At 43.9% G+C, this 72089-nt stretch overlaps 2 protein-coding genes across 3 annotated transcripts; one reads left to right on the top strand and one right to left on the bottom strand.

Moving 5' to 3' along the window:
• Positions 1 to 24912: 24912 nt before the first annotated feature.
• cars1 (cysteinyl-tRNA synthetase 1) lies at positions 24913 to 60985 on the top strand. Of its 2 annotated transcripts, XM_079496538.1 has the most exons (24): positions 24920 to 25053; positions 30873 to 31100; positions 33274 to 33365; positions 33728 to 33816; positions 34917 to 35013; positions 36081 to 36179; positions 36984 to 37133; positions 38054 to 38194; positions 40045 to 40133; positions 40710 to 40831; positions 41431 to 41543; positions 42166 to 42294; positions 43261 to 43390; positions 44403 to 44506; positions 45796 to 45893; positions 46953 to 47142; positions 48933 to 49001; positions 54206 to 54287; positions 54876 to 54956; positions 56891 to 56958; positions 57358 to 57417; positions 58525 to 58608; positions 59666 to 59794; positions 60923 to 60985. In XM_079496538.1, exons 1-23 carry the CDS (start codon positions 25038 to 25040, stop codon positions 59792 to 59794), a joined length of 2460 nt encoding a protein of 819 aa, XP_079352664.1. In that variant the 5' UTR covers positions 24920 to 25037; the 3' UTR covers positions 60923 to 60985. The 2 variants fall into 2 exon arrangements, with proteins under 2 accessions (XP_079352665.1, XP_079352664.1); XM_079496539.1 differs by lacking the exon at positions 30873 to 31100 and having other exon boundaries at positions 24913 to 25053; positions 59666 to 60981.
• Positions 60986 to 64188: 3203 nt separating this feature from the next.
• On the bottom strand, positions 64189 to 71332 carry crybgx (crystallin beta gamma X; the record flags this gene model as incomplete). Its single annotated transcript, XM_079496395.1, has 6 exons — positions 71280 to 71332; positions 67081 to 67129; positions 66157 to 66278; positions 65156 to 65291; positions 64751 to 64890; positions 64189 to 64321 (listed from the first exon to the last, which is right to left on the bottom strand). Exons 1-6 carry the CDS (start codon positions 71321 to 71323, stop codon positions 64189 to 64191), a joined length of 624 nt encoding a protein of 207 aa, XP_079352521.1. The 5' UTR covers positions 71324 to 71332.
• Positions 71333 to 72089: the final 757 nt, after the last annotated feature.

The following is a 72089-nucleotide window of genomic DNA, read 5'->3' as shown; positions in this document are numbered from 1 at the left end:
CCAGATGCAAATATTTGAGTTAAAAACGTTTGCTCTGAAAGAATATATTGAAAGCTTTGCACTACATTTTCACGATTTTTCAAAAATAGCAGACCTACAAGGTCGTAGCACGCCACTCGGTGGTGCGATATGAGCTTGTAGATCTGCTATTTTTCAATAGCTAAATTATAACATGTTTAAAACACCAAAAGGGGTTCCCGCCCATGGCAATCAACAGTCAAAAGGCATACAGTACATTGTGCATTTTGCCATTCACAATGTCATCCCCAATTTAATGTCAGGAAATTGCTCTCTAATATGAACTATTTAGACCAGGGATTTTTCAGACCAACGACCCCTTAGGTGATCGAGGAGAGACGAAGCAGGGCCCCCACTATATACTGTATGAAATTGTGTTCCATATTAAATCACGTTTTTGTTGGGGGTTTTTTTTCTTCTTGAGAAAGCCCTCTATCTTACAAGAAATACACCGACTCTCTGTACGTACAGTACATACGCATGTACAGTACGTCTGTAATCCACATAACTCCAGAACCGCTCGCCCCGCCAACTTCAAATTGAGGCCTTGAGTCGATCGGATCACGGTTGTCCAGAACTGCCAGAAAGGGCTCTGGTCAGGTTCTGCCAGTGGACCTAATGAGCCTCACCTACACCTATCCAATTTCCAGGCTCTGCTTGAGCCAATTGATTCACATGGCAAGGCCCAGCCTACACCTGGCGGATTCCCCACACCTGCAATTTGATTACATAGTCCACTTTTCACGGTCAATGTGCACTCTTTAGACATTTCTCCACAGACGTTTACCACGGCACAAGGACCGATTTCCCCCCCCCCCCCCCCATATGACCATATATGGCCATGCCCATATATGGTCATATGCTGATAACATCAGGGAACTCCATATGGCACAGAAGGGACAGCCACGCCCCTCTTTAAAATGAAGAGGGGCGGACAGTAAGTTGACAGGAGTCAGCAGAAGGTTGCACGCTCTGCTCGCGCACAAGTAGGCCATTCATGGCCAACTTGTGTGCAAAGCGCAAGTTGGCAGCTCGTCAGAGCATTTCTAGTTAAATGTAATGTTTGTTTACAAATTATCTTAATATATCTTTGCTAATATGTTGGATTTGTGTTCATGTAAATGTATGGACATGGCGTTTCTGTCACACAACCATTTGGAGACCCTCTGATCCCCCTCGGGCTAAATCCGGGGTCTTCAACAAGGGGTCTAAGTCATGATTGAGCCATTTATGTTTGAAACATACTTTGTCTTTCATGTCACATCATGATAGAGTTCTGGGATGAGAACATACTTTGGCATCAATGATCCACATGAGTGCTTTCTGAACAACACAGCTCGTATTGTGTTATTTCCTTGGATGTTGCCAGCTCACGCGGCATACCACAACGGGTTACAGGATACAGGAAGAAAACGTATACGCCATTCGTAATAACCATGTTTTCTGACCTTCAATGAAAGTAAGTGGATACAACTTGGCTTCTGCTCGGAGACAACGTGGTGCTTGGAGGGGATGATGATGGATGCCTCGCTTTCCAACAGTGAATAAGGATGGTGCAAGAAAGTTAAGAAACCCAACCCAGCCCGCCCTGTGGCGCCTAGTTGGCGGGACCGAGTGGCACTGATGTGGTCATAGGGAGGCTTTTCTCCTAGGGGAGGGGGTATTGAAGCCCTGAGCTAGAACAAAGACGTGGGCGTGGGACCGTGGGTGCATGGGGGGCATGATGTTCCTCAGCACATTCTCCCAGCTGGCCTGTACTAGGAGCAGGTGCAGAGCTGCTGCAGGCCAACATCTGGACAGACCTGGCACTTCTCTCCATATACCCGTATTTAGCCTCTCGCTTGGTGTTCCGGGGATTAGTATCCAACACCCATGAAGTGAGGAAGCGGCAGCATGCGGCATTGACCAGACTTTAACCCATTTTGGGGCGGGAACCCCTTTTGGTGTTGCTTTAGCTATTGAAAAATAGCAGATCTACGAGCTTGTAGGTCTGCTATTTTTGAAAAATCGAAGAACGACTGACATAGAAACATAGCTTTTTCAGAAAACTGTCAGGATGTAGAAGACATTTTTAGAACCTGATCTCAGGCCAAAATGGGTTAAGGAATGGTGAGGTTATGCACCTCTGTCCCTGAAGGGGGTTGTGATTTACGGTAGTTCTCTTACCAGTCCTTGCGATCATATTCATAATTAACCAGTGTAAAATTGTTCTCAAAAGGTCTACATTGTAGTGTACTACAATGTGCCAAAGACGCATTGTATAGGTGTGTGTGTGTGTGTGTGTGTGTGTGTGTGTGTGTGTGTGTGTGTGTGTGTGTGTGTGTGTGTGTGTGTGTGTGTGTGTGTGTGTGTGTGTGTGGGTTAGTTTCACTGTAGGAGTAAATAGAAAATGAAAGCACTGTAAACTCATGATATAAAACACCTACGTGTATCTTGTTTGGAGCCTGTGTCCATGTGTAGTCCACTTACTATAGAATAGACAGTTGCATTATTGATGTGAATAGCTCTAAATATAATTTGAAATGGTCTATTTAACAGACTAAAAATACACTGTTTTGCGACAGGCAAAACTTCCATAACAAATCTGTTTTTTATTGGTCTTCCAAATCCCCGTAGCTGTTCTCATTTCCTGTCTACATTTGCAATGTGAAAATGACACGGGCATGCTGAACTGATGCTAGGGGCCTCTAGCTGCTGCAGCGAGGGCCCAAAGCCCCCCCCCCCCCCCCCACCGTGCACCTGCTCAAACATTCAATAAATAGACTCCCACAATTGATCTCACTGACCAGACACTAAATCATTCCGGGGCCAAAATGGAGGACGTGCCTGATTTAATTCCATTCAAATACTGTATGATTATGCCCCAAGGACTTGACTAAATACTGTATGATTATGCCCCAAGGACTTGACTAAATACTGTATGATTATGCCCCAAGGACTTGACTAAATACTGTATGATTATGCCCCAAGGACTTGACTAAATACTGTATGATTATGCCCCAAGGACTTGACTAAATACTGTATGATTATGCCCCAAGGACTTGACTAAATACTGTATGATTATGCCCCAAGGACTTGACTAAATACTGTATGATTATGCCCCAAGGACTTGACTAAATACTGTATGATTATGCCCCAAGGACTTGACTAAATACTGTATGATTATGCCCCAAGGACTTGACTAAATACTGTATGATTATGCCCCAAGGACTTGACTAAATACTGTATGATTATGCCCCAAGGACTTGACTAAATACTGTATGATTATGCCCCAAGGACTTGACTAAATACTGTATGATTATGCCCCAAGGACTTGACTAAATACTGTATGATTATGCCCCAAGGACTTGACTAAATACTGTATGATTATGCCCCAAGGACTTGACTAAATACTGTATGATTATGCCCCAAGGACTTGACTAAATACTGTATGATTATGCCCCAAGGACTTGACTAAATACTGTATGATTATGCCCCAAGGACTTGACTAAATACTGTATGATTATGCCCCAAGGACTTGACTAAATACTGTATGATTATGCCCCAAGGACTTGACTCCTCCAGTTTAGAACTTGGGGTGATATCAAGAGATTAACTAATGCACAAATCAAGCGGGCTCTCTTTGATTTTGTCTGCATGAAGAGCATGATTCTTCTTTGTTTTAAAACTTTATATGTAAGAGTTCATCTCCCATGTGGTCTACTGTGACCACCTGTATTCCATTGTGACCTCAGATTCAGTTCAATTCTAAAGCCCAGGGTCCAGTCCACCGTGCAGAGGGTACTGTGGTCTGTGACCACCTGTATTGCATTGTGACCTCAAATCCAGTTCCATTCTAAAGCCCAGGGTCCAGTCCGCCGTGCGGAGGGTACTGTGGGAAGACATCTACACCTAAAGCCCAGGGTCCAGTCCACCGTGTGGAGGGTACTGTGGGAAGACATCTACACCAGATTCAGTTCCATTCTAAAGCCCAGGGTCCAATCCACCGTGCGGAGGGTACTGTGGGAAGACATCTACACCTAAAGCCCAGGGTCCAGTCCACCGTGCGGAGGGTACTGTGGGTCTAAAGCCCAGGGTCCAGTCCACCGTGCGGAGGGTACTGTGGGTCTAAAGCCCAGGGTCCAGTCCGCCGTGTGGAGGGTACTGTGGGTCTAAAGCCCAGGGTCCAGTCCGCCGTGCGGAGGGTACTGTGGGTCTAAAGCCCAGGGTCCAGTCCGCCGTGCGGAGGGTACTGTGGGTCTAAAGCCCAGGGTCCAGTCCACCGTGCGGAGGGTACTGTGGGTCTAAAGCCCAGGGTCCAGTCCGCCGTGCGGAGGGTACTGTGGGTCTAAAGCCCAGGGTCCAGTCCGCCGTGCGGTGGGTACTGTGGGTCTAAAGCCCAGGGTCCAGTCCACTGTGCGGAGGGTACTGTAAAGCCCAGGGTCCAGTCCACCGTGCGGAGGGTACTGTGGGTCTAAAGCCCAGGGTCCAGTCCACCGTGCGGAGGCCCAGGGTCCAGTCCACCGTGCGGAGGGTACTGTGGGTCTAAAGCCCAGGGTCCAGTCCACCGTGCGGAGGGTACTGTGGGTCTAAAGCCCAGGGTCCAGTCCACCGTGCGGAGGGTACTGTGGGAAGACATCTACACCAGAAAGAAAGCATCTGGCAGACATTTACTCACTACCAGACCATCTCAAAGAATGTTCCCATTTCAAATCTATTTAGATGAGGATCTATTGGACAGCAGTCAGATGGACTTGTTACGGGCATTATGGCTCTTGTGGACACATGGGGCCGGGGTGAGACAGCCAGAGATATCTTTGGACATTATTTTTGGAATGTCGGGGCTTATGCGATTAAGCCACGGGGATAATAATTATTACAAAAAAAATCTACCAGTGAACGTTCAGAATAGCCCTAAGAAAATGTGCCCTCGTTTCTTTACAGATGTGTGTGGATACATACATACACAGTCCTTGCAAGGGAGAAATGTGACCAGCAAATCTATTTATTTGGAAAAGTACAATACTAGGTAAAAGTCTTAGTTTTAGTGAGAGCTGCTTTCATGCTTATGTTTTAGTTCTGCTTTTGGAATCATACTGCTGGATCAGTCTTCTTTTGTTATTTGTTACGTTATTTAATAGACACCCATCAGATTCAAGCTCCAAACACAATGCCCAGCCATGGGTACATATGGTACATGGTTCGAATGATGGCCAATCATATCAATGAATAATTCCATAAAAGGAGCAGCTTGTGTCAATTATACTATTGTTGGTAGACACATTCCAGGTTGTACTGTGAGCTCAGTGAATTGGCCAGTCCTTCTGTCTGTCAGATGTTATCTATAAGCCACTGTTGAGGAGGTGTCTTTTTCTGTAAACAATGATGCTAGTCAGGCAAGTGTTTGAATGCCTGTTTTCTCCCACTGACCTGGAGTTGAACTTGTCTCTTTGTATAGCTATCTAAGGCACAAAGGTGGCAGAAATGTGTTTACCCCACACAATCACAGCATGCAATTGTAATTGCCTGTACTTACAAGAACAGACAAATGCCGAGAGCTGCTAGTTTCAGACAATATTTTCCTTTTTTTCTATCATTTGGGTGAAGACAGGAAGGTGTATCTTAGGTGAGGCGTAACAGTAACTGTGAGGAAGATGTGAGGAACAGTGGGCCTTTGTTTCATCTCCTAGATGTTTGGAAAGTGGTACGTCATGCTTGCTTACCTTGCTCGGCATGCATGCCATGTGCACTGTGTCAGTTGTGCTTTATCGGTAACTAGACACTTAAGTTCCCTTGCAGTACTGATCTTTTCAGATTGTTCTCATATTGAAATAAAGGCTCTGTAACCTTTTGTGAGGGTACGACCTATAAACAAACCTGCTCATTTTGGAGATAACGATCTAATCTAAAAAAAACCAAAAAACAGTCCATTTCAATGCTGATGTGATGCTTGTAAATGAGTCCGTTTGATGAGGGCTAGGTGCACAGAAAAATGACATACCAAAAATCTCAATTGTTGCCAAAAATGTATTTTCCTCAAAAATAATGTTCAAAATAATTTCTCAGGAAAGATATTCTTTCACAAAAATAAAATGTAACTTCCCAAAATGAAAATAACAAACTTACATCATATGCTTCAATTCAAGCACCCAGTCTGGACATTACAAGTCCTAACACTGTCCTATAGAGCAGAGCTTCCTGCATGGTGCCCCTTCTCTCTCCATCTCTCACAATGGACTGACTACCTCCATTCAAACCCAGGCCTCTGACTAGTGGCCCAAACCATCTGTCTAGAGACAGGTTTCCCCAAAGTATTCACTTACAAATCTAGTGAACATGTAACACAGAAAACATTTCCCAACCTTTACAGAATCATTGTCAATCATGAAGTAATTAACAACCCAGGTTTTAAACAACCCGTCTCTGTGCAATCATACTAAATAGTATGCATTGACAGACACATGCACCCCTGTAAAATGGTGCAACCCAATTTGAATCCTCCACCTATAAAAGGAGCAGTGGATTCAGTGGTGACTCTTTTGTGAAACTTTGACCAGGAAATGAGGAGTGTGTGTTTGACAATATAGTAATGATGATACTTAAACTGTTTGACTTTGAAAGGAATACAAGTATGATTGACCAACCGATTGTCTCTGTCCCATTTATGAAATTAAATGAATATATGCATACCAAACTGTAGAACAAGTTAAGATCAACTGATTGCTAACTTAGCCAGCATAGTTAGCAAACAGTGTTTGATAATGACCATTGACTCTGACAGAAAATATGGAGAATAAATTGTAATACGTGGGAATAATAATAATAGTAATATGTGGGAATGTTGAGTATGAAATGAGGTTATGATAAACAGAAAATGAAATACAATTGAACATGTGTGGCTCAAGAGGAAAAGTGAGAACGCAGTCTGTCTTTATCACACAGACCTGTCCCTCACATCTCTTTGAGGGACAGGAAGTCAGCCACCACATTATCTTTTCCAGCACGGTACTTCACAGTAAATTTATAAGGCTGCAAAGAAAGGTACCACCGTGCTAGTCTGCCATTTGTGTCTCATCCTGTGGATCCATTGGAGGGCACGATGATCAGTCTCTAGAATAAAGTATTTTCCCAGGACGTAATACCTGAGAGTGTCAAGAGCCCACTTGATAGCTAGACCCTCCTTTTCGATAACTGAATAACGTGTCTCTCTTGGGTAGAGCTTGTGGCTCACATAGGCCTACAGTACAGGTCTCTGTTCTTCTGCACTCCCTTGTAGTAACACCGCCCCCAGACCAATCCCAGATCCACATAGGTCTGCACTGTAAAGGGCAATGAAAAGTCAGGGCTCTGTAAGACATGTAGGATCTTGACACATCCGATGGAACTGAAATGAAATTAAATGAAATCTATATTTACCCAGGGTATCTGGGCTAAGCTCAAGAACTTGTTTCCAGCCAGGCCCTGCTCATAGAACACATTTCATTGTAGTGGTTGATGCCTTGTTCAAGGGCATTTCAGCGGTGGTAATTTTAACGTGTCGGACGGCTGGTTCGAACTGGGAACCTTCCGGTATCAAGACCGCACCGCTATCCGTTCGGCCACCGCTGCCATAACTGCTGTGCTGACCTCTGTATGTTGGCTGAGGATAAAGTGTAACCTATCTATGCAAAACGAAATGTGTCTATTCATGTAAAGGAAGTACAGGTAAGAGACATGTAATGCGTTACGGAAAAATTTTATCAACATAGGCTATTCAAAATAACATGTTTGTGTACCAGAAGGTGTTTTCTTTAGAGACCTGGCATGGTCCAGTAACTCAGTGGCTCCTATGACTTCTATTCTTGCATGATTCTACCCTTACATTACGCAAGCATATGACGACACCTACTGGTCATGTTTAGTAATTATGACACAGTAAGTGCCAATGGCAAAATGCCTGTCACCTCTTTTGACTAGAAAAGGAATATTAATGGGCATTATGTTATACTTTAGCTATTGAAAAATAGCAGATCTACATGCTCATAGCGCGCCACCGAGTGGCGCGCTACGAGCTTGTAGGTCTGCTATTTTTCTAAGCACTGCAGCTTTAGTATATTGTGTTTAAAATGTATAATATTCAAAATTCAATAAATTTTTAGGACATGTGCAATTATTCATTTGTATTTTAAAACTACATTTTCAAGGTTAAGCAGTCACGAACACAAGGAGACCCCCCTCGTCACATTTATTGTAAAAGGCGGTAACAGACCTGTTTGACCACACACACACACACACACACACACACACACACACACACACACACACACACACACACACACACACGTTAAAAGACCAGAGCATGCAATAATAACAAACATTCTTTAGGCTTTTAGCCCCTTGTAGCCCTTCATGCTGAAATGAAGGCGGAGGTCCAGGCAGGTGTCAATCATCCAATAATTTAATGGTAAGACTAAAACAGCTTAAATAGTTACATGGAATATGACATTCATTTGTTCCATATAGTGACAGCAGGACAGGAGATGAAGGCAACGAGCCTTCCTGCAGTTAGTCATAGTTAGTCTAGTTGTTCTCAGTCTCTCTTATTTTGTTCCATCTTTCAGTGACATCTTTTATTTAACATGCACTTAAGGGTGTCACCCTTAAGTGCACTGCGCGTGTGTGTAAGATAGTAGGCTAAAGATTTACAAATTACAATACATCCTGTTGAAATCTCAAACCATTTGAGGGCTATCTCTGATATCAGCCAGAGATAAAAGTAATTTCAGGAAGACCTTGACATAGAAATACAATGGAAAGGCAGGAGGTCACACTGCCTTTGTCTTTTAGCTAAGAGATAGTGAAGTAAGGAACTCGTTCTTTTAGAAGACAAGCCTAAATAGTTTAATGTACAATAATGGTTACTCCGTTTCCTGAGCTTCAGCTCCTTCCTGAAGATCCAACAGGTGGTCCAGCTTCAGCTCCTTCCTGAAGATCCAACAGGTGGTACTCTGACTCTGCACTGAAGATCTACGTCTTCATACAGGTGGTACTCTGACTCTGCACTGAAGATCTACGTCTTCATACAAGTGGGACTCTGACTCTGCACTCTGTCCGGCTTCAGCTCCTCGTCGGAGATCCACGTCTTCATACAGGTGGTATGAAGAGGCAGCTTCAGCACCGGAACCAACAAGGTTATAATAATCCATCTGGATGTTGTCCGATCCTGCACTCTGCCAACTCACGGTGGCCTGGAGAAACACAGCGGCGCCCAACGTTATTATTTATATTTTATATATCTTTATTGTTATTCTTTTTTTGATTTATTATAAACAATAAATGACAAAATGATTTAGAAGGACAATATCAGTCATCAGATCCAGGGACTGGTGTTTTCAACTAATCTAACATGGTTAAAATGGAGTTTGAAGTTACAAATATCTAAATACTGAATCAAGCACCTTAAAGTCTGTCTGGGGTGCTCCAAAGCCTGAGTAGACACTAGACATTACAAATTGTACAATGACGTCAAATGCCCTTCCAGTCTTGCATGGAATATAGATTATATATATATGGATATAGATGATGTACCGTACCTTCCAGAGACGATAGAGGACACTGATTACCAACAGGAACAGCAACACTGTAACTCTGATCATGTTCGATGTTAGATGAGAGGCTGTGAGAGAAAATAATTGGAAGGTCACCAAAAATCATGTAAGAAACTGAACTGGGGCTTGATTAAAAAAATTCTAATGAATTTTGAGGCTTTGTAATTAATGAATCAAAATTAATCACATGTATAATCGCATATCAATATTTCTATAAGTAGGCCTCTCATGTTAACCCATTCTGGGCGGGAACCCCTTTTGGTGTTTTAACTAAGCATTATGTTATACTTTAGCTATTGAAAAATAGCAGATCTACAAGCTCATAGCGCGCCACCGAGTGCCGCGCTACGAGCTTGTAGGTCTGCTATTTTTGAAAAATCGTGAAAATGCGGCGCAAATCTTTGAATATTCTTTCAGAAGACTTATTTTTTTTATTTCGACATCAGGCCTAAATGGGTTTGTGCTTGCTTGAGTATCACATTATTAGGTGAAAAGCCCATTTTATTCAGGTTACCTGTGACAGTGAGAGAGAAGAGGCCAGTACTATCAGAGGAGAAGTTGTACGAAAAGACATGGAGGTGATACATGCAGCTGTAATTCCCTTGGTGGGTGTGGTTTACTGCAGGTAAGAGGAAGTTGGCAGAGTGATTGACAGCTGGCTGGGTGTGGCTGTGTGTTGTGTTGGATCCAGTGAAGGCGAGGTGGAAGAAGCCTCCTGGGTACTGTGGCCGGATGGAGCAGGTGATGGTGACATTGGAACCCTCGAACACCTGCAGCCCCTGCTGCTGGTACTCAGAAACCCCGTTTATGGATGGGAAGAAGGTGATTTGGGGCTCAAACAGCAGATCTGTAACAAGACAGATGAGGGGATTCGTTGGAACAAAGATGTGTTGTCCTGATCAGAACTAGAGTACAAATAAATATGTTCTTGTGGTATTTACAGACAGTGTTACATTGGTTAACCCATTTCGACCTGAGATCAGATTCTAAAAATGTCTTCTACATCCTGACAGTTTTCTGAAAAAGCTATGTTTCTATGTCGTTCTTCGATTTTTCAAAAGTAGCAGACCTACAAGCTCGTAGCGCAGCTTGTAGATCTGCTATTTTTCAATAGCTAAAGCATAACATAATGCTAACACCAAAAGGGGTTCCCGCCCAAAATGGGTCAATGCACACAGTACCACGTCGTCCGCCCAGAGATTTTTCAGGAGCCCACACACACACACACACACACACACACACACACACACACACACACACACACACACACACACACACACACACACACACACACACACACACCACATACATCACATACATCACATACACACAAATGCATAAAAACAATCCTTAAGTTTGACGTGTGATGTCATGTCTTTAAAACAGCGTCCCAACAGTAATATATTCACCAATGCAACACTGTTTACTGACCATGTACGCAAAAACCAACAAGTCTGAAACCAGACATTAGTTAATGTTTGTTACCTGAACAGATCACCTCCAGTCTGTCTGTGGAATTAAATGCCTGCTGTACTATGGCACACTCCCTCAGTGAAGATTCAGATCCAACACAGAAAGACGTCATCCTGAATACAGGTTGATCTGTAAATTCTGTCCATTCTGTTGAAACAGCAGAGCCACAGGCCAGCTGTCCACACACTACAGCTGATGACTTCAGGTTAAAGCCAGACCCACTATCTACTGGTCTCCATTCTCCTTGGTGTTTCACCTCCAGTGTACCAATACAGTTACTGGTTCCTCCCACCAACCTGACATAATCAGTCTCTGTACAGAGACAAGAGAGTGATAGTCATTTTAATGTGTATTGTTTATTTTAATGTCTTATTTACACATTTTGTATGCATATTTATTTATGTTGTTATATTATGTCACATATTGTACACAGTATTTGTTGTCTTTTACCTGAGCAGCTGAGTCCAACAGCCTTTTCAGGTGAGCAACTAGTGTTTGTAGTTGAGTTTGAGGTTCTACAGTCCAGGAGAACAGACTCGTTGCCTTCACACTGGAACTCTGTGGTCCAGAATGGAGCCTCCACCTCTCCATAAAGCGCCCCCTGGAGGACTGAAGGGGCCCCACAGCCAAGCTCCCTACAGGCCACCTCTGCATCCTGCTGGTCAAAGTCACCTTCACACACTGAGACCCAGGACTGATTAGACTTCACCTCCACTCTGCCTGAACAGAAACCAGTCCCATTCACCAACCTCACAGACTCTGGGGAGAGAGATGGTGGGGGGGGGGGGGCGGATTATTATATTAATCCACTATGGGGGGGGTTCATTGCGGACTGTTGTTTTACAGACAGACAGACAGACAGACAGACAGACAGACAGACAGACAGTAATTGTTTGGATTACCTGAACAGATCAGCCTTGGTGTGCCTGGATTTAAATCAAACCAAGAGGATCCATGTGTCTGAATAATGACACAATCGCCCAGTGAAGATTCAGAACCAGCACAGTAAGGTGTAACCCTCCATTCATCAGAAAAAAAATATTCTATATGTTCTGTTGAAACGGCAGAGCCACAGTCCAGCTGTCTACACACTACAGCTGATGCCTTTGGGTCCCAGTTAGACCAACCATCCACTGGTCTCCACTCTCCCTGGTGTTTCATCTCCAGTATTCCAGAACAATTACTGGTTCCTCCCACCAACCTGACAAAAATATACTCTGTACAGAGACAACAGATTAAGCCATAATAAGCAACTACTTTCATTATGAAGCAATATTCAGAGTCAAATGTGTGTTTTGTCTTTCACCTGAGCAGGTGAGTCCAACAACCTCGTCAATTGAACAAGTGTTTCTAGTTGAGTTTGAGGTTCTACAGTCCAGGAGAACAGACTCGTTGCCTTCACAGTGGAACTCTGTGGTCAAGACAGGAACCTCTACTTCTCCATAAAGCGCCCCCTGGAGGACTGAAGGAGCCCCGCAGCCAATTTCCCTACAGACCACATCTGCATCCTGCTGGTCAAAGTCACCTTCACACACTGAGACCCACGACTGATTAGACTTCACCTCCACTCTGCCTGAACACAAACTAGTCCCATCCACCAACCTCACAGACTCTGGAGAGAGAGAGAGAGAGGGAGAGAGAGAGAGAGAGAGAGAGAGGGGGGGCATGATAAGTAATGATTTTGAAATTATGATCGTTGGGGGGTGTAGTAACTGCCAAACCTTCCCCCACATTTTTGAGGATTAGTTCATCAATAATAATACACTAACATATAGAAACATCATCATCATCACTTCTGCCCCATGAAGAGCCCCTAGACGCCTAATGCCCTGAAGACGGGCAGCTAGACGCCTAATGCCCTAAAGACGGGCAGCTAGACGCCTAATGCCCTAAAGACGGGCAGCTAGATGCCTAATGCCCTGTATCCAGTATGTTATCCACACATGAAGAGCCCCTAGACGCCTAATGCCCTGTATGTATCCAGTATGTTATCCACACATGAAGAGCCCCTAGACGCCTAATGCCCTGTATGTATCCAGTATGTTATCCACACATGAAGAGCCCCTAGACGCCTAATGCCCTGTATGTATCCAGTATGTTATCCACACATGTGCATCATTGTATGCAGAGATGTGCGTGGACCTGTTCTCACCAGCAGCTTTTTCAAATTCAGAGTACCTTTATCTGCATGTAACTCACAGAAAGCAGCCCAATAGATATGACAAAAGTTGTCGTATCATATCAGCAATGTTTATATATTTTTCTCTATTGCCTATCAACCAGGATGTGTACTGGTGTTGAATTTTCCATGCCATTATATATATATTATATAAGCCGTCAGATGGACAGACTGACGGACAGATAGTACCAGAGACTTCAAATATTACTGTCATTGTTGAAGCAACTGTTTTACCTGAACAGGTCACCTCCAGTCTGAAAGAGGAACGTTCAGACTCTTTGGTTCCACACTCCCACAATGAGGACTCAGACCCAGTACAATGAGATGCAATATCCCATAGAGGTTGATATGCAGAATCAGTTATTATCATCTCTGTTGAAACAGCATAGCCACAGTCCAACTGTCTACAAACTACAGCTGATGACTTCAGGTTCCAGTAATACACTAAACCATCCACTGGTCTCCACTCTCCCTGGTGTTTCATCTCCAGTATACCAGTACAGTGACTGGTTCCTCCCACCAACCTGACATCACCAGACTCTATACAGATATGAAGCAGTAAAAAAACATTACTTTCATTAACACCCCTTCTAACACAGTAATCAATAAATCAGATTTTCTAATTCGATCTTTGTTTACCTGTTGAATCCTGTGTTGTTTTAGCCTGCAGATCTGAGGAGAAAGATAAATGAGCAACATTGTAACAGTAACATTCCATTGTTTGCTTCTATTTATTCACAGTGTGGGAATATGAGAAACAATTTGAATTGAGAGATGATGATGCAGTATCTTCACTGAACTAATGTTATTACACATTAGCAGCATTGTTTTTACACAGTTCAAATGTTAGGTACAAACTGCTACTGCTACTCTATGTGGTGTAACGTCATCTTATGTCATTTTACATCAACCTCTTGTATTTTATCATGAATATCAAGCAGGATGTGTAGGGTGTTGACTGAAACTAAACTAGATGTGACCACAGTCATGGACCTTGATGAAGATGACAGAGACCAGACCACTCCCCCACCAGCATGTAGACTATGTACATGTGCATGCACACGTGCACAGACTGCACACGCACGCACGCACACACACACACACACACACACACACACACACACACACACACACACACACACACACACACACACACTCACCAAACTCACCTCTCCCATAGAAAGGTGACTGCGTTCACTGCCCATATCCCTCCCCTTTGATCCACTCTGTAGTGTTTTATAGTTTTTTGATACTATAAAACTACTAAAAATACTAATATGATAATAGTAGTCCTAATTCAAAAATATGTAATGAATATATTAATTAAATGAATCCTTTGCTACAAACACCTGGCCTTTTTCGTAACCAGTCTAGAAAACCAGTCTAAAAAAACAGTCTAGAAAAGACAAACTGTGCTTGTTGGACACACTCATGCACGCATGCACAGTATAATGATGCACTCACGCGCAGACAGACAGACAGACAGGCAGACAGACAGATTAAAAAAGAGAATGGAAATATTACTGTCATTGTTGTCACAGTGGGATGTGATCCTCCAAACTGGCTGACGTGTAGAACCAGGACTCCATTGTGTTGAAACAACAGAGTCACAGTCCAGCTGTCTACACACCAGATATGATGCCTTTAGGTTCCAGTCAGACCAAGTACTAAGCACAACCCATATATCTGTCATTTTCTTCTCCAGCACACCAGTACAATTACTTGTTTCTCCCACCATCATGACACCATCAGACTCTGCACAGAGACATAAGCAGTGATACTAATATTATAACATTTTTTGGTTAACTCTTTCAGCTGATCATGTGAGGCCAAAAAGATTTCTAACATTATACATGAAATGAGTTTTTTGGCTTTTTTAAGAACTGGAGAGACAGAGAGACTTCTATTAATGAACAAACACTCTAAAACACCAAAAGGGGTTCCCGCCCAAAATGGGTTAATATAGGTATGGTTTTGCCCACTCAATTCATAATTAACATTCCAATTTTGGAGGTGTGGCTCATGGACTAAAAACTGGTTCTGAAGTTTGAACTGAACGGGTTCCCAACCGATGGAAAAGCGGTCATATTGTACATCCTAATTCCAAATGTGGGCTACACCAGTATTTGTTGTCTTTTACCTGAGCAGTTGAGTCCAACAGCCTTTTCAGGTGAGCAACTAGTGTTTGTAGTTGAGTTTGAGGTTCTACAGTCCAGGAGAACAGACTCGTTGCCTTCACAGTGGAACTCTGTGGTCCAGAATGGAGCCTCCACCTCTCCGTAAAGCGCCCCCTGGAAGTCTGAAGGAGCCCCACAGCCAAGCTCCCTACAGGCCACCTCTGCATCCTGCTGGTCAAAGTCACCTTCACACACTGAGACCCATGACTGATTAGACTTCACCTCCACTCTGCCTGAACACAAACCAGTCCTATTCACTAACCTCACAGACTCTGGATAGGGAGAGAGAGAGAGAGAGAGAGAGAGAGAGAGAGAGAGAGAGAGAGAGAGAGAGTTGGGGGTTGGGGGAATGGGCAGAGACAGAGAGAGGTGGTAGAATTTAAGATTATTATATTAATCCACTATAGATTTTAGACAAAAGCAGATACTAATATTATATATATATATTTTTTTTAACTCTTTCACCTGATCATGTGAGGCCAAAAATAATTTCTAATATTACACATAGGCCTAAAATTAGTTTTAAATGGTTGTGTAGACATTGGTTTTATTTGGCGTTTTTAAGAGCTGGAGAGACAGAGAGACCCCTATTAATGAACAAAAACTCTAGAGCAATGATTACTATCAGAATATAGAGATATAACCTTTCCTCAAAAAAAATAAAGAAAAATGAAAATAAAAGACTATAAAGATGCCATTGTCATTTTGTTTGTTTGTTTGTTTGTGTTTGTTTGTTTGTTTGTTTATTTTACCTGAACAGTTCACTTCCAGTCTGACAGATGACACAGCAATCGTCTTTACTCCACACTCTGTCAATGAAGACTCAGACCCAACACAGTAAGATCTAATCCACCATACAGGCTGAAGTTTAAAACCAGAACTAGTTTCTGTTGAAACAGCAGAGCCACAGTCCAGCTGTCTACACACTACAGTTGATGACTTCAGGTTCCAGTCCGACAAACCAACCACTGGACTCCACTGCCCCTGGTGTTTCATCTCCAGTATACCAGCACAGTTACTGGTTCCTCCCACCAACCTGACAACATCAGACTCTGTACAGACACAAGAACAAGAGATATAAAGCTCTTTGGAGAGGGTCAGGTCAAGACTTTGTAAACATAGAACATTACAGTGGGAAAAAAGGCAGTGAACTAAAAAAAAATGGGTAGCCTGTTATGTTTACCAAGGAAAGGAACTTGAAAGTCTTGAGACTAATATTGCTTTCATCATAATAAGTGCATTTTGTATTTTACCAGAGCATGCGAGTCCAGCAGCCTTGTCAGGTGAGCTGGTGTTTGTAGTCGAGTTTGAGGTTCTACAGTCCATGAGAACAGACTCGTTGCCTTCACACTGGAACTCAGTGGTCAAGACCGGAGCCTCCACTTCTCCATAGAGCGCCCCCTGGAGGACTGAAGGAGCCCCACAGCCAAGCTCCCTACAGACCACCTCTGCATCCTGCTGGTCAAAGTCACCTTCATACACTGAGAACCACGACTGATTAGACTTCACCTCCACTCTGCCTGAACACAATCTAGTCCCATCCACCAACCTCACAGACTCTGGAGAGAGAGAGAGTTGGGGGTTGGGGGAATGGGCAGAGACAGAGAGAGGTGGTAGAATTTAAGATTATTATATTAATCCACTATAGATTTTAGACAAAAGCAGTGATACTAATATATATATTATTAACTCTTTCACCTGATCATGTGAGGCCAAAAATAATTTCTAACATTATAGAGAGAGAACAGTGCAATAGATAGATAGATAGATAGATAGATAGATAGATAGATAGATAGATAGATAGATAGATAGATAGATAGATAGATAGATAGATAGATAGATAGATAGATAGATAGATTTGTGTTACCTGAACAGGTCACGTTCAGACTGTCAATGAAACCAACATCACGATTTATTCCACACTCCCTCAGTGAATTTTCAGACCCAACACAGGATGTTGTAATCCACCACCCAATTTGAAGGATTGTAGAACCAGAAATAGTTTCTGTTGAAACGGCAGAGCCACAGTCCAGCTGTCTACACACTACAGCTGATGACTTCAGGCTCCATTTAGACAAACCATCCACTGGTCTCCACTCTCCCTCGTGTTTCATCTCAAGTATACCAGTACAGTTACTGGTTCCTCCCACCAACCTGACATAATCAGACTCTGTACATTGACAAAAGAGAACACAACAAAAAGGAATATTAATTTAATTATAAAACAATAAACCAAACAAAAGTTAGTAATTTACCTGAGCACTTCAGTCCAACAGCCTTGTCAGGTGAGCTGGTGTTTCTACTTGAGTTTGAGGTTCTACAGTCCATGAGAAGAGACTCGTTGCCTTCACACTGGAACTCAATGGTCAAGACTGGAACCTCCCCCTCTTCTCCATAGAGCGCCCCCTGGAGGACTGAAGGGGCCCCACAGCCAAGCTCCCTACAGGCCACCTCTGCATCCTGCTGGTCAAAGTCACCTTCATACACGGAGACCCACGACTGATTAGACTTCACCTCCACTCTGCCTGAACAGAAACTAGTCCCATTCACCAACCTCACAGACTCTGGAGAGAGAGAGAGAGAGAGAGAGAGAGAGAGAGAGAGAGAGAGCGAGAGAGAGAGAGAGAGAGAGAGAGAGAGAGACTGTGAAAACTGAGAACTGAACTTCACTGGGGATATTCCATGGGGCGGCCATAGCTGAGTGGTTAGTGAGGGGAGCCAGAGGCTCTGGTTAATTGTCCCAGGTATGATTTCAGGTGTTAAGAGTCTTAACTCCGAATTGCTCCCTGAGTACAGTAGAATGGCGGAGGACGAATTTCACCTATGTGCATAACATACTACATATAATGTGACAAAAAACAGGACTATTCTATTCTATTACTGTATGGATAGAACAGATACATGATAAATCCATCAGCGGGAGGCTACTAAGCCATCATTGTAACGCACAACTGAAAGAATCATGTCAATATAGAAGGTCCTACTGATGAGGGAAACAGGGTGGACAGCGGCTGGCTAACCGAAGCCTTAGAATGATTCAATGAAACGGATTGATGACTAGTTCTGTATTTGGTGATTGTTTTACCTGAACATGTCACATTCAGGCTGAAAAGGGATGTACCAGAAAGTGTCTCCTTTGTTATACACTCTGTCAATGATAACTCTGACCCGACACAGGAAGATGTAATCAACCACACAGGCTGACGTGTCAAATCCAAACCCTCTCGCCACCATTGGGTTGAAACGGCAGAGCCACAGTCCAGCTGTCTGCACACTACGGCTGATGACTTCAGGTTCCAGTCAGACCAAGCGAACGCTGGTCTCCACTCTCCCTGGTGTGTCATCTCAAGGGTACCAGTACAGTTATGGGTTCCCCCCACCAACCTGACATCATCAGATTCTGCACAGAGACAAGAGATTAAACAGTAAAAATGTAATTACTCATTGAAAGAACATCATACAGTCTATTACTGCACATTATAATTATTTATGTATGTACTGTATGAATGTATTCATTATTATTATTTAGTTGTTGTGTACCTGTTGAGTTCTGTGTTGGTTTAACCTGGAGAGCTGGGGAGAAGAGTCAGAAAATAAATGGCCATCAGTGCAACTTTAAGTAGTGATTGAATTAGATGATGAATTCTAAAGGCATATTCATACTCCAGTTTACGTGATAAGGTGACCACCGAAACGGTGGTTAGTAAAAACGGAGAGATGTGTTTCGGATGAGCGGTGAGTTGCTTATAACAGCGCCATGATGTCATGTTGTAGTTTTCCCAACCACCGAGGTGGTCACCTTATCACCTAGAACTAGAGTATGAATAGGCCCTAGGTCTGTCTCTCGTCCGAATAGAGCGGTTTGTTTATCTGTGGAAATACAGGAAAACTAATTCCCTATATTATTAATGATGTTTGCTGGTATTTATTTGATGTCCACAGTGCTGGAATGAGATTCAATGTTCATAGAAATGACTGCGATTTTTGTGATTCTTTTGAAAATTGCAGCACTGATGGGACTTCGCAGCCCATTCGTGAACAAACACACACATCATTTGGCAACTTTCATCGAAGGAGTAGTTCACCCAAAACATGACTTATTTTCTATCAATACACACTATCTATCCCATGAAGCCTTGAATATTATGGAGATTTATTAAATTTGGCGGAGCTAGTCTCCTACCGGAAAATACAAAATAGGCCTAAGTCATTTTTTGGGTGATTAAACCCATTTTGGGCGGGAACCCCTTTTGGTGTTAGCATTACGTTATGCTTTGGCTATTGAAAAATAGCAGATCTACAAGCTCATAGCGCGCCACCGAGTGGCGCGCTACGAGCTTGTAGGTCTGCTATTTTTGAAAAATCGAAGAACGACTGACATAGAAACATAGCTTTTTCAGAAAACTGTCAGGATGTAGAAGACATTTTTAGAATCTGATCTCAGGTCAAAATGGGATAAGAATGGCAAGAATCCACTGAAAAACACCTTTTATGCCATCGGTATCTTTCACAAGAACATCAACAAACAGATGTCATAAAAACAGTGTCATACCATACCTGAGTTCCAGACCAACCAGGTAAAGAACATCACGACTCCAACCATTTTCTGGGATTCAGTAACAACTTCTGAAACTGGGAGTCCCTTTCTGTCTTATATGTGCTTATTTCTGTATACATCAGCTTGATTTTATCTTAATGGTTGCTTGGGGTAAAAAGGAGGGTGCATACAATCTCACCATCAGGTGGTTTGTCGTGTAAAATCACAACATGTTTTCGTGTGCTTCTGAAATGGAAAATTCCACAAAGACGCAATTCACGTTCATGCACCTTCCAGTTCTTGTTGGCCGCCATCAGACTTATGAACGGCCACTGAAAAGTAAGTATATGTCCATGTTAATGTAATTACACTCATGACTTGTACTTGAGCTATTTTGCACTTTTACTTAGATTTTTATTCATTTAAGCAGCTTAGTTTAAAGACCAGAGGCCGTCTACAAATGCCATCTAAATCAGTATTTGTCAAACTTTTTTCATGCCAAGGAGTATAAACGACCCCCAAATTGATGTGTATTTTGCAGGGAAAATCCCGGAAGAGAAGACGTGTGTTAAGAATGCAAAATGATAACACTAACACCTTTCAAGCGCCCTCCAGGATGGAACACACGACTGGAAATATGTGGATGATATGACTATATGGCCCAGTGGTGGAAGCCTAAGGTACTGCACCCTCCAACAGACCCTGAATGGTCTGGACATCTGGGTAAACGAGCACAAAATGAAACTAAATCCAAGAAAATGCAAAGTTATACATGTCAAGTGTATGACACAGTAAAGGTTCTGGGGTTCACCATTCAAGCTGACTTGGCACAGCCAGGTGGACTATGTTGACCTCAGCCAATATAAAGCTCTTTGTCCTACACCTACAGTATGTTGACCTCAGCCAATAGAAAGCTCTTTGTCCTACAGTATGTTGACCTCAGCCAATAGAAAGCTCTTTGTCCTACAGTATGTCGCCTGAAGAAATTTGGGGTCCAAGACCCTGAATTGGGTTGGATCTACACAGGCTATGTGCGCCGCCGCCCGGTGCTGGAGTATGCAGCCCCAGTCTTGCATAGTTCTTTGACTGTCGGCCAGCCGCCAGACTAAAAGTCTGGAAAGAGTTCAGAAACGGCTTGCAAAATCATACTTGGACAGACAGAGGCACTCGGGATACACAGGAGCTCTCCCTCCGCACCCTCACATTGTGCACCCTAGCAGAGAGAGAGCCACACTCAACTGTGCTGCCTTGACTTCGCCAGGATGCTGTTCAAGTCCAACTTCAGAAACGGGCTACGCCCTCAGGAAGGAGATCTCTGGAAGCCAAACTATAGGAATGGAGACGACCTGGACACTCCAACATGCCGAACTAAGAGATACAAGAAATCACCAATCCCATACATGTGCAGACTCTTAAATGACAGTTGATTTTAGATTTGTGTTTTACATTATTGGATTTTTAAATAGGCTATTTTTAGATTTGAAGTTTTATATTGTAATCAGCAAAAATAATTTGGTGTTTTTAATGTTGTTGTTTTAAACCTGTGATCATGCTGAAAAATGTAATAAACATAAACGGAAAAGGACAAAAGAATAATTTAAAAAAAGACTTGTTTAACACCATGCACCATCATCAGTTTAATTATTCATGTTTTCTATTAATATGTTTGATTCCTATTTTCCAAAAAAATCTGTTATCTATAAAATTTCAACTTTTTTCATAAATGAGCAATTTTTGCAAATGTTTGTGGACTGCAGATTAAGAAAAACAGAATTTGGAGGTGCATGTATAGGCTACTGCGTCTTTGTGGAATTTTCCATTTCAGAAGTACACGAAAACATGTTTGTCAGCGTTTCAGTAATTATTTTTTTCCAGATAAACCACCTGATGAGATATGCAGTATGCATATAAGATAACGCTTTGAGAAACTTGCAGAGAGATGATCAACAACAAATTGCCACCCACACTCGACCCCCTACAATTTGCCTATCGCCAGAACAGATCCACAGATTACACCGTTGCCACAGCACTCCACACCGCACCCTCTCTCACTTGGAGAGAGCAAAGTCATATGTGAGAATTCTGTTCATAGACTACAGCTCAGCGTTTAATACCACAAGCCCCCCATATACCAAGGCAGCTAGAGAGCCAAACACAAGCCTTTGCAGCTGGATACTCGACCTCCTGACAGAAAGACATCAGGTGGTGCGAATGGGTAAAACTACTTCTTCCCCCCTGACCCTCAGCACAGGAGCCCCTCAGGCCCCTTCTCTACTCCCTGTTCTCCCTGTGATCAAGTGTGCCGACGCCTGATCACAGACGATGATGAAACAGGAAAGAAGTGGAGAACATGGCACAATGGTGGCAGGAAAACAACCTGGCTCTCAAAGTTGACAAAACAAAAGAGCTGATCTTAGACTACAGGAGACCTCTCAGGCTTCGTACGCACATAAAGAACAACTGTGCTGTGCTCTGCCTGTGTTTCATGGCCGCCTCAATGCTTTGCTTTTCCAATGGGAGTCACATGGTTTGATCAAACATTTGTGTTTGATTGCCGATTGCTGGTGGTGTTCTGCCCCTCCCCCCTCATCAAACAAACATGTTTGGTCAAACCATGTGGCCCAAAAAAACAAAAAAACGACCAAACATTTGCTTGATTGGTGTTTGGTACGTGTGAATGAGGCCCCAGAGAACACTCTCCCATCCAGACCGGGGGTGCTGCAGTGGAAAAGGGTCAGAGAGTTCAGATTCTTGGGGGTGCACAGAGCGGGTGGTGAAGAACAACAACGCCTCTACTTCCTGAGAAGACACTGTGCTCCGTCTGTGATTAATAGTGGGAGTCACGTTGGCAGGAGGAACCTCTGTGTAACCCTTATACTGGAACTGTGACCGACTTCCCCTTTAAGGAACAATTTACCATTACAGGTCTGCAGTCCAGCTCAGGGAGAAACGCTCTGTGGCCTGATCACCAATACAGACTGTGTGTGTGTGTGTGTGTGTGTGTGTGTGTGTGTGTGTGTGTGTGTGTGTGTGTGCGTGCGTGCGTGCGTGTGTGCGTGCGTGCGTGCGTGCGTGCGTGCGTGCGTGCGTGCGTGCGTGCGTGCGTGCGTGTGTGTGCGTGCGTCACGTGCGTGTGTGTGTGTTTACAGCAGATCAGGCCATTTCTCAGAAATGAGCCCTCAACTAAAAGTGAAAGTATGCAGCTGTGGTAGTTCTCACATTTTGGAGCGGTGCCATAGTCGCTCCAAGGAACAGCTTTGTCTGTAATGTATGTATGTCTGTTTGAGCACGGAATGTCTGTTTGTACCATGACCTATTGTATGAGAACATAGTGTGTTAAATTGAACAGTAATTCAAATTAAAAATTACATTTTTAATGACCTTTGCAGAACATGACCTGTACTTGCCCGATGGGCAAGTGCATCTGAGACCTTAACTGTCAACCCCTGCCTCTGCCCCCTCTGCCCCCTCTGGACCTCTGGATGGTTCATTTATGAAGATCCACCATAGTGGGCAAAATGGTGCATTCGTGCATCATGACGTCATAACGCTGGCTTGCGTGTAGCCTATACCGTAGATGCCAATCAAGCTCTACCTACACCGTCTCCACACCATAGCGCAAAACTTTCTTAAGCTGCGCACTTCTTAAGCTGCGCGCAGCTTAAAGCTTGAGTTTTTAGACAGCTGGTGGATGGAAAAGAAGCTCCACCTCCGCCGAAGACTTGAGCGGAGGAGAGCGTTTCCGGGAATCTGGCCGTCGCGCAAGTATTCGGCGGAGGTGGAGCTTAATTTCCATCCACCAGCTGTCTAAAAACTCAAGCTTTAAGCTACGCGCAGCCGAGAACGTGCGCAGCTCTTTTCACCGTCTCCACACCATAGCGCAAAACATTCTTAAGCTGCGCACTTCTTAAGCTGCGCGCAGCTTAAATTCTGAGTTTTTAGACAGCTGGTGGATGGAAAAGAAGCTCCACCTCCGCTGAAGACTTGAGCGGAGGAGAGCGTTTCCGGGAATCTGGCCGTCGCGCAAGAATTCAGCGGAGGTGGAGCTTAATTTCCATCCACCAGCTGTCTAAAAACTCAAGCTTTAAGCAGCGCGCAGCCGAGAACGTGCGCAGCTCTTTTGACCGTGTGGCAGCACCTTTTGACCGTGTGGCAGCACCTCTACACAAGCTGTCACCGTCTCCACACCATAGCGCAAAACGGTCTTAAGCTGCGCACTTCTTAAGCTGCGCGCAGCTTAAATTCTGAGTTTTTAGACAGCTGGTGGATGGAAAAGAAGCTCCACCTCCGCGGAAGACCTGAGCGGAGGAGAGCGTTTCCGGGAATCTGGCCGTCGCGCAAGAATTCAGCGGAGGTGGAGCTTAATTTCCATCCACCAGCTGTCTAAAAACTCAAGCTTTAAGCTGCGCGCAGCCGAGAACGTGCGCAGCTCTTTTGACCGTGTGGCAGCACCTCGCGTCGCCTTCACGACGAGTTAATTGTGAGCTTGTAAATCGGCTATTCTCCGTTTGAACAAAAATAGCAAAAAAGAAAAGACACATTATAAATAAATAAATGTAAAATAATGTAAAATGTAAAATGTAAAAATAATAACTGCCCTACTCAAAGAACCACAATTAATGGAATTACAGACATGTCAGTTCATTTTTTTAACATTTTTTAAATTATGATTACTATTATTATTACTACTACTATATTATTATTATTACTATTAGTTAATAATTTATCCCATTTTGTGGGGAACCTCTTTTGGTGATTTAACTAAGCATTATGTTATACTTTAGCTATTGAAAAATAGCAGATCCACAAGCTCTGCTATTTTTGAAAAATCGTGAAAATGCGGCACAAATCTTTGAATACATATCTTTCAGAGGACCTTTTTTATTTTGGGATAAATGGGATAAAGGAGGCTTGTAAAATAAAATAAACGCTCTTTCCTTGTGGGAAGCCTGGGGACGCGAAGTGCCTTCATGCCTGCTTGTCACAGTTGGGGCAAAAATAATCTCCCTGTGCTGTTGGAGCGTCTACTTCCGGACACGTTATTGTTGCATCAGCAGCAGCAGCAGTAACACATCATCATCATCACAATGTCTGCAGAACAAGGTACAGTATTTACACTACATGGATTTACACTAGTGGTTTATAACCTCATCTTCATTCATGTCAAACATGATGTGGGCTGTTCTGTAACCACAGCGGCTGTGAGGCAACGGAACGTTGTGTTTTTGTTATTATGGATGATCATCAATGGATCATGACATCAGCTAGCTATCCTACCGAAGCAGTGCTGGCGAAATGATATTTATATTATGCTGTACTATAATTATAGTCAAGTCAAGATATCAAAGCATGACGTTACGCCTCCGTTATACACGGATCGTATACGCGGTTTGTCGAAATACATTGAAACGGAATCGGATTGAATAAAACCACATTTATAATCCATACTGTAGCCTATTCACTGTCTGTCTCTAGATCTGACCCTGGATGCTTGTTCGTTATAGCGTTGCATTTATTATCAACGCTAAATGTATCATTAATACACATTACAGTCAGCTATTTGATTCAATTTCGGTTTCATTTCACTTAGTTTCTGGATCCACTGTCTGTTCTAGATAGATGACTTGGTTTCTAGCGGAGAGAACCTGACGCTATGGACCAGAGTTTCTATTTGACACATTGGGAGGAGGATGGTTTCACTTTGTCTTGGGATGGATACATACTTTTAACATTGCATTGGTTTGGAACTGGCAGTATTTGAATCAAGTAATCAACTGACTATTGTTGCAATGTATTTATATTATTATTATTCCACTTAAAAATGAGAAAACTGACACTTATTACTGCTGGAAATGTGGCATCTTCCAGGGTTTGACACTAAGGTCTCAGAGGGGGAACTTCCCCGTCGGGCAAGTACAGGTCATGTTTTACTTGCCCAAAGGTCATGCCCACTTGCCTGGAAAGTAAATCGTCCATTATAAAATGTTTGATTAGAATTATTGTTCAATTTAACACTGTTTGTTTTTTTTACTTTCTGGGGCTGTGCAATAAATGTAATACTTACATTTTATGCCAAATACCTACATACCTACATAGCTATGAATATGCCTATGTTGTTCATAGGCATATTTATGTTCTCACGGTATCAGGTACGGTCGCCCTAAACCATCTCAGGTATGGTCGCCCCTAAACCATCTCGCCCCTCGATTCTTTTCCGCCGACCTCACGCCGACTGCTCGGTCCGACGATGTATTCTTTATTTTGTTTTACTGAGAATAAGGTTAGAAATAAGTTTAGGTTTAGGCATAGTTTTACTGGGGTTAAGTTTAGGTATAGGGTTAGGTTTAGGCATAGTTTTACTGGGGTTAAGTTTAGGTATAGGGTTAGTTTTAGACATAGTTTTACTGGGGTTAAGTTTAGGTATAGGGTTAGGTTTAGGCATAGTTTTACTGAGGTTAAGTTTAGGTATAGGGTTAGGTTTAGGCATAGTTTTACTGAGGTTAAGGTTAGGAATAAGGTTAGGTTTAACCGTTTAAGCATCATTTACTTATTTTACTTTAGGAATACCAGGCCGTGCAATTCCGCCGGCTGTACGCCCGGGGTGAGTTGGTAGAGGGGCGACTTGTCTGGTATTCGTTCACACTGCAAGTTGGCAACAGTGAAAACAGCACATTATAGGTAAACGGTGCTCTTATTTTATATTCCACAGAGCAGAAGACTCTGGCCTCTGGCCATGTTCAGGTGTTTACTTTAGTCAGATGTGTTGTGTTTATAGACTGTTCATCCCCTCTGGCTCTCAAACCAGCACTTGCCCAGTCGGGCAACCTGAAAGCAATTAAACTCCAACTGCTCGAACGTTTTATTTACCTGCCAGAGACAGGTGCCCACTGAGCAATAGCTATTAGACGTCTAAAAATGGGATAAAAAACGTCTAAAAATGAAGTTTTTTAGACGTCTATCCTTAGATTAGACGTTGATTAGCGGTTGTTTAAACGTCTAAGAATAGACGTCTAAAAAACTTTAATTTTTCGACGTTTTTTATCCCATTTTTAGACAGCCCTTTAGACGAATATTAGACGTCTATTAGACCAAAAAATGCTCAGTGGGTGGGCAACGTACCTTGGTGTCAATGCATGTCTTCTTTAGGAGGTTCATGGGTTCCACTTTCCCTTTCCCAGCACTAAGAGACAGAGCACAACCTGTGAATGCCAATGAGGAGGTGCATAACAGCACAAGTCAATCCAATGTTGACTTTTGCAACTCCCCTGATATTGACAGCGTGCTGATGTACCTCTTTGTTGAAAAAAAAAAAGTATATATACCTGCTGTGGCTTTTATTATATGCTGGATATGTTTTCCACCCGCACAAGAAGCATTTATGCGCATTTATTTTCCCTTCCTAGCGTCATTTTTAATTTTAACATCACCGGGATGTTAGTGGCTCATTTCTCAATCGTCGCTGATTTAGAATTGAGCCGCTAACATCCCGGTTTTGATCAAACACCTCAATCTGATAGGGGAGTCACACTGAGACGGACTGAGTCTGTTTGATTCCAACCGTTCCCAAATACGGTTGCCTGGTCCCCGCTGGCCATGATTCACATTGGCCGAGATTCAACAGCGCACCTGGGTACACTTCATTCAACGTATGTGCCTCAGAGGGGCACTGTGGACTATGGGGCTTTGGGAGACAGAGAATGTCATGTAACTTTCAGAGTTTTAGAGCAAATAATAAAGTGTGGCTCTGTTCCTGACGTTGTCTTGAGTTATAATAATAACATAACAACAATACACAACTAAAGCAGTGTGCACTGATGATCTTAAATTACACACTAGTTTCAGCAGGCTTGGCTCCAGGAGGAAGTGACTGAGGGGGCAGTTGAAAATGCTGATGGGCACACATCATTTTTATAATAGTAAAATAATATGTACATAAAACTTAAAGTGAGAGGGCAGAATTTGCAACTGAGGTTGCCGGGCCCCCTCTGGCACCACCACTGAGGGGGCCGGGCCCCCTCTGGCACCACTACTGAGGGTGCCGGGCCCCCTCTGGCACCACCACTGAGGGTGCCGGGCCCCCTCTGGCACCGCCACTGAGGGTGCCGGGCCCCCTCTGGCACCGCCACTGAGGGTGCCGGGCCCCCTCTGGCACCACCACTGAGGAGGCCGGGCACCACCACTGAGGGTTCCGGGCCCCCTCTGGCACCACCACTGAGGGGGCCGGGCCCCCTCTGGCACCACCACTGAGGGGCCCCCTCTGGCACCACCACTGAGGGGGGCCGGGCCCCCTCTGGCACCACCACTGAGGGGGCCGGGCACCACCACTGAGGGTTCCGGGCCCCCTCTGGCACCACCACTGAGGGGGCCGGGCCCCCTCTGGCACCACTACTGAGGGTGCCCGGCCCCCTCTGGCACCACTACTGAGGGTGCCGGGCCCCCTCTGGCACCACCACTGAGGGTGCCGGGCCCCCTCTGGCACCGCCACTGAGGGTGCCGGGCCCCTTCTGGCACCGCCACTGAGGGTGCCGGGCCCCCTCTGGCACCACCACTGAGGGGGCCGGGCACCACCACTGAGGGTTCCGGGCCCCCTCTGGCACCACCACTGAGGGGGCCGGGCCCCCTCTGGCACCACCACTGAGGGGGCCGGGCCCCCTCTGGCACCACCACTGAGGGGGCCGGGCACCACCACTGAGGGTTCCGGGCCCCCTCTGGCACCACCACTGAGGGGGCCGGGCCCCCTCTGGCACCACCACTGAGGGTTCCGGGCCCCCTCTGGCACCACCACTGAGGGGGCTGGGCCCCCTCTGGCACCACCACTGAGGGGGCCGGGCCCCCTCTGGCACCACCACTGAGGGGGCTGGGCCCCCTCTGGCACCACTACTGAGGGTGCCCGGCCCCCTCTGGCACCACTACTGAGGGTGCCGGGCCCCCTCTGGCACCACCACTGAGGGGGCCGGGCACCACCACTGAGGGTTCCGGGCCCCCTCTGGCACCACCACTGAGGGGCCCCCTCTGGCACCACCACTGAGGGGGCCGGGCCCCCTCTGGCACCACCACTGAGGGGGCCGGGCACCACCACTGAGGGTTCCGGGCCCCCTCTGGCACCACCACTGAGGGGGCCGGGCCCCCTCTGGCACCACCACTGAGGGTTCCGGGCCCCCTCTGGCACCACCACTGAGGGGGCTGGGCCCCCTCTGGCACCACCACTGAGGGGGCCGGGCCCCCTCTGGCACCACCACTGAGGGGGCTGGGCCCCCTCTGGCACCACTACTGAGGGTGCCCGGCCCCCTCTGGCACCACTACTGAGGGTGCCGGGCCCCCTCTGGCACCACCACTGAGGGGGCCGGGCACCACCACTGAGGGTTCCGGGCCCCCTCTGGCACCACCACTGAGGGGGCCGGGCCCCCTCTGGCACCACCACTGAGGGGGCCGGGCCCCCTCTGGCACCACCACTGAGGGTTCCGGGCCCCCTCTGGCACCACCACTGAGGGGGCCGGGCCCCCTCTGGCACCACCACTGAGGGTGCCCGGCCCCCTCTGGCACCACCACTGAGGGGGCCGGGCCCCCTCTGGCACCACCACTGAGGGGGCCGGGCCCCCTCTGGCACCACCACTGAGGGGGCCGGGCCCCCTCTGGCACCACCACTGAGGGGGCCGGGCCCCCTCTGGCACCACCACTGAGGGGGCCCCTCTGGCACCACCACTGAGGGGGCCCCTCTGGCACCACCACCGAGGGGGCCGGGCCCCCTCTGGCACCACCACTGCGTATCGATTCGGTACTTGGTATTGACCGATACGCAGGGTTGTGGGTATCAGAAATAAGTATCGGGAAGGAAGATATCAAATGGTATCGGTGCAGATCTCTCTCAAGCACAACCATCTTGAAGGATTCCAGAGAAAAAAAGAGACGATCTACAAGCTGGCGTTGTGAGCTATTTTCTATTTTCACCAGTTTGGATCTAGTCGGGTCAGACATCAAATGTCCCTTTTGGGTCTCAAGCTAAAAGGTTTGGGAATGGGAACCACTGCTGTAGCACATCTGCCCCCAAGGTTTGATGTGTTGTCCGTTCAGAGATGCTCCTCTGCAATCTGCATACCTCGGTTGTAAGGAGTTGCTATTTGAGTTGGAACGAACCACCGTCTGGCCGTTCTCTTCATTTTTTCGGCCACAAAACTGCTTTACCTATCATTCCTATCACGCCACCGGCCTACACCCGTTTTAACTGTAATCTGTCTGTCCCTTTTGTGCCCAAACTGTATATGGAGATCTCTGTATCTGCCTGTGCCTGAAGAGTGCAAACTGACTGTGAAGGTCGGGACTCGAACCCGCGACACACTGTCATTACCAGCCTAGCTGCCCAGACCGGGCTTCCACTACAATTTATAGTTACTAGTTACTTTTTAGATTTAGATTATTAATACAAAACATGCATTCACCACTTCAGCCCTATACACATTTCAGCCATTTGAAAATAGTGGAGCTAGTACAAGCATGTGTCAGAGCTTGTAGATCTGCTATTTTCAAAAGATTTTTATACATTTGAAAACGTGTGAAATGGGACATTCTTCATATTACTTTTGGTACTTTAACCCATTCAGGACGGGAACCTCTTTTGGTGTTTTAAGCATTATGTTATACTTTAGCGATTGAAAAATAGCAGATCTACAAGACATCTACATAGGCTATGTCATTCATTTCATTGTATATTCAAGTTATTTGCCATATCTGCAACCTTTGTTGACAAATCCTAAAAGCCAAACAGAAATGTAATTTCAAAAAATTATGTTCCAATGTCCAATGCCAAAATAAAACCACAATGATGTTGGCGATCACAATGATCTGTGTGACAATCTAAAGTGTCATTATCGTGACCGCTAAGCCCTAGCAGCAGTTGGTAATTATTTGCCCTCTTGTCTCTGCAGCCTTTGAGTATGGCTTCTTGCTGCAGATACATGAGGAGGCCACCTTGGCAGGGGCCCTGAATGAACACATGGCCTCCCGCAGCTATCTGGCAGGGTTCAACCCTTCCCAGGCAGACCAGAAAGTCTTTTCACACCTGCAAAGGCCCCCAGCTCCAGAACACAGCCATGCTCTGCGCTGGTACAGACACATAGCAGCCCTGAAGCTCCACCTCAGCCCAGACAGCAGCAGTGAGTCCACAGTCCGCTGGGTCCCCTAGGGATGGGATGGGAACGATAATCGTTATTATTGTTTATCGTGATTAAAAAACACTCACAATAATCGTATCATGGAGATTAATTATCGTGAAATTGTCCTCGGTCATACACTAGGAATTTTGTTGAGCTTCATATTCAGTACCACTTAAACCCTCTACACTTGATCAAACAGACATGAACATACCACATTTTGGTACGCTCTTAGTCTTATTTCACTCTACACAAATCTATTCGCCAAAAAAAAGCAGATCTACAAGCTTGTAGTTCGGCTATTTTTGTCGAACATTCCCCCAGAATAGGGGTAGTGGGTGTTCAAGTGGTTAACAAAAGTGCCGTTTTAAGCATATTTTGATTATCGCGATAATATTGTTAATCACAATTATATTTGCCACAATAATTGTACTTTTCCCATCGTCCCATCCCTAGTGTCCCCTGTATCTGCTGGTCTAGATATATCTAGACCACTGGTTCTCAAGGTCCAGGGACCCCCAGAGATCCTTGAGGGGGTTCCAGGGGGTCCCCCCCAGTTTTAGGAACCCAATTAAATAATTGTTTTAGGTATAAGTGGAATCAAATTAACCTTTACGGATTATTGGTTTCCAAACTTTCTAGCTCAAGAGTTGCATTGGTGTGGTTTACCTTTAAAACCGTTTTGTCCCAACTCGACCCTTTGGTGTGGTTTGGGCTTAATGCATATCAAATTGGTACCAAACAAGTTGAGAATCATTCATCCACAGCAGGGGTCTTCAACTGATTGTGAACGAGGGACCACCACCTCAGATCAGTGAACCAGTATTATACAGCTCTTGCTCCATGCACACCCGTCCTTCTAGACCAGAAAGCATGCTAGCTGGGCCAGGCTAATGTAGCACAGACTTGCAGCTAAAATAAACCTCACTTAACCTGCTCCTTCCTCACATCCTAACACTGAAGTGTGTGAAGCAAGATTATCTCTTGGCCTGTGAATAGATGTCGCCTTGGCTTTCACTGTTGTACATACTGTGTCATAGAGGGTTCGCTAATGGCTACAGTGCCTGGAAACCTTTTTTGAGTGGTGCAAACCACTCCAACAACCAGCTTTGTCTGTATGTTTGTGTACCTGTGTACGTGTCCGTGCACATGTGTACGTGTCCGTGCACAGGTGAGCATGGTTGCTATGGTTAGTGTGTGACGTCACTGACATAGCTGATCAGACTATATAAGACCTTGCACCACTCAGTTCACACGGGTGTGATTTTTTATATATGAATGGTGCTGTTATTTGTTCAAGAGTCCGGCTGAGTGATAAAGAGTCTTGGATTATCATTGCCCTAACAAAGCCCTTAACAGCTGGAAAAGTTCCCATTGCATGTTGTTGTGTTTCTTTGCCCAGGCAGAAACTGTTTATTTAAATTATTTTAGAAACATTTAACCAAATGTACTGGAGTACTGCTTCTGACACCTCGGACAACTGCAATGCACTTTAAACTCATGCAAGAAGGATGTGCAGCAATTTAGCAAATAAGATCTGTACTGACAGTGTGCATTTGTGTTTGTCTCTTTGGGCATGGTGTTACGTGAATGCAATTATTCAATGTGAGATTTTGGTTTCAAAACCAAATATTTTATATCCAGAGTTATGGCCCTTTTGGATGATTTCTGTGAAGGTCGGAGCACTCATGCTTAGGGTTGGGACCCGTTAGGATTTTAACGGTTCCGGTTCCTTACCGGTTCCCTCTTAACAATTCTGGTTCCTAATATTTATTTTTCCTTTTTTTCCTGACATACATTATTATACTTAATTAATTAGCTCTTTGCTAAACCCCACCACAAAAGCGATTGTCCAATGCCAATCCAAATAGTTTAGCAACCGCTAAGGATGGCAAGCTTTCAACACCTCATAGCAGTCAATGGCTGGGTTTCCCGAACGCATTTAGTGTAAGACTTGTAATGCGATGGAACCGGCTCCGGTTCTTTAATCTGGAACCGGGTCTGAAAAAGAACCGGTTCTGGCCAGGTCCCAAGCCTATTCATGCTGCATGCTTATTAACACAGACATATTATCAGAGACACCAATATAAGAAACATTTGCATGAAGTCTTTAAACGTTTGTTTTCCTAAACTGTTTTCATGCACTTCTCTAACGGTAATTGTGAATGTTTTCCAGTGAAAGGAAAGCGGGTCCAGCCTCCATGGTGTGCGCCAGAGGGGACACCTGTCCCTCAACTCCGTCTGTACAACAGCCTGACACGGACTAAGGTACCTACTGTAGAACAGTCGTTCCCAAACATTTTCACGTCCAGAACCCCTAAATTGACACATTTTTTCCATCAAACAAACAAAAAAACATGTTTATAATATTATTACTCCTACACATGTCCATACATCACAAATGTTCCTGACCTGTTGGAGACCTGTGACCTCTGACCTGTTGGAGACCTGTGCTCAGAGGAGCACTTTTGTGTTCATATCTGTTCATTGCTAAAAACACTGAAATCGTCACATGATCGTCAATCATGGCAGTTAACCATGTCAAGTAAAATGTCATGGCGATGACAGGCTCACTCAACAGTGCTATTTGAACAGTGCTATTATTTACGTTACCTATTTGAATGTTTCAGGAGCTGTTCGTCCCCCAGAATGGGAACAAAGTGCTGTGGTACTGCTGTGGACCTACGGTGTATGATGCTTCTCACATGGGACATGCCAGGTGACCAAATGATTATTAGAAATAATGGAAACATAATGTGTTTTCCGGCAGTCACCATGTATGTTCAAACCCGTTACTCTTAGCCAAAGGATCTTGTTAATACTTTTTCAGTGGTTTAATATTTATAAAACGTTTCATCTCAAGAACCCCCAAATCCTACAAATAAACGTCTCAAAACATCAAAAGGAAAAAAAAGTGTTTTCTGACCTCAATAACACAACAAAATGAACTTTGAACATTCAGTGGATTTTCTGTGGTCTCGGATTTTATGAATAATTGGGCTCAGAAAAGTGCTGTGCTTGGCCCCTGGACTTTGATGTCAAAGTCCATTAATCCCACTCCCTTTCCCTCTGGCTCTCAAAGGCTAGAGCATACCAGGCAAACGTACAGTATAGGTAATAGGCACTAGGCAGGTAATAACTTATTGTCCAAGTGCCTCAGTGTGGCCGCAGGGTTCATGTGCACGGTGGCACATGAATTTAGAGATTGTGATTATCATTATCATCATTTCATTCTTTGTAATCGGTAACATGTGGGTGATAGACCACTTTCAGTATGTGTATCAAATATGTTTTTATTCAAATGCAATCAAAGGCTACAGCTTATTATTGAAAGCAACAGGGGGGTGCCCGACCGCTCAAAGCGCGATCGGGATCGCCCCGATCAACATCAAGAATGTTTGATATTTGCTCTGCCCCGCTCCGATTATCCTGTAGTGTGTGGTGCTATCAGATTTCAGATTGAAAAAAATCGGCTAGTGTAAGGCCACCTTTACTGCGTGGCCCCCAGTGCCCCCCACAAAATGACCGGAACTACTTAATATTTCACCAAAACCAGAGCAGAACTCCCACCTCGGGCAATCAATTAATACATTTGCAACCACTATATTAATGTATTAAAAGTATTTCATACAGCTTAAGTTAAAAAAAAGTTAAATGTATTTATTTGGGTTATCCTTTAGCATTATTATGTATGAATTTGTGCCATGTGGCTTTTTTTGTTGCAAACTTTTAATAAAGTCCATCAATCAATCCATCCCAGCTACCCTTTGGCATGACGGATTTGAGTTTTGTCCGTTCTAACTGTGTGTGTCTCAACAGGTCCTACATATCTTTTGATATTCTGCGGCGGATACTGAAAGACTACTTCAGATACGACGTCCTGTACTGCATGAACATCACAGACATAGATGACAAGGTTAGCAAGTCATCTAGATCAGGGCTCTTCTCCGACAGGAGTCCTACTGAGTAGTAGAGTCATCTAGATCAGGGCTCTTCTCCGACAGGAGTCCTACTGATAGTAGTCATCTAGATCAGGGCTCTTCTCCGACAGGAGTCCTACTGAGTAGTAGAGTCATCTAGATCAGGGCTCTTCTCCGACAGGAGTCCTACTGAGTAGTAGAGTCATCTAGATCAGGGCTCTTCTCCGATAGGAGTCCTACTGAGTAGAATTCTGCCCCAACCCGACCCTACCCGGCCAAACGTTTTCGGGCCGGATCGGGCCTGAAATCTATGCCAATTAGTCGGGCCGGGCCGAGCCTTCTACTACCCCCAAAACATTTATTTCAACTGCCCCTTGCAGCCTAAAGCCCAAACCACACCGGTAGGGACTCCTTTTAACCCATTTAGGCCTGACCTCGAAATTTAAAAAAAATCTTCTAAATCCTCCAGTTTTCTGAAATAAATATTTTCACGATTTTTCATAAATAGCAGACCAAAAGCTCGTAGCGTGCCACTCGGTGGCGCGCTATGAGCTTGTAGATCTGCTATTTTTCAATAGCTAAATTATAAGATAATGTTTAAAACACCAAAAGGGGTTCCCGCCCAAAATGGGTTAAGGTCAACCACACCTCATTGAGTTGCATTGGTATGGTTGACCTTAAAAACCGTCTTGTCCCGTCTCGACCCTTTGGTGTGGTTTGGGCTTTACGGTAAGGCCGATGGAAGTGGATGTGTTGGATGCATTCCTTCCTAGCCCGTGTTATTAAAGAAAAACGGAAATCGGCGATCGGAAATCTGCAAAAGTAGTCTTTTTCACGATGTTTTGGCCATTATCTCTGGAACGGAAGGTCCAATCTTCTCAGTTCGAAGCTTGTTGGATGCGTGAGAAGCAAATAATGACACCTTTCCGGGTTTATCAAGCTTTCAGGCCTAAATGTATGGTAATTGCCCAGCTCAGCTCGGCCCAGCTGAGCCCGGCCCGGCCTGATAAAACAAGTTAACCGGATAGACAAAGTAAAAATGAAACAATGTTGTGTCTTTCAGATAATCCGGAGAGCCAGACAGAACTACCTGTTGGAACAATACAAGGACAAGAAGCCAGGCGTCCAGCAAGTCCTACAAGATGTCCTCAGCGCCAGAGATGTGAGAAGAAGCAACATGAAGGCTTTCTATTCTATCAGGCAGAAACCTTCATATCTAATACGATTTATTATTATTGTTATTTATTTAAGTGTAAATCGGTAGGATAGGTATCCTTTTTGGTGTTAGCATTATGTTATGCTTTAGCTATTGAAAAATAGCAGATCTACAAAAACAAAAACAAAATCGAAGAACCACTGACATAGAAACATTGCTTTTTCAGAAAACTGTCAGGATGTAGAAGACATTTTTAGAATCTGATCTCAGGTCAAAATGGCTTAACCCATTTTGGGCGGGAACCCCTTTTGGTGTTAGCATTATGTTATGCTTTAGCTATTGAAAAATAGCAGATCTACAAGCTCATAGCGCGCCACCGAGTGGCGCGCTACGAGCTTGTAGGTCTGCTATTTTTTAAAAATCGAAGAACGACTGACAGAAACAGCTTTTTCAGAAAACTGTCGGGATGTAGAAGACATTTTTAGAATCTGATCTCAGGTCAAAATAGGTTAAAAAAGCTGAGACATGAATAACGTGTGTGTGTGTGTGTGTGTGTGTGTGTGTGTGTGTGTGTGTGTGTGTGTGTGTGTGTGTGTGTGTGTGTGTGTGTGTGTGTGTGTGTGTGTGTGTGTGTGTGTGTGTGTGTGTGTGTGTGTGTGTGTGTGTGTGTGTGTGTGTGTGTGTGTGTGTGTGTGTGTGTGTGTGTGTGTGTGTGTGTGTGTGTGTGTGTGTGTGTGTGTGTGTGTGTGTGTGTGTGTGTGTGTGTGTGTGTGTGTGTGTGTGTGTGTGTGTGTGCACTCCCACTCGAAGCCCTTTCAAGCCAATCTGGCGGAGACAACGGACCCGGATAAGAGACAGATGCTGGAGCGGTTGGATGCTGCGGTCAGCACTTCCCTCAAGCCCCTGCAGGAGGCAGTGGCGAGCAACACCTCGGCGGCTGTTCTGCAGTCTCACGCCCAGGTGAAAAACATTGGTGCTTTTCAACCCTTTTCATAATATGGAGGTCCATTATTTACAGTGTTTGGAAACGTTACTTTTAACAGCAACTCGTTACGTTACAGGATTACCGGCATTAAAACGCATTCCGTTACATTACAAGTTTACCATCTGAGAAAAGTAACTTGTATATTTTTGCGTTACCGACAATTAAGGAGTGGTAGGAGTGTTGTGGAACTGGCCTGGGTTTCCCCATGACTAATTTGCAATGATGTTCATTTCCTTTCACCAAAAAAAACAATCAAAAAAACAGTGTGAATACTTCCACAACTTTACTAAAGGATAAACGTTCCATCTTCTCTCAATCTCTGTCATGTCACAAACGTGCGACAAAGGCATGTAAATATGTGTCACACCAAAAGTGGTGACCTAACACAATCAGCGCCGGGATTCCTTCAAAATAGAAGCTTGGGGTGCCGTGAAGATATGGCCGCTTTTACTCCGGAAAAAAAACGGAGACATATTTTTGCTTGCTTACCTTGCATCAACAACTAAAAACTAGACTAACATGTTAGCGAGGAGCTAGTGGAGAAGAGATCCAGCCCACTGAGCAATAGTCGTCTAAATGACCGACTAAAAATGGCTTATAAATGGTCTAAAAATGAAAGAAATTCTTAGACTTATAATTTTTATAGACTTTATAATCCATTTAGGCCATTTTTGACGTAGACAAATAAATGCTCAGTGGGAGTGGAACAAACATGAGTAATTTTATGCTTAATTTGTTGCGCTCAAGTGTCACGTTCTGAAAATAGCCGATCTACAAGTTCACAGCGCGTTGCAGCCCGACGGGTTGTAAGCTTGTAGATGAACAACGAATAGTAAAAAAAGAAAACCTAACGCTAACCTCTAATAACGTTGGCGTGTCGACCATGTCCCTCCAGGTGTTACTGGAGACTGCCAAGGACATGCTGGCTGACTGGTTGGACGCTCAGTTTGGAAGCCAAGTCACTGAGAACTCCATCTTCTCTACTCTGCCTAAGTTCTGGGAGGCAGAGTACCACAAGGACATGGAAGACCTGAATGTAGGTAGATGTCTGTACGGTATGTCTGTCTGCCTGTCTGCGTGTGGCCGTGCGCATCCCACTGTCTGTCTGTCTGCGTGTGGCCGTGCGCATCCCACTGTCTGTCTGTCTGCGTGTGGCCGTGCGCATCCCACTGTCTGTCTGTCTGCCGGCGTGCGGCCGTGCGCATCCCACTGTCTGTCTGTCTGCCTGCGTGTGGCCGTGCTCATCCCACTGTCTGTCTGCCTGCCTGCGTGTGGCCGTGCTCATCCCACTGTCTGTCTGCCTGCCTGCGTGTGGCCGTGCTCATCCCACTGTCTGTCTGCCTGCCTGCGTGTGGCCGTGCGCATCCAACTGTCTGTCTGCCTGCCTGCGTGCGGCCGTGCTCATCCCACTGTCTGTCTGCCTGCCTGCCTGCGTGCGGCCGTGCGCATCCAACTGTCTGTCTGCCTGCCTGTACATTTAGGCCTGTTTCAGGCGGTGACGGTATCCAGATAAAACTGCAAAGTCTTGTTGCGTTCTCATTTTTTATTGTTCATTTACACGAGAACGCACACTTTATGAAAACGCTATAATGTCGCTAGGTGGCGGTAACGGGCTGGGCCAGTCACCCACGTACAAGAAGAAGAACCAGGTAGCTCCCCCTTCACGCAACCCTATCGGGCTTTTGAATGACGCTTCCAGACCACAACGTGGTTGAGGCCGTCTCTACCTGCTTTCTACTAACGCATCGAGTAACACACAGGCTGGCAGGCAGCCCAGAGCATGCAGGCAGCGCACGCCACGGGATGGTTATATTTTATACATACATTAGGCTACATAAACGCTGCCGCCTAGAACAAGGCTTTTTATTTACACCATGGTTTCACATTCACCATCGCTGATGAGTGGCGCTTTGAAGGCGAGGAGGGAGGCTTGCTCATTGTAGGAACTCCATTATATCATATGGCTCTGCATCAATGTAACATATGCGTTGTGAGCCCACGTGAGCCATGATGTCATGAGTTTTGCAGATTCACCGTTTTGCCTGTTTACATGGAGATGGGAGGAAACGGCGCTCTCAAAGATTTCTACTCTGGAAGGTGTTTTCACCTTGTTGCGTTTTTCCTCCTGAAAAACGCCGTTCTCGTCTAAAGGGACACCAGCAAATTATACTTTATTTTGCCGTTTTCTATGAACACCGTTCTCGTATAAAGGGGGTGTCAATTTGACTCGGTTCCACAGATAAATATAGTGAAAATTACAACAAGCTCACAGCGTCTCTTGGTGTGAGGTGTTCTTGTGAGCGTCATCTCCCCGTGTCCCCTAGGGTAGGTAACCTCACATGTTCTCCCTGTGTCCCTTAGGGTATGTACCCTCACATGTTCTCCCCATAAATAGCAGATCTACAAGCTCATAGCGGTGGCGCGCTACGAGCTTGTAGGTCCGCTATTTATGTTCTCCCCGTGTCCCCTAGGGTAGGTAACCTCACATGTTCTCCCCGTGTCCCCTAGGGTAGGTACCCTCACATGTTCTCCCCGTGTCCCCTAGGGTAGGTACCCTCACATGTTCTCCCCGTGTCCCCTAGGGTAGGTAACCTCACATGTTCTCCCCGTGTCCCCTAGGGTAGGTAACCTCACAAAAAACATGCAGAAATTGTTCCTTCCACAGGCTACGTCCTACCGGGGAAACTTCCCCCTGTCAGGTGATAAGAAGCGTCCTGCTTACTCTTCAGGCATTGAAGGAAGCATGAGCTCAGTACGGGGCTCTCCCCAGGTTGGCAGAGGGAGAGTAGCGCCCAGGATTACAGCTTAGGAAATTGGCACTGGCTAAAGAAAAATCTGAAATGTGTGTAGAGGGCATTCTTCTAAAGCTTTCTTTGTGCCCATCAGGTGCTACCTCCAGATGTTCTGACCCGGGTCAGTGAGTACGTGCCAGAGATCGTGGACTTTGTGAAGAAGATTGTCTCAAATGGATACGGGTAAGAAGGTCACTGCTCATTGGTTCAACAAGACTCTAGCGTGCAGTGGTTCTTAACCCATTCTGGGCGAGAACCCCTTTTGGTGTTAGCATTATGTTATGCTTTAGCTATTGAAAAATAGCAGATCTACAAGCTCATAGCGCGCCACCGAGTGGCGTGCTACGAGCTTGTAGGTCTGCTATTTTTGAAAAATCCAAGAACGACTGACGTAGAAACATAGCTTTTTCAGAAAACTGTCAGGATGTAGAAGACATTTTTAGAATCTGATCTCAGGTCAAAATGGATTAACCCATTTTGGGCGGGAACCCCTTTTGGTGTTAGCATTATGTTATGCTTTAGCTATTGAAAAATAGCAGATCTACAAGCTCATAGCGCGCCACCGAGTGGCGCGCTACGAGCTTGTAGGTCTGCTATTTTTTTTTAAATCCAAGAACGACTGGCATAGAAACATAGCTTTTTCAGAAAACTGTCAGGATGTAGAAGACATTTATAGAATCTGATCTCAGGTCAAAATGGGTTAAACATGGATCAGAACCACTGATTCACAGTGACAGTTTCATGTCCTCTTTCCTGTAGGTATGAATCAAACGGCTCGGTTTACTTTGACACCAGTAAATTCGACGCCACTGAGCAGCACTCCTACGCCAAGCTGGTGCCGGAAGCAGTCGGTGACCAGAAGGCTCTACAAGAAGGAGAGGGTGAGATTCCAATATTGTCTCAAAGTAAAGACGAGAGTCTCTACTTTCATCGCGAAGCGTGCCACCGCAATGCTCTAAAATGCATGCATGCACACAGCTGAGCCAAATGAAGACAGAGGAGAAATTCCAGGACTCGTTTGCGGGAACCGTTAATGCAAATACTGTACGATGGAACCTGCTCCGGTTCTTCAATCTCGGAACCGGATCCCAACCTTAAACGTAACCCAGGAAAAGTAATTTGTCCCTTTTGCAAGTTTTACTAAAGTTTTCCACCTGTCTAAAGTAATTACTGATACAGACATACCAGTCACTTTTTTAATCACCCTATCCTTGTTGATACGATTGATGCGCAACTATTTTTATAAACTGGGATCTAAACTGAATTTGTTCAGATGATGTTATTTCCGGGTGTAATCTTCTTCGGAGGTTCTGGGTGTTGCGGACGAGCGTCCTCTATCGCAAACACAATATGCGACACTGGCGGTCTGTGCGTTGGATTAGCACGCGTCAACATGCGTCAATGGCAGTCGATGTTGAAATGAGGTTGTTTTGAACGTGTGACGGTGCTGATCAGAAACGTCTCTCTGTGTGTCCTTCAGGAGACCTGAGCATCTCTGCAGACCGGCTGAGCGAGAAAAGGTCCCAGAACGACTTTGCGTTGTGGAAAGCATCCAAGCCTGGAGAGCCGTCCTGGGATTCTCCTTGGGGCAAGGTAACCACACCAAGGGTTAGGGTTAGGGGGTTCATGGCAAGGTAACCACACCAAGGGTTAGGGTTAGGGGGTTCATGGCAAGGTAACCACACCAAGGGTTAGGGTTAGGGGGTTCATGGCAAGGTAACCACACCAACCCTGTACGGTTGACCAGGGTTCATGTCCAGGGTTAGGTTTCTGGTTAGGGTTAGGGGGTTCATGTCCAGCGTAGGACATGAAAATGACATTGTAGCTGTAGAGAGAATTTTCATAATATTCCTGTTTATTCCCCTCAACATTTCCACCTATGAATATTACCAAACTTTATTCAAAAATATTTGGATACACTAGAAATGATTAATAATGAAAAATTAAATAATCTAGATGTGACATTTATTTCCCATAGCTGTCAGCCACGCATGCACGCACGCACGCACGCACGCACGCACGCACGCACGCAAATATTATAGTTGTAGTAGAGTTACAGGAATGTGTTTTCATGGTACAATAGGCATGTCACTCAGTATCTATCTATGCTAGTATATATTATATATATCTCAAATATAATATTATCTCAAATAATTGTGCTTGGGCCTATTGTTGTGTAACTGAAGCATTCTCATATTGTTCTGGTATTCAACAGGGGAGGCCAGGTTGGCATATTGAATGCTCAGCCATGGCTGGCTCCATCTTGGGAGAGTCCATGGACATCCACGGGGGAGGCTTCGACCTCCGATTCCCCCACCATGACAACGAGTTGGCTCAGTCCGAGGTGACCGCTTCACTTGTACATACCAGTGTGTTGATTTTGACAAAGTTTCAGTCATACGCTGCGTTCACACGGACAGATGCAAAGATCACAGCATTTGAGGGGCGGCGGTGGTTCAGGGGTAGAGTGCCTGGATGGTAACCGCAAGGTTGCCAGTTCAAACCCGGGCTCCCCCAGAGTTACTGTCGAAGTGTCCTTGAGCAAGACACTGAACCCCTAATTGCTCCCGATGTGCTAGTTGGTGCCTTGCATGTTTTCCATCGCCATCGGTGTATGAATGTGTGTGTGAATGGGTGAATGTAATGCACAATCTCTGTAAAGCGCCTTGGATAAAGGCGCTATATAAATGCACCATTTACCATTTACCATTTGTCGCTTTGTACAATCTGTTGCTCACATGGTCATCGGCGTCATCAAGCGTGCGTCCGTAGTGACGTGTGTCATTGGAGCTACAGTTGTAGCTTTGTAGCTTTGCATCTGGAAGTTGAACTCAGCTCAGCTTCAGACTGCATTTTTGCATCTGCTCGTGTGAACGCAGCAACAGTCTTTTGAGTAAAATTCCATTTCGTTTTAGTCATACTTTAGTCTGAAATGTTTTAGTTTTAGTCTAGTCTAGTTTTTAGTCGACCAAATCTGCAGTTGATTTGGCGTTGAAATGTGTGATTTATACTCTGCTGTGTGCCGAAAATAGCAAGATGTACAAGCTCACAACGTGTCGCAGCACGACCGGCTGTGAGCTTATAGATCGGGAGAGTGACACCTGCACACAACCAAAAATAACAGATTGTGTGGCGCTGTGACTTTGTATCTGCTATTTTTGAGAATGACTCTAAACCAATGTTCTAGATCCCAAAAAATAACTTCTGTTGCTATTATACAGTATATATAGCTAAAATTACACACTTTCTCGGTTTTAATGGGTTAAATGTGGCCGCTGTTTTAGTTTTTTGTCTGACGTTTCTGCTTCAGGCTTTCTATGAGAATGACTGCTGGGTTCGTTACTTCCTGCATACTGGACACCTGACAATCGCAGGCTGCAAAATGTCTAAATCTCTCAAGAACTTCATCACCATAAAAGATGCCCTGGCAAAGAACACAGGTGAGTCTCTTCGTATAATTACTATTATTTGAGTATAAGTTGAGCCGTGTGAAGCGAAGCGCATATCATCATATTCTTTGTTTTTTGGTAAATTGATGCCTTTGTCGTTTGACAATGCAGTGAAAATGGCCGATCTACAAGCTCACAGTGTGTCACATTGTGAGATTGCTTGTACGTGTGGCATTTTCACATTTTATGTCAGAGCTTGTGACTAAATTTATATTTTTCCATTTTCTGAAAAGTAACGGGTTTGCAAGTAATCGATGAATTAAGCCCTCCACTTGCATCTACCATATCATTTAGCCCTACTTCTGCATACATACAGACACACATTTGCAGACACACTCGCATGCACACCACTCGGCTCCCCTCCCCTGGACACGGCCAATTGTGTTCGCATCCCGGTGGATTCGAACCCACAACCTCCGTTTTGGTGGGCATGGACTTTTCCACTGCGCCACTCGAGGGCATGGGTTCCTTTCTCACCTGCATTTGTTTCAGTGTCTCACCTTTCAGTGTGTTACCTTTTGTACCGTTTTTATTGTGCCAAAAAATATATAATAATAATAATAATTGGCCTCAGGTCTTAACGCATTTTGAGCGGGAACCCCTGTTTTATTTTTTATTTATTTGTTTGTGTTTTAAAGCATTATGTTATACTTTAGCTATTGAAAAATAGCAGATCTACAAGCTCATAGCGCGGCTATGAGGGGAGGTCCCTGCTGGAACAACATATTTTCAGATGGGGGGCGGAGGCCAATTACATATACATTTTGGAGTCCTTGACATTAATATTGAGCACCATGCACTGATACAGAAACACAAGGTTTTTCAGAAAACTGTCAGGATTTTGAAGACATTTTAAAAATGTCGACGTCGGGCCTAAATGGGTTAATAATACTTCAATGGAGTGTTTATTTATCGCCCCCACAAAAGCTAACGCTGATCTTTAGTTTTCATCTGTGTGATGGCGATGATGTCATGAGTTTTAAATGACGTGTTTTCCCTTCAGCTCGCCAACTGCGGTTGGCGTTCCTAATGCACGCCTGGAAGGACACTCTGGATTATTCCTCCAACACCATGGAGTCTGCGGTCCAATATGAGAAGTTCATGAGCGTAAGTTAAGTGGCACACGACGCTTAGGCCTGTCGCTGTTACTACACCATAGCCTAGATGCTTAGGCCTGTCGCTGTTACTACACCATAGCCTAGATGCTTAGGCCTGTCGCTGTTACTACACCATAGCCTAGATGCTTAGGCCTGTCGCTGTTACTACACCATAGCCTAGATGCTTAGGCCTGTCGCTGTTACTACACCATAGCCTAGATGCTTAGGCCTGTCGCTGTTACTACACCATAGCCTAGATGCTTAGGCCTGTCGCTGTTACTACACCATAGCCTAGATGCTTAGGCCTGTTGCTGTTACTACACCATAGCCTAGATGCTTAGGCCTGTTGCTGTTACTACACCATAGCCTAGATGCTTAGGCCTGTTGCTGTTACTACACCATAGCCTAGATGCTTAGGCCTGTTGCTGTTACTACACCATAGCCTAGATGCTTAGGCCTGTTGCTACACCATAGCCTAGATGCTTAGGCCTGTTACTACACCATAGCCTAGATGCTTAGGCCTGTCGCTGTTACTACACCATAGCTTAGATGCTTAGGCCTGTCTCTGTTACTACACCATAGCTTAGATGCTTAGGCCTGTCTCTGTTACTACACCATAGCTTAGATGCTTAGGCCTGTCGCTGTTACTACACCATAGCTTAGATGCTTAGGCCTGTCGCTGTTACTACACCATAGCCTAGATGCTTAGGCCTGTCGCTGTTACTACACCATAGCTTAGATGCTTAGGCCTGTTGCTGTTACTACACCATACTCTAGATGCTTAGGCCTGTCGCTGTTACTACACCATAGCCTAGATGCTTAGGCCTGTCGCAATCACTACACCATAGCCTAGACGCTTAGGCCTGTCGCAATCACTACACCATAGCCTAGACGCTTAGGCCTGTCGCTGTCACTACACCATAGCCTAATCACAATCACTACACCATAGCCTAGACGCTTAGGCCTGTCGCTGTCACTACACCATAGCCTAATCACAATCACTATACCATCGCCTAGACGCTTAGGCCTGTCGCTGTCACTACACCATAGCCTAATCACAATTACTACACCATAGCCTAATCACAATTACTACACCATAGCCTAATCACAATCACTACACCATAGTCTAATCACAATCACTACACCTTAGCCTAATCACAATTATTTGAGATAATCGCAATTATTTTTCGCATAATCGTCAATCGTTTCCATGTTGAAAAATGTCCATACATTTTTTTTAAATAGCAGAAATATCTATTTCTGACACGGGCCGACTGTTTGTGCTCGTTGTCCCTTCAGGAGTTCTTCCTCAACGTAAAGGATGTGCTGCGTTCCCCCACTGATCTCACAGGTCAGTTTGAGAAGTGGGAAGCGGCCGAGTTGGAACTGAACAATAGGTAAGAACAACTTCTATGTCTATATATTTTTTGTCTATATGTCTTTTTTTTTTTTTTTTGCAACTGAATGGCTGGAAAATGGAAATGAAGCGTTTACATAGTACACTTTGTAGTTGCATAAACTTTCCTTAATGATTATATCTGGTTTCAGTATTCATTTATGATATATTTTCTCTATTATTAAGGTTATTTTTGCAGTCAGTTTGTATTGGCGGTGGGGAGGGGGGCGGGGGTCGCGAGACATGGCCAAAGCATTTCCGGGGGTCCCCGGTCAAAATGGTTGAGAACCCCTGCACTAAGAGTTAAAACCATAGAGTAGAGGATAGAGGGCGGACTGGGAGCAACCGCCGCGCCCCGCCCCGCCGCGCCCCGCCCCGCCGCGCCCCGCCCTTCTATTCATTTCAAAGGTAGTTGCTCAGTGGCGTTTTGAAGCACCCGGTAGAACGCTCTGGTGGTCAAATGCAGAAGTGCAAACGAGCGCTCAATGTTAAATCCCAGCTGCGCAGGGTTTCCTTGTGCTAAATGCACAGGCCCTCCTGCAGTTCCATATTTGACCAGTAGGCTCGGCGGCTTAAACGTTGGCCAGCCGTTCTGGGGGGCTTGGCTGCAACTTCCGTTGGCCAGTGAACAAGCTGACATTCACTCAGGCTTGATTGGATTGATTTGGTGGCAGTGACTCTCCTTGAGCCTTTTGACACAGTCTGTAGCGATGTTTACTATCAGCTTGAACTTTAACTCATTTTGGGCGGGAACCCCTTTTGGTGTTAGCATTATGTTATGCTTTAGCTATTGAAAAATAGCAGATCTACAAGCTCATAGCGCGCCACCGAGTGGCGCGCTACGAGCTTGTAGGTCTGCTATTTTTGAAAAATCGAAGAACCACTGACATAGAAACATAGCTTTTTCAGAAAACTAAACTAAAAAGACATTTTTAGAATCTGATCTCGGGTCAAAATGGGTTAAAAAAATAAATAAAGAAAATATGTTCTAACCTAAAAAAATATCACTTGCCCTACCCCACTGTAAATGAATTGGCATCATTTTTTTCCTCCCCTCCAGTTTCTGTGAGAAGAAGTGTGGCGTCCACGAGGCTATGTGTGACAACATGGACACCCGCTGTGCTATGGAGGAGATGAGGTCACTGGTCAGCCTGGCCAACAGCTACATGGCCAGCAGGAAGAACGCCAGACTGACACCCAACCGCCTACTAGTGCAAAGTATCGCCGTCTATCTCACGTCTATGCTGAAGGTGAGTGAAAGGAAGCATACTAAAACTAGCCTGGGTTCGCCAGCCATGTATTGTGGCCCACATGTATCTCCTATTTCCGTAGCACGAGGCGGCTTGGTGCTCAAGTACACCAGACAGTACATTTTCTTTCCAAATGTATACAAGTTGAGAAACGAGGCAAGCCTATAGAGGGTATGCACATGACATCATCGTACCTGGAAGTTATGCGGGAACGCCCACTGAGTGGCAAAAAACTACTTTCTGGCCTTGACAGCCCATTCATCCAAACAGAAAAGTCCTGTCTGATTGCATTAAACAATGTTAAACTCACCAACATTGCAGCTGTACGAAAAGCTTGAATTATCCTCTTTCTAGTTTTTGTTTCATAAAAATCCACCATAGATACATTATGAGCTACTTTCTGTCAAGAAATGCCCTGCATTTGATTATTTTTCTAAGTGTCAGACTTTGGAAGTGCTTGTTTTCAATAACACAACATTTTGCTGCCTCCTGCATTATGTGACATTTAGAAACAGGTGGTACGGCAGGACGGTTGAGTGATTTCCAACGAGCGCTTCCAAACTCCAACACTCAATGCTGCTCAATGTTTTGCCACCCAGTCTAGATGAGGGGGGCGTGTCCTGATGGGAAAATCATGCATGTGCACACTCTCTATTGCGGAGAGAAATGGTCTTTCTCTTACTGTGAATGAAAGGCAGAGCTGAGGTCCTCTGTGCTCCTGTGAATGGAAGGCAGAGCTGAGGTCCTCTGTGCTCCTGTGAATGGAAGGCAGAGCTGAGGTCCTCTGTGCTCCTGTGAATGGAAGGCAGAGCTGAGCTCCTCTGTGCTCCTGTGAATGGAAGGCAGAGCTGAGCTCCTCTGTGCTCCTGTGAATGGAAGGCAGAGCTGAGGTCCTCTGTGCTCCTGTGAATGGAAGGCAGAGCTGAGGTCCTCTGTGCTCCTGTGAATGGAAGCCAGAGCTGAGGTCCTCTGTGCTCCTGTGAATGGAAGGCAGAGCTGAGGTCCTCTGTGCTCCTGTGAATGGAAGGCAGAGCTGAGGTCCTCTGTGCTCCTGTGAATGGAAGGCAGAGCTGAGGTCCTCTGTGCTTCTGTGAATGGAAGGCAGAGCTGAGGTCCTCTGTGCTTCTGTGAATGGAAGGCAGAGCTGAGCTCCTCTGTGCTCCTGTGAATGAAAGGCAGAGCTGAGGTCCTCTGTGCTCCTGTGAATGGAAGGCAGAGCTGAGGTCCTCTGTGCTCCTGTGAATGGAAGGCAGAGCTGAGCTCCTCTGTGCTCCTGTGCACGCAACTGTGGAAACTAAGAAGAGACGAGTCCTAGCATAGCTGATATATTTTACCTAATGAGTTTAAATATTCAGAATCAATATATAGCCTATTGAGAACTGTATATAACAACATTAAACAACTGGATTACCTCAAAGGGACCCGGGCGCCCCCTGTCCGGTTTCTCGATTTTACAGTAAAACCTTTTTATTTTGGTGGGATTTTCTTTTTACTGGTGCACCTAAATGTTTAAATTGGGAACACCAGTCCTACCAAGTGAATAAGCCTTGGTACAACCATTCCAACCTGATGTGTCCTCTCACTGTCCCTCTGCCTGCTAGACATTCTGATGTGTCCCTCTGCCTGCTAGACATTCTGATGTGTCCTCTCACTGTCCCTCTGCCTGCTAGACATTCTGATGAGTCCTCTCACTGTCCCTCTGCCTGCTAGACATTCTGATGTGTCCTCTCACTGTCCCTCTGCCTGCTAGACATTCTGATGTGTCCTCTGTCTATCCCTCTGCCTGCTAGACATTCGGTGCCATTGAAGGAGCTGAACCCTTAGGATTTCCTGTGGGAGGGAAAGGTGAAGGCGCAGACGTAAGTATGGAGAGTATGGAGCTTTCACACACTTATTTTGAACACTTCTTTCCTTGCATTGGATATGGAATTAAAGGTTACCGTTCATTCATTTGTCATTCGCATGCTTACACGTGAAACGGATATTGTACTTGGGACCAGCAGTGTACAGTAAGTGTAAAATAAACCAATAATTTAACCCATTCAGGCCTGACGTCGAAATTAAAAAAAAAAAAGGTTTTCTAAATCATGACAATTTTCGGAAAGATTTGAGGGACATTTTAACGATTTTTCAAAAATAGCAGACCTACAAGTTCATAGCTCATCTATGAGCTTGTAGATCTGCTATTTTTCAATAGCTAAATTATAACATAATGTTTAAAACACCAAAAGGGGTTCCCGCCCAAAATGGGTTAATAGTTAATGTGGTTAAACGCTAACGTGACATGGATGCGTTCCAGGTCTCAATGGGTTAAGAAAAAAACAATAATAAGCATATCTAATATAAAACAATGTAGTGCGGTGAATTGAGCAGCATCTCAAAAACATCCAGCATCCAAATGGAAAGGAGCGCAACATTTTCAACCTTATCTTCATAATGTTCATAAGATGGAACCATTTCTGTCTACTCACTCTTGTGTTGGTGGGATGTGGACGGGTCAGAAACCGGCCTATGGCACTTATTCACTGGTCCGTTTTGGATCGTGTAAGTTAGAATGTTTTCTCTTAGTCTAGTGGGAAGAGGGGGGTATCATGCACCCCCCGGAAATATACTTCTAATCAGTGTTTTCTTATTGGAAAAAATGTGCTGAAAATGATGAGCTATGATAAAAAGTTGTCAAAATGTCCCACCTACCTCAAAACCCCCTTTTTGGTATATGGCTCTGGCGAAATTGTGTAAAGGCAAATATTAATTCACTAAAATTACATAAATAGACATGGAAGTCTGAAATTTGTCATGGAGTATCCTGACACATAGGGGTAAGTAGAAGAATAGGATTTGGGGGGTTGCTACCATTATAGTTTTAAATATGACCTACATTATCCCCAGAAAAACAAAAAAAAGATGCTGTCCGCTTGACTAATAACAACAAAGATGGTTATTTTCCAACACATTATGGTGAAAATCACTGCCTCACTTGTATATAGAAAACTTCCCATATCCCTAAGCTTCATTTTGAGCCCAAGATAACCTTTCTATCTTGAAAATTACTCTTTCTGTAGCCAAAACTCTGAACTACCGGTATACCTCAAATCGGTGAAAATTGTATATTCAGTCAGTATCAGCTATACATTTGGAATGAATGAATGAATAACTGAGTTTGAACTGACTCCACATTATGGAATATTTCTTACTTGAATAAGCTATGTTAAGAAGTTGGCAAAGTGTCCAATCTACCATTTTTATGCAAATGAGTGTCACCATTATCAAAACAATCAATGTTTACTATATATCTCAGCCAATATTGCACTTAAATGAACAAATAAGGTGTCTATACTTATATGTTTGTATGTTTTGAGGGTCAAGGATCTCAGTGAAACTACTCTTAAAGTGACCACATGTGCCCGTGGCATGCTGGTGTAAAAATCAGTGCTGCCATTACAATAAAGTCACATTTATACCAAGTAAGAGATACCAATATTGCATATAACTTTACAAATAAGGTATCTAGACAGGTGTTGTGTTATGCTAGCTTTATAATTTAGAATATATATACTGTAGCATAACATCACACACAAAAAACATCCTCAGTATGAACAATACTAGGCGGTAGTATACACACTATAGAATGGCCTGCACTATGCAGTATAAAATACAAACAGTCACACAATCCTGTAACAGTATTCCATCATATACACACTCAAAGGCAAAAATGTAAGCAACAGTGACCACCCTATACACTAGCCAGCACCATAAAGAACAAAATGCAGTCACATTAATCAGTCTTCTTCGTCTTCTTGTCCATCGTCTCCAATGACAAGGAGATCAAGGGTTGGTAGGACTGGACCGCAGGACCACACTGGATTTAAAAACCCTTCGATTTTCAACCATCCCTGCCCTTCATAGGGTTTTGGTTTTTCCACAATAGCTTCATCAGCTCGCTTGTATAAGGCAACACAGTGGTTCTCTTCAGAGCAGAGTAGCATGGAGGAAGACAAGCCAGGTCAACTTTAGATTTAAGAAGTGAGTTTGTCATTTGCCCCCACCATTGTCTGCAGCAACTTGGCACGGGTGAAGTCCACTGGGGCAGCAGTGGCTCAGGGGTAGAGTGGCCGGATGGTAACCGCAAGGTTGCCATTTCAAACCCTGGCTCCCCCAGAGTTAGTGTCGAAGTGTCCTTGAGCAAGACACTGAACCCCTAATTGCTCCTGATGTGCTGGTTGGTGCCTTGCATGGTTTCCGCCGCCATCGGTGTATGAATGTGTGTGTGAATGGGTGAATGTAATGCACAATCTATGTAAAGCGTCTTGGATAAAGGCGCTATATAAATGCACCATTTACCATACTGAAGACTCACAACTCTGTCCATACAGCAGACAGATGAATTGCTGCAACTATACTAATTAAGGATCTGTTCCATATAGACCGATTCAGAAACGGGTCTCATGGTCACTGGCAACATATTTCCTGTGGACGGAGACGACATAACAGTCGGCTCTTCTACTACATTGAATGGATAGAGAGACCAAATAGAGTGCTGAAACGTTACTCTTTTACCTGCTTTTTAATAACACTAACTTTACAAAGATGGCCAGAACATCAGGATAAACCTGTGTAGTGTATGGCTGCTTCAACAGTGGTGGCAACGTTCAACTTTGGAGAAGAATACGTTGCCTGCGACCATGAGACCCGTTTCTGAATCGGAGATAGTGTAGCACAAGGCACATTTCAAGGACCCCCATAACACTTACGGGTCCATTTGGTTCCATTTTGTACGTTCAGAATTGCACACCAGTAAGATGTCAACAGCTCAGTGGCCTTGTAGTCAGAGTGTTCGCCCTGAGACTGGGAGGTCGGGGTTCGATCCCCTGGCCGGGTCATACCAAAGACTCAGTCGGTAAGTCGGACATGTCCCTGCTACATACTACATACATGTCCAGGGGGTGTACTTGTACATCAAGCTACCTCATACTACAGAAACAGGAGATAGGCTTCTGCCCTATGGGCCTCATGGCTACACAAGGCTTACTTACAGGTCCATTTGGTTCCATTTTGTACACTCTAAAGTTACACACCCGTAAGAAGCTCTGGATATCATCAACAGCTCAGTGGCCTTGTAGTTAGAGCGTCCGCCCTGAGACTGGATAGTCAGGGGTTCGATCCCCAGCCGGGGAATACCAAAGGGTTGGATTGGGGTAAGTCCCTGCGACATACTAGTCATGCCAGGGAGTGTACTTGTTAGGCTCCTGCCCTATGGGTCATATGGCTTGGCTAGGCTCAGAATATATGCTATTTAAATTGTGAGTCTTCAGTGAAAGAGTGGTGGGGCAGATGACAAACTCATTTCTAAATCTAAAGTTGACCTGGCTTCCTACATGCTACTCTGCTCTGAAGAGAGCCACCGTTGCCTTATACAAGCGAGCTGATGAAGCTATGGTGGAAAAACCAAAACCCTATGATGAAGGGCAGGGATTGTTGAAAACCAAATAGTTTTTGAATCCAGTGTGTCCTGTGGTGCAGTCCTATACCAACCTCACTGCTTGATCTCCTTGACACTGGAAAGCATGCACAAGAAGCCGGCGACAAGATAGAGGAATTGATTTCATCGGCTCTGATTTGCACACCAGCATGCCATGGGCACATGTAGAATGTCACTTTAAGAATAGTTTCACTGAGATCCTCGACCCTCAAAACATAGGTCTAGACACCGTATTTGTTCATTTAAGTGCAGTATTGGCTGAGATATAGTGAAAATCGATTATTTTGATAATGGAGGCACTCATTTGCATAAAAATTGTAGATTGGACACTTTTCCAACTTTTTAACATAGCTTATTCAAGTAAGACATATTCCATAATGTGGAGTCAGTTCAAACTCAGTCATTCATTCATTTATTCCAAATGTATAGCTGACTGACCGATTTGAGGTATAGTTCAGAGTTTTGGCTACAGAAAGAGTAATTTTCAAGATGGAAAGGTTATCTTGGGATCAAATTGAAGCTTAGGGATATGGGAAGTTTTCTATATACAAGTGAGGCAGTGATTTTCACCATAATGTGTTGGAAAATAACCATCTTTGTTGTTATTAGTCAAGCGGACAGCATCTTTTTTTGTTTTTCTGGGGATAATGAAGGTCATATTTAAAACTAGAATGGTAGCAACCCCCCAAATCCTACTCTTCTACTTACCCCTATGTGTCAGGATACTCCATGACAAATTTCAGACTTCCAATTTTTCAGGCTGTTTGACTTACGGCCGGGCTCCACCGGGCGCGTCAGCGTCGCGTCTCCGTCACCGTCAGGGAATGTTCCCTTTTTAATCAATGAAGGGTGGCTACACAGCCCGCGTTGACGGAGACGCGACGCGTGCATTAAAATTGAACCGGTGCGTTTTTTGACGCGACGCGACGGAGACGCAACGCGTCCGGTGGAGCCCTGGCGTAAGACTAAATACTAAGATTTTGATATTTATTCGACTAAGACTACACTAAGACTAAACCATTTCAGATGACTAAATAGGACCAGAACTGGTGTTCAAAAGACTAATAATAAATCAGAATTGTCAAAATTTGTCAAAATTAACTAAGAATAAAAGACTAAGAAGTTGATAGACGAATACGCCTAGACTAAAGGCCTATTCATAGTAAAAACAGAGATGTGTTGTGTGAGCGGTGACCACCGCGGCCGTGGCACGGCGTGACGTTTCGGTGGTCACCTCTTCACCAAAAACTACACTATGAATAGGCCTTAAGACAAAACAATTTCAGATGACTAAAATAGGACTAAAACTAAATGGTGTGTTATTCAAAAGATTTAAGACTAAATCAGAATTTGCTGTCACCTGGGCTGACCTGGGCTACCCTCTAACTCAGAGTGAGGAGATGTGTGCCATCTTTTAATGAGCATTGGTGATGACCCCATTATATGAAGACAGGCTGGAAATAGGTGAAGTGCTCCTTCCATCGGCTGCAGGCAGTGCCTTTTCAATGCAATGCAACGTCGTGAAAGATGTCATGATATTGTTCATCAGATATTTCAATGTGAATATTGTTGATGTGTCTCTAGCTGGAGAGCACTGTGATGCCATATCTGACCGTGTTGTCAGATTTCAGACACAATGTCCGGAAAGTTGCCAGAGAGCTGAAGGGTAAGAACTTTCTTTCTTTCTAGCTTTCTATCTTTCTTTCTTTCTTTCTTTCTTTTGGGCGGGAACCCCATTTGGTGTTGGTGTGAAAAATGGTGGCGCGCTATGAGCTTGTAGATCTGCTAATTTTGAAAAATGACTGACATAGAAACATAGCTTTTTCAGAAAACTGTCAGGATGTAGAAGACATTTTTAGAATCTGATCTCAGGTCAAAATGGGTTAAAATGTTTCTCAAACATTTTCCCTAGTTTGGGTAAACATAATTTCCCTTTTGAGTCTTGAGCTAAAAGCATATGTGGTGTTAGCTAGCTTGATTTATCTGATTTATAGATCCATGTGTTATTAAATCAGTTGCATGAATCGTGTGTTATTAAATCAGATCATGAATCATGTGTTATTAAATCAGATCATGAATCATGTGTTATTAAATCAGATCATGAATCATGTGTTATTAAATCAGATCATGAATCATGTGTTATTAAATCAGATCATGAATCATGTGTTATTAAATCAGATGCATGAATCATGTGTTATTAAATCAGATCATGAATCATGTGTTATTAAATCAGATCATGAATCATGTGTTGCAGTGACAGAGTTATTGCGGCTGTGCGATGAGATTCGTGATGACATCTTACCTGAACTGGGAGTGAGACTGGAAGACCATGAAGGTACCTAAATAAATTATTATTCATATTTGTATTAGTATTGTTACTATTATAATGGTTGTTGTTAGCAGAGGTATCGCCATGCTGGCTTGTGGTGGATATATTAGCCTAAATTCAATTTTTTGCCACGGACACACAACATGAGGACGATAATATTACCGGAAACACATTAAGAATGAATAACAGTTATGTAACTCTGAGAGTGTATAAATTAGGGATGCCGCCGATTAATCATTTTTCCGATTAATCGTCGGAGTCTCCGAAATATAGGCTAAATATAGGCTAATAAGTAAGGCTGCATGATATATCGAACATACAGTTAACGATCGCTTGTTAAAACCCATTAACTGCCGCCATTAATTAATCCCTCGATTGCGTATTGCCATGGTTTAATCACGCGTGACACTTACTTTGAAGAGCCAAATATCCGTATCGCATTTTACTATGAAACCATTCCGTGTGTGTTGACGAAGCTGGTGCTCGTTCTCTCGGTCGGTGGTGGAAAAAGTGGACCGCGAGTATCACAGCGCCTGCTACAGGCCGTTGAAAACGCTTGTCTGGGACAAAGCGTCCTCTGCAATGTCGCTTCTGTGAGATAAAGCCGTCTGAAAACAGAGCCGGCAATGTTAGTGGATGCGCGCGCATTTTCAAAATGGCCGCGCCCATTGTGTCAGAAGCATAACAAAGCTAACGGACGGTAGATTTCGATACGATCGTATTAAAACATGCATTAATGAATACATCGCTGTTAAAACGGCTTTTCCGTTTGTGGCAGGCTACAAGATTCTACGTGTTAATATTCCTATGTTCCTGGCGGGTAAACGATTAAGTGCCTGCCAGACAGACAATCAGATGAAATGAAGGCAGTTGTAGAGTAGAGTGTAGACTAGTGAACTGAACGTTTTCTGTTTATATCAAGTACTTCATACCAGCCCCTTATGAAACTACTTCCAAATCCACATGGATTTCATTTTCCATCCTGAATGGCAGTAACCAGCATATAATGAGAACTGAGAAGATCTCCACAAAGGTTTACTCATCAAAACTGATTATAAAACTGTAACCATCAAAGCATGCACTCAACATATAATGGTTATGTGACCATGGCATGTGCATAATATAAAATCTTCGATTTGGCTGATGGTCACTTTCTGGCATCCCTAGTACAAATGGAACCAAATGGACCCGTAAGGGTCAAATTATGGGTCCATTTGGTTCCATTTGTACACTCTCAGAGTTAAGGGGGTCAAATAAAACATTTGAGAACCACTAGTATTAGTGCACTCCTAATGTGTCATAGATAATAAGAACAATAAATAAGAACATTTATAATGGTGTGTAAAAAAGGAAACTTTGACTGAGAGAGGAAAGAGGCCGCACAGCTCGTAGTCACGATGCTATCATTCTTTTTATTGCCGAAACGTTGGATAAATATATTTTTTTATGGCATGGTGCCTACGAGCTGTGCAGCCTCTTTCCTCTCTCAGTCAAAGTTTTATGTCCTGCAGTCAGCACCTCCCCACTACTGGTGTGCGCTCCTACCTTTTTGTTTGTAAAAAAGAAAATGTAAAATTTGCGACGGACACACTTGTCCGTGTACGGACATGTTGATGACCCCTTGTTGTTAGGGATGTTCGATATTGACCTTTTTGCCGATATCCGATATTGTCCAACTCCTAATTTCCGATATCAACCAATACTGATATTTACAGGCTTTTTCACCAAAAGTCAACTAATTGTCAGGTAATAAACATCACTTAGATGTTGGCCTATTTGACAGTGCAGAAGCATAATTACCTTAATGCATAGCAGGCAGTGACATCATCAATGGAGAATTCAAGATAATAACCTTGTATTACACTTGTACAATGGTGGCGTACATAAAAAGTGAAGACTTGTAAGCCATCAATGGAAATGGTTCTTCTCTGTTGTGGCAGGACTTCCTACGGTGGTGAAGTTAGTGGACAAGGAGACACTGCAGAGGGAAAAAGATGAAAAGAAAAAGGTATGCGATATGACTCACTGTCGCACTCACAACACTACCCCTGTCCTCGGATGAAATGTAGAGGTAACTTTGTGTACATGCATACATGCTGGGTATGACGCGTGGGTTGAGACGGCACATACGATTGTGCATTATTGTCCTTGAGGCGTTACTGTTGCAGATCTGTCACTCTGAGAATTGGGGATTTTACAGTGTAAATTATACAGTGCAGAAAAGTAAGGAAGAGGCCTGATTTCTTTCCAGTAGGGCTGCTGTGCATGGAGCCTATTGGGCTTTAATATAAATGAAACGTTGCGTCTGTCTTCCCTTAACCTACCGAACCACAATCTAACCATGAGATCTAACCTCATTAAAACGTCTGTGTACTCTGTCAACGTCTGTCAACTTCCTGTTTGACAGATGGAAGAAGAGAAGAAGAGGAAGAAAGAGGAAGCTGCCAGAAAGAAACAGGAGCAAGAGGTGAGGAACTCTGTTCTGAAGTCAAATTGCGTGTAGTACTAACACCGGGGCTCCACCGGACGCATGTGTGCGTCAAAAAACGAACCGGGGCAATTTTAAAGCAGTCACGCAACGCAACGCAACGCAGGCAGTGGAGCCACCCTTCATTGATTAAAAAGGGAACATTCCCTGATGGTGACGGAGACGCAACGCTGACGCGCCCGGTGGAGCCCCGGCGTGACATGGAATGTCATTCATGAAGGGTTATCACAAAAGACGCTAATTGTTTTCATTTATTTTAGATGGCTAAACTTACCTAATTGTTTTCATTTCTTTTAGATGGCTAAACTTACCTAATTGTTTTCATTTCTTTTAGATGGCTAAACTTACCTAATTGTTTTCATTTATTTTAGATGGCTAAACTTACCTAATTGTTTTCATTTATTTTAGATGGCTAAACTTACCTAATTGTTTTCATTTATTTTAGATGGCTAAACTTACCTAATTGTTTCCATTTCTTTTAGATGGCTAAACTAATTCCATTTCTTTTAGATGGCTAAACTAATTGTTTTAATTTCTTTTAGATGGCTAAACTAATTGTTTTCATTTCTTTTAGATGGCTAAACTAATTGTTTTCATTTCTTTTAGATGGCTAAACTAATTGTTTTCATTTCTTTTAGATGGCTAAACTAATTGTTTTCATTTCTTTTAGATGGCTAAACTAATTGTTTTCATTTCTTTTAGATGGCTAAACTAATTGTTTTCATTTATTTTAGAAAGCTAAACTAATTGTTTCCATTTCTTTTAGATGGCTAAACTAATTGTTTTCATTTCTTTTAGAAAGCTAAACTAATTGTTTCCATTTCTTTTAGATGGCTAAACTAATTGTTTTCATTTCTTTGAGAAAGCTAAACTAATTGTTTCCATTTCTTTTAGAAAGCTAAACTAATTGTTTCCATTTCTTTTAGATGGCTAAACTAATTGTTTCCATTTCTTTTAGAAAGCTAAACTAATTGTTTCCATTTCTTTTAGATGGCTAAACTAATTGTTTTCATTTCTTTTAGAAAGCTAAACTAATTGTTTCCATTTCTTTTAGATGGCTAAACTAATTGTTTCCATTTCTTTTAGATGGCTAAACTTGCCAAAATGAAGATTCCTGCCTCTGAAATGTTTCTCAGTGAAACCGACAAATATTCAAAGTTTGACGAAATGGTAACCCAGCTTTGTATTGTATTACATTATTTGGTTTAATTGACAGAATATTTATTCAGATTGGTTTAATTGACAGAATATTTATTCAGATTGATCTACAATGTGTCGTTGTCTCTAAATTATATGTATAGGATGAGTTTTATTGTGTAATTGTCTGAGCTAATGAAATCATAGTATACCTTTGTGACAAGCAGTGTCATTGACTTATAATAAGAGTGCCCATTTTCAATCTGATCCTCATAACTGGTCCTCACTGAATTCTCATAAGATGGAACCATTTCTGTCTACTCACTCCGTGTCTCATTGGTGTGGGCAGTTCAGAAACCTGCCTACCAGTGAAGCTAATAGCAACTACAACCTCTCACGCTGAAATAGAAGGCATTGTTCTTGCATTCATTAATACACGACAAGATAAAATACCAAACATGGCTAATGATGATGTCACTGGTTCTAGGCAGGTTTCTGAACTGTCCACAGCCCTCCTCTGAGACACAGAGTGAAATGGTACCATCTTAACCCATTTTGGGCGGGAACCCCTTTTGGTGTTAGCATCATGTTATGCTTTAGCTATTGAAAAATAGCAGATCTACAAGCTCATAGCGCGCCACAGAGTGGCGCGCTACGAGCTTGTAGGTCTGCTATTTTTGAAAAATCGAAGAACGACTGACATAGAAACATAGCTTTTTCAGAAAACTGTCATTTTCAAACAGACATTTTTAGAATCTGATCTCAGGTCAAAATGGGTTAAAATGAGCATTAGCTCAATGGTCGCCAAGGACTTATTTAACTTCTTTTTCATGATGTCCTGGAGCGCCAAGGACGTGTTTTTCGTGTTTTATAACATGGTAAAAAATACAAATATATAAAATAAAATAAAAGATATATGGTGGCGGTCTGGGACTTTTGGCGCCCCCTGGTGGCGGTGAATGAGCATTAGTGTGGAGATGAAGATAACGTTGAAAATGGGTGACATACAGTAGTGTCCAGGGTTTTATGTGGTTATTTGTTGTCATTGTGTCCAGGGTTTCATGTGGTTATTTGTTGTCATTGTGTCCAGGGTTTCCCCACTCATGACGTGGAAGGCAAGGAAGTCAGTAAAGGACAGGCCAAGAAACTACGCAAACTCTACGAGACGCAAGAGAAACTATATAACGATTACCTTCACATGAGCCAGAATGGCAGCTGAGTGAGTTCACTGCAACGTCCTGCTGCTGGTTTAACTCTGAGAGAGTCAAAGTGGACCCGTACCGCACGTACGGGTGCCTTTTTAAAGGGACATTTCACCGCTGGAAGAAACTGCAGTCACTCAATGTTAATAGTATTTGTACTAGTAGATAACAGCAGCACAATTTGAATGTTGCACTGTATGTATGGGTTAGGGTTAGGGTTAACCCTAAGGGCCGATTCATACTCCTATTTTAGAGCCGAATAAAAGTCGGTTCGGTGCTGTAGAGCCTACAATGTGACGTCATTTGAGGTTCGGGGGGGGCAGGTACCGTCCTAAAGTCGGCTCTTCGGTGCTACTGAAAGATTTCTGACGAGCCAAAATCATTTCAGCACTACAGCGCCGAAACAGCGGTAAAATAGGAGTATGAATCGGCCCTAACCCATACTGTATGGCCATAAAAATAATGAAGTCTGTGTGTTTGACTAGGTTGTGACTAGGGTTGTCCCGATCGGATCGGGTGATCGGATATCGGGGGCCGATCGACGTCATTTTCAAATGATCGGAATCGGGCCAAAAAACGTGATCGGGACATCCCTAGTTATCAATATTATATCAATATCATAATATTAGACTGGATATTGTCTGTGATTTGGGATATTGTATTGTGATATGGCATAAACGTGTTCTATAAAATATTACAAATATCGGATCGGGTATCAAATGATCGGAATCGGATCGGGAGCAAAAAAACGTGACTGGATTGTTGAATTACTACAATGACCGTAATGCTTTGGTGCACTGGAGAGGGGGAGGTTGAAGTGAAACCACTGTCTCACGCATCATCATTTAAAATACTAAAATATCTAACATATATGATATTAATTACACACATAAAAACCCCATAGGAAGGTGTTTTTTGTGTCCTAATCATGATTAAAATAAGACCTGGTTGCAAGACGGGTGAAGAGGCCCTTTAGCACTCTGCGGTTAAAGGAACACTCCTGATTTTGCAGCATATGTACAGCTGTTTTTAAATCATCTGTGATTTTGTTTTTATCCTGCGCTGCCACCTAGTGGGTGTTAAGTGTTTGAACACATGTAAAGTTGATTATAAATTCTAATCCTGTTTATTTCTGTATTTTCCAGGGATCTCACACACACACACACACACACACAATTCTATCCAGTTGACAATAAACAGTGAATAAACTAAAACAAACTGAATTCAGCTTCGTTTTCTCTAACTGGGAAATACTTTAGGACCAGTGTCATCAGTAGGGCTCTTTGGGTGTGATGGGCTCTAATGCACAGCAGCATTATTGGAAACAAATTGGGCCTCTTCCTTGCCAATGATACTAATGAAGGCTCTGTTCCATTCTGGTCAAACAGATATGTATGTTGGCTCACTGGAAACACTCAACACCATGTGGGCCTCAAAGTGTGGTCCAGGGACTCATGGTTCGTTGAGGGGGTTCCAAATGGACCCTTATGGGTGAGTTACACACATGCTTTGTACACTCTGAATGGAACGGTCTACAGAGCCTTCATTAGTATCGTTGGTGACACCTGTTAGTGGGGTTCCGAGGATGTGTCATTTTTTGTTTTCATTTACAACTCATGAAATGGTTTTTCACTTCTAATTTGCAGATAATGGTCTATACAGTTTTGGTTTGAGTGTCAAGAAACCAGATTGAAGACTAATGTATCTGCATGCTGTTGGGAAGAAACCACCTAACTCCAAAATGTTTTTTTCTGAAAATGAAAAATATATATTTTTCAGGAAATTAAGAAAACAAAGCAATACTGCCTCATCAAAGTTGGTTACTTTATATATTGTCAATTACCTGCGGTGGAGTTTGTCTGTTTTAGCAGACAGCTTGAGGGTCCAATGGAGTTGAGGGTTAAATCCGAAGTGCTTTTTAATACTTTCCATTTTGTTCAATTTTTTTTTAAACAAACATACAGACGTGAAGGGTGTTAATTTGTTCAATAGCACTGATTTATGCGAAAAAATCTAAACCTCAAAGTTGGGAGTTAAGTGGTTTCCTCCCAACAGCAACGATATTTTTTTTCCGATTATTTCCAAAATGGCCGAAACCGGAATCATGATTATCTTTGTTGGAAAAATATCTTAATTTTACACAATTGCTTTTCTTTTTTTTTCTTTTTTTATTCACCGCCGACACCGCCAGAATGCCACCATTTTACTTCAATGTTAATAATTTTATTTTGAAAGCCGTTTCACTCGGAAACAGGGCACCCTTATCCCTTATCCCTAAACTTATTTGCCATTTTTTACTATTTTGAAAATAATTTTCAAATAGTTCAACTAGCTGATCTACATCTACATGTTGTGAGCTTGTAGATCAGCTATTTTAACTTTTTAAAGGTTTTTTTTAAATAGTAAAAAATGGCAAATACGTTTAGGGTTAAGGGGTGGCGCAAGATATAACCCTTAATGTTTTATCCATTTTTATATCATATATAAAACATGATGGGGATTGACATAGGACACTTAGGACATAGGACGCTTTGTAAAAAACAAAAAATACCGGGAAAAAAAATACCGGGAATTATAAAAGTATGGCATAGGCCTGCAAGAGGAATTATTATAAGAATAGACTAAATTTGCATTTTTGTTTTTTTATGGTCACAAAATGGGCTATATTTTCCTAGATATTTCACTTATAGCCTTGCATTTAGCATTACAATGTACCTACCAATAAGACTCCCTGATGTTGTGAAATATAACGATAATTAAACAGTTTTGATCTGGTAATTATTGCCTGGAATGACCCCATAGAAGATAAAGACAAAGGCTGCACACAGCCACCATGCAAAATATTTATTTAAAAAGATGAAAAGTTTCGACCTCAACGTCTTCTTCAGGAAAATGGAATGACCCCGCCCCCAACCCCTTAAATTCATATTATCTTCCAATCCTGAGATCATTAATCATAGATATCATCATTATCACTTGCATGTGCATCTGTTGTCTCCTAGTACACCAGTAGGAATACGAGACTGCTCGCCCCTTTACCAACCCGCCCTGCTCGCCCCTTTACCAACCCGCCCCTTTACCAACCCGCCCCTTTACCAACTCGCCCCCGTGATTTATTTTATGTAGTTAACAGTTAATTTAGTATTTCCCTCCATCTCTGAAATCTGAAATTATCTTGTTTACAGATTTATTTGATTGCATAGTAGTCGATCTCTATACTCTAAATTTAGACGGTGACTGCTTAATTAAGTTAATTTAGGACTACAGTATGTATTCAGCAGTACCACCTCCTTTCAACCAGTCTACAGTATGTATTCAGCAGTACCACCTCCTTTCAACCAGTCTACAGTATGTATTCAGCAGTACCACCTCCTTTCAACCAGTCTACAGTATGTATTCAGCAGTACCACCTCCTTTCAACCAGTCTACAGTATGTATTCAGCAGTACCACCTCCTTTCAACCAGTCTACAGTATGTATTCAGCAGTACCACCTCCTTTCAACCAGTCTACAGTATGTATTCAGCAGTACCACCTCCTTTCAACCAGTCTACAGTATGTATTCAGCAGTACCACCTCCTTTCAACCAGTCTACAGTATGTATTCAGCAGTACCACCTCCTTTCAACCAGTCTACAGTATGTATTCAGCAGTACCACCTCCTTTCAACCAGTCTACAGTATGTATTCAGCAGTACCACCTCCTTTCAACCAGTCTACAGTATGTATTCAGCAGTACCACCTCCTTTCAACCAGTCTACAGTATGTATTCAGTAGTACCACCTCCTTTCAACCAGTCTACAGTATGTATTCAGCAGTACCACCTCCTTTCAACCAGTCTACAGTATGTATTCAGCAGTACCACCTCCATGTATGCAACACTTGTTTAGACTTCACCTGGAGATTAAAGCGACAAAAATACAAATATTTTCAGTCTGTTTATTAACAAAATAGGTTTCTAGTGTGTGAAGATGACATGTTGTGTGTGATATGTGGAGGGTTGATTCCTTGTTGAGTTGATGGGCAGAAGGAGATGGATGGTTCTTAGGTGAATCGGACCCGGCGCATGGAGCCCACGGTGCTGCTCTGGAAGGTTCTTAGCTGAAACGGACCCTGCGCATGGAGCCCACGGTGCTGCTCTGGATGGTTCTTAGGTGAAACGGACCCTGCGCATGGAGCCCACGGTGCTGCTCTGGATGGTTCTTAGGTGAAACGGACCCTGCGCATGGAGCCCACGGTGCTGCTCTGGATGGTTCTTAGGTGAATCGGACTCTGCGCATGGAGCCCACGGTGCTGCTCTGGATGGTTCTTAGCTGAAACGGACCCTGCGCATGGAGCCCATGGTGCTGCTGTGGATGGTTCTTAGCTGAATCGGACCCGGCGCATGGAGCCCATGGTGCTGCTCTGGATGGTTCTTAGGTGAAACGGACCCGGCGCATGGAGCCCACGGTGCTGCTCTGGCCACCCCAGTCAGAGGAGTTGTTGTAATCCCGTTTCTCCAGGACATAGTGAGGACCTCTGTAGTTGGGCTCCTGGTAGATCACCCATCTACAAACACAGAACACAACTTAACATAACGGATTCAGAACACTTAAACGGCGTACGGCATTGCACAGCTCAACCTGTGCGATGCATGCTTAAATGAGCAGTTTGAACCCTTTACACTATGGCACAGTCCGACTACTACTAGTGGTTCTCAAATGTTTTATTTGCAAGGACCCACTTAACTCTGAGAGTGTTCAAATGGTCCATTTGGTTCCATTTGAACACACTCAGAGTTACAGACCTGATATTGGCTGGGTTTCCCAAACAACACTTCTTACACCATGGTGTAAGAAGTGTTGTTTGGGAAACCCAGCCATTGTCATTCAGGTGTAGCTCTTTATGTGTCTTTGGTAATATTATTGTCCACCCGTTTTGAGCCCTAGAAGAGCAGTGGAGAAGCCGAGGTGTGGTGTTAGTGGTGGTTGAACTCACGATCCACCGAGGACGCGGATGGACGCGGCTCTGTTGAGGCTGTGGCGGCTCATCAGGTTGGGGATGTCGTCCTGGATCTCCGTCTTCTTACCGGAGAATCCAGCTCTCTCAAACAGGTGGGCTTTGCCTGGGTTGTTGTCCTGCACACATTAATTAACAAGTGGTCAGATGGGTGGGCCACGTGCATCTTCACATAATATTACATTATAGCCTATTGCAATTATAGTCAAGTTAACTTAAATGTCGTCTCTTTCGGGTGGAAACCTTGTATGTCCAAAATGGTTTACTTTTCAGGATCCAAACTCAAAATCTATAAGCTTGTACATCTGCTGCTTTTGATGCTTTTGTGTAACGCTGTAGTATAATCAAGTAGGACGTTAATTGGTGGTGTGGTTGACGGCTCACCTGCTTCACAGCGCGGACAGAGGAGATGTGATCCACCTGAGCACACCACTTGTCATAGCAGTTATACTCGCCCCTGTCACACATGTCCCACAGGTACTGACGCCCCCGGAAGTTCTCATGTTCGTAGCCCACCCATCTGCAACAAATCAATTGACAAATCAATCAATTAACACATTAAGACCTGAGGCCGATTCTATACAAATGTTTTCTAACGGTTTTCTGAAAAACGTATGTTATCTTGCTATATCAGTGTTGTTCAAAACTCAAGGACCATTTGGCCGCAGACCCCAATCTAAAGATATGTTGTTCCAGGGACCAGTATTTATTTTGATTTATTTTTTAACTACTACCAGTTATAAGAAGATGCTGAGTCTCTAGAGGGGTAGATCAATGAGGAGTAGCTTATTTCGACTATTAGTTCATGCTTCACTATCTTTTCATATCGGGGTCCATGACAATATGATCCATGACAATATGATCCATGACAATAATGACAATATGATCATTTGAAATGGGGTCACATGGAATGATGCAAGTCAATGTATGGGGTATGTGACTGTGACATTAAAACGTTTGCAAACAAGTTTGCAAACGTTAGACGTAAGAGTTGCCTAACTGCAGCCTACTGTCCGTATGTTTATATGACCCTGTGCATCGACGCAGCAAGAAGGAAACCGTAAGACTAGGAAGATGTTTTAACGCTGAAGAGTATATTGGGAGTTTGGGACTACCTTTTTTGCAGAGTGAGAGACCTTATGGGCACTGATGGGGCGCTTGATTTTGATTTACACCACCGGCTACTACTAGTAGGGGGGGGGGGGTGAAGCGGAGTGCTCCCTACCCCGTTGGCGGCCCGGTGCGGTAAAACAAGCGCCCCATCAGGTCCCACGCTCTGCGAAAAAGTAGTAAAGAGTATTGATCCTTCGAATTGTAGACTACCGTCTTCCTTGCAGGATGCAGTGACAGGTGTTTTGCAGTAGGTGGTGCTGTTGTAAACTTACGCTCCGCTCTCCACCTGCACAGAGTTGCATTTCTCTGGGAAGCTCTTGTCACTGATTTTCTGACAGTCGGAACTTAGGTCCAGCCGCCTGCCGGCGAAGTTCCGCTGTTCGAAAAGCGTCACCTGAGAACACAGTGACTAATTATGAATATTTCCTACCCTGATTTTTATCAAACCCACACGTATGTATGAGATACACACACTCACATCAAAATGTGCCAAGCAAAGGAACAGAAAGCTCTTTGGCATTTTAACCCATTTTGGGCGGGAACCCCTTTTGGTGTTTTAAACATTATGTTATCATTTAGCTATTGAAAAATAGCAGATCTACAAGCTCATAGCGCGCCACCGAGTGGCGCGCTATGAGCTTGTAGGTCTGCTATTTTTGAAAAATCGTGAAAATATTTATTTCAGAAAAATGGATTTAGAAGATTTTTTTTTAAATGTTGGCCTAGATTTGTTCCAATGCATCCACCTGCCGTCTACCTGCCGTCACAGCCTATTTGGCTGCTATAGTTCTGCGGTATCGGCACGTAGTTCAGTTTAGCCAATCCGATACGATGCAATATGTGACATAATAATGTATTTATGGTGAACAACAGTTTTGAATGCTTTAGTTCTGAAGCATTCAGAATTAATGTTGCACCATTGTTTTATACCCGTAGGTCTGCTGTACTACTATTATTTGTATAACTTGTGGCTGGAATCGGATTGGTACTTGGTACATTTTGAATACCGGATTGTACTAGTAACAGAGTATTTCTATATGGTGGTATTGTTACTACTTCTTTTGATACTCAAGTGAAAAATGTTTAGTACTTCTTCCACCACTGATTTCTAACTGATACAATGTGAATAGATTCCCATGGTTGTCAGGCTGACTGGACCAGGTGACTGGACCAGGTGACTGGACCAGGTGACTCACCTTCCCGCTGGACCCATAGAAGGCACGTTGGAGCACAGACCCCAGCTTGCTGTGGAGACAGTGATGCAAACACACACAGTTAGTCTACAAAATAATCTCCTTCCGGCTGTTCCCTTCAAGGGGTCGCCACAGCGAATCCTCTGCCTCCATCTCACCCTGTCTCTCTGTCTAGCCTCTTCTGTTACACCAACTAACTTCATGTCCTCTTTCACTACATCCATAAATCTTGGTCATATAACATGTAGTCTTCCGCTAGGCCTCCTTGCCTGGCTGGCAGTTCCAACCTCGGCATCCTTCTACTGATATACTGACTATCCTCAGCATCCTTCTACTGATATACTGACTATCCTCAGCATCCTTCTGCTGATATACTGACTATCCTCAGCATCCTTCTACTGATATACTGACTATCCTCAGCATCCTTCTACTGATATACTGACTATCCTCAGCATCCTTCTACTGATATACTGACTATCCTCCGCATCCTTCTACTGATATACTGACTATCCGTTAGGGCTGTTTTCAATCTTCTGTGGGATTCGATTCCAATTCTTGAGGTCACAAATACGATTAGATTGAAAATCTTGTTTCTGTTATTGAATTAAAACGACATTAAAAAAAATGTCATAGTCATATTGTTTTCATCTGGACTTTAACAACCAAGTGCAGGCTAGCCTAGTTATTTCTAACGGCTCAAACAAACAGAAATATATATATAAATATATAGGCCTAATACCAGAGAGGGTCATGTAAAACCTCTGGACTTTGATGGTATCTTAGATTAGGTGCAGTTCTATTTGATAACACAACATCATTGCTTGATGCAAGTAACATTTATGTTACGCATGTCGGAGCCACGTGTGAGTCCTAAGTGGCCACGCATGTGTCTTAACCAGCCACACATGTCAGAGCTACGGGTGTGTCTTAACCGGCCACACATGTCAGAGCAACGGGTGAGTCTTAACCGGCCACACATGTCAGAGCTACGGGTGAGTCTTAACCAGCCACACATGTCAGAGCTACGGGTGAGTCTTAACCGGCCACGTATGTCGGACTGTTGGTATGTCGGACTAACGTCTGACCCCCGACAGTGACACGCACACACCTGCAGTGACACGCACACACCTCAGCTGTGCTGAACTGAAGTGACTGGAGTCACTTGAATATGTGTGAAGACCTAGATAATGTTTACTGTGATTATGGTAAGCTTACAATTCATATCACAAACACCGTTATTAGGCCTATAGTAAAAACTCCTGTAACTTTAAACAGCTTTTTATTTTTTATTTTTTTGTGAATCGATTTTGATTCTTTTTTTGAAAGACAATTGTGATTCAAATTCGGATAGATTTTTTCCTACTATCCGTCCTCTGTACATATCTGGCCTCTGTGGCTTTTTCTCCAATCATCTAACATGCGCGGTCCCTCTGATGTGTTCCTTCCTGATCCTATCCATCCTTCCTCCTACTCCCTCAGAACCTGATCCTATCCATCCTTCCTCCTACTCCCTCAGAACCTGATCCTATCCATCCTTCCTCCTACTCCCTCAGAACCTGATCCTATCCATCCTTCCTCCTACTCCCTCAGAACCTCATCCTATCCATCCTTCCTCCTACTCCCTCAGAACCTGATCCTATCCATCCTTCCTCCTACTCCCTGATCCTATCCATCCTTCCTCCTACTCCCTCAGAACCTGATCCTATCCATCCTTCCTCCTACTCCCTCAGAACCTGATCCTATCCATCCTTCCTCCTCCCTCAGAACCTGATCCTATCCATCCTTCCTCCTACTCCCTCAGAACCTCATCCTATCCATCCTTCCTCCTACTCCCTGATCCTATCCATCCTTCCTCCTACTCCCTCAGAACCTGATCCTATCCATCCTTCCTCCTACTCCCTCAGAACCTGATCCTATCCATCCTTCCTCCTACTCCCTGATCCTAAAAAATGGGTGCCGTGACGCAAGTCCAGGGCCTGGACCCCTGGACCCCTGGACTCCAGGGGTGCTGCAGAATACAATTCATCAATATCACTTCAGTTTAACCACTTAAACGGACCAGCAAACCTCCTCGTCAAAAATAGCAGATGTACAAGCTCACAACGTGTCACATTGTGACGCGTTGTGAGCTTGTAGATCTGCTATTTTTGACGAGCTATTCAGCTATTTTTGCTGAATGTTCCCCCCCAGAATAGGAAAGCTGGGTTTCAAGTGGTTAAATGTCAAGTATGAAGTTATTTTCAATCTTTCCTAATGGAAACTATTATTCTCCCAAATTATTATGACACATACTGTACCTTAGGGGGATAGATTTACATGTTTACAGTACGTACCGCAATATGACAGTGTAAGGTTCTATAAAGTATTTTTTTTTCCTTATTTTTTTTTGCGGCTTACGCCTTTTATTGGTTTTTTGAAGGGACAGACAGTAGGCTGACAGGAAACGGGAGAGAGATGGGGGAAGACATGCAGTAAAGGCCGTGTCGGGCTCGGGAGTCGAACCCGCGGCACACTGCGACTGGATTACCAGTCGGGTGCCCAGACGGCTGCAAGCAATGGAACTAACGTAGATCACCTTTTAGAGAACAAAAAATACCATGACTTTTTACATGAAATGTTTTGCCAATTATTTGGTGTCCCACTTAACAACATCCTCATGGCCAGTGATGTAAAGTAACTAAATACATACATACTCAAGTACAATTTTGAGGTATTTTTACTTTCCTGGAGGAGTATTAATTTTCAGTAGGCCTACTTTTAATTCTACTCCAATAAATACATCTCAGTGGCAATTTGTACTTTAACTCCACTGCAATTATTTGAAAACTTTAGTTACGAGTTACTTTGTAGATTTTGATCACTTCAGCCCTGTAGACATTTTGACAATTTTGAAAAATTACAAGCTCACAATGTGCCGCGATGCGAAGCATTGTGAGCGTGTCTATTTTCTAAAGATTATTATACATTTAAAAACTTGTGAAATGGGACACTGACATTCTCTGTAGGCTATAATGAGCACTAGATACCAACATACATTTTTCACACCTGGTTCTCAAAAATAGCAGAAGTTCACAGCACATCACTTTGTGCCGCGCTGAGAGCTTGTGCATCTGCTATTTTTGAACATTTTTGAAAAAAGTGTTTCAAAAATATTGAATACCTTTTTTGTTTTTGCTATTTAACACAAATCTTCTCTTCTGGGGGGTCTCACTGGCACACAAATATTTCAGATGAGGGGTCCACGGCCAAGTACGTCCAATCCAATTAATACAATCCTTGGCAACGAAAAAGTTTGAGAACCACTGATTTAGAATTTAGCACTTGTAAACTTGGCCTCAGGTCTTAATGGGTTAAGGCAGCAAAAGCATTTGAGTACTTTTTTCTCCACTGAGTCTTTAGGGTTTTGCCAATTTATTTGGTGGCCCACTTGCAATATCCTCACGGGCCACTAGTGGGTGCTCTGGGTGCTCAATGGCAGGGCTTCTCAAGGTGGGTGCACCTAGGGTGCCTCCACTCAGGTCCAAGGGTGCCTCAGAATACTTTATCAATGTTGTCACTTTAACCACTTAGACCGTCTACTCTAGACCCAATTTAAACTGTACTTGGTGCGTTCTTTTTCAGCCTACAGTAGGCTACAGCAAGTCTCTTCACCAAAAACAGCAGATTGTGAGATGTTTGCTGAATGTTCTGCCCCAGAGTATATAGGAATGCTGGGGTTCAAGTGGTTAACCCATTTAGGCCTGACGTCGAAATAAATAAAGTCCTCACGATTTTTCAAAAATAGCAGACCTACAAGCTCATAGCGCGCTATGAGCTTGTAGGTCTGCTATTTTTCAATAGCTAAAGTATAACATAATGCTTAGTTAAAACACCAAAAGGGGGTTCCCGTTCAGAATGGATTAAAGGCCACGTATCACATTTATTTTCAGTCTGTCCTCCTAACGGAAACAAATATTCCCTCCAGTTTTCCTCGTGACATAAACTGTATCTTTGGGGAACGATGTACATATTTGTATACGTACCGTTAATATGACAAAAGGTGCTAATAATAAAGTAACGATGTAATTCAGGTGGTTTCCGTGGAGGAAAACGTTATTTACAGGAGTGACCTGTAAATAACCTGACCTGTAAACAGTGACCTGTTTGAGAACCCCCTGCTCTATTGGGTCGCCACGGCTGGCTCACAAGCACTCTCCACATACCTGGTTTGTTGGGCTAATCCTGCAACTTTAGTAAAGATGTTCATGTCAGCTCTGCGAGGGCAGAACAACAGGCCTTAAATACAGCCTGGTGGTCCTAGACCAGGGGGTCGTCTACCTGCTGGAGCCTCACAGAGGCTTCCAGCAGGTAGAGGACCCTCCGCTGACACACACCACATTCATATGCTATGCACGCACGCACGCACGCACGCACGCACGCACGCACGCACGCACGCACGCACGCACGCACGCACGCACGCACGCACGCACACACACACACACACACTGCAACACACACACACTATTATCTGCTCTGTGTAAACCTGCCCCAAAAAAGCTGAACACACCCACACACATGCACTATACATACATGCAACATATACATATACACACATGCGCATGCATGTGCATGCGCACACGCACACAGACGCATGAACAAATATGCACACAAACGCATGTGTGCATACATGTACAAATGCACTGCAAACACAACCCCTGCTTATATCCGCACGCACGCACGCACGCACGCACGCACGCACGCACGCACGCACGCACGCACGCACACACACACACACACACACACTCACACACACACACACACTCACACACAGATACACACACAGCACATTCAAAATGCATGTGTTCACGCCACCATTAGAGCCATGACAGTGTTTATGTATTTGCATGCGCATGCACGCACACACACACGCACGCACGCACGCACGCACGCAGGCACACAGACAGACAGACAGACGCACACACACGCGCACACGCGCACACACACACACACACACACACACACACACACACACA

The sequence above is a fragment of the Electrona antarctica genome (genome assembly GCF_951216825.1).
Source record: "Electrona antarctica genome assembly, chromosome: 3".
Lineage (NCBI taxonomy): Eukaryota > Metazoa > Chordata > Actinopteri > Myctophiformes > Myctophidae > Electrona > Electrona antarctica.
Note: the sequence above shows the minus strand (reverse complement) of the source record. Positions and strands in the feature narration are given on the sequence as shown.

Bases quoted from the DNA above. Each gene is read 5' to 3' on its own strand.
- cars1 (XM_079496538.1), top strand. The intron at 40,134-40,709 runs GTAAGAAGGTCA...TCTTTCCTGTAG, and splicing joins ATTGTCTCAAATGGATACGG to GTATGAATCAAACGGCTCGG. The intron at 54,288-54,875 runs GTAAGAACTTTC...CATGTGTTGCAG, and splicing joins AGTTGCCAGAGAGCTGAAGG to TGACAGAGTTATTGCGGCTG.